General features: G+C 39.2%; 3 protein-coding genes across 3 annotated transcripts; all 3 read right to left on the bottom strand.

The window, feature by feature from the left end:
- Positions 1-23,667: 23,667 nt before the first annotated feature.
- LOC139324508 (vomeronasal type-2 receptor 26-like) lies at positions 23,668-30,285 on the bottom strand. The gene is made up of 5 exons (XM_070954219.1): positions 29,800-30,285; positions 28,482-28,708; positions 27,984-28,077; positions 27,093-27,219; positions 23,668-24,560 (listed from the first exon to the last, which is right to left on the bottom strand). The coding sequence occupies exons 1-5, from the start codon at positions 30,283-30,285 to the stop codon at positions 23,668-23,670; spliced, it is 1,827 nt and encodes a 608-aa protein (XP_070810320.1).
- A 9,853-nt stretch (positions 30,286-40,138) lies between these two features.
- LOC139324507 (vomeronasal type-2 receptor 26-like) lies at positions 40,139-50,804 on the bottom strand. Its single transcript, XM_070954218.1, has 6 exons — positions 50,755-50,804; positions 48,040-48,331; positions 45,967-46,827; positions 44,386-44,613; positions 42,780-42,906; positions 40,139-41,040 (listed from the first exon to the last, which is right to left on the bottom strand). The coding sequence occupies exons 1-6, from the start codon at positions 50,802-50,804 to the stop codon at positions 40,139-40,141; spliced, it is 2,460 nt and encodes an 819-aa protein (XP_070810319.1).
- Positions 50,805-56,828: 6,024 nt separating this feature from the next.
- On the bottom strand, positions 56,829-71,535 carry LOC139324506 (vomeronasal type-2 receptor 26-like). Its single transcript, XM_070954217.1, has 5 exons — positions 71,248-71,535; positions 68,638-69,498; positions 67,369-67,596; positions 65,732-65,858; positions 56,829-57,724 (listed from the first exon to the last, which is right to left on the bottom strand). Exons 1-5 carry the CDS (start codon positions 71,533-71,535, stop codon positions 56,829-56,831), a joined length of 2,400 nt encoding a protein of 799 aa, XP_070810318.1.
- Positions 71,536-72,089: the final 554 nt, after the last annotated feature.

Below are 72,089 nucleotides of genomic sequence, written 5' to 3'. Positions count from 1 at the left end.
GGAAATCTATAAGCCTTTCCCATCTACCAGTTGCAATTGGTGCCATTACATCTACAATTTTCCATCTGATTTTAGCATTGGAAAGCTGGTTCCATTTTATGTGACACCACACCCAGAGTTGAATTGGTGCTTGGTATAAAGTAATATTAAATAAATACAAAATAAATATTGAAATAGAATCAAGTCCATGATTTCCATATTAAGAATAAACTCTTGAATGTTGAGAAATCCTTCCTGCCTTCCCTCCCTCAGTCCCTTCCTCCTTCCTTCCTTCCTTCCTTCCTTCCTTCCTTCCTTCCTTCCTTCCTCCCTCCCTCCCTCCCTCCCTCCCTCCCTTCCCACAAAATCTGTCCATGAAAGCCATCATTGAGTAAAAAAAAATCAATCTAATTTAAAAATTCTTAACTAAATGTTTTGAGCCATGTATTGTAAATATTTCTAAGTCATTCTGCTTGGGGACAGATCTCTCTGAATTAATAAATGAGATTATACTAATTTCCTTCAGACATTTATAAAGCACATATCCTTGAAATGTAAATATTTGTGTTTTGTTTAAGAAATGTACCATATTCCTAGAATGCCTGTAGAAAGTTATCACTAGTTATTTGAGGAGAGTAAAGAAACACTGAAATAATATTTAAAATAATAATAATAAAAAATCTTTGCAAACATTTTGATTTCTGCTTCCTTTATGCTTTGGAAGACAAAATCTGCCTTAGAGAGTAAGATATATATATCTTATATGGCCCACTATGGCCATGTAAACAACTTGATCTACATAGGAAAAAACCCTGACTAAAAAAAGTATTATACATTTGAACCTATGAATTAAAAGAATAAATATTTGACCTTTACAGGGAGGAGTCATAAAATATGGGTGTGGCTGGCCGATGAAGTCCAAAAAGACAGAAATAGTGCTATCCCAGTCTCCCATAAGTCTCAGAACAAACAACACAATATATCTGACAAAGCCTGAAAGTGGTGACTTGAGATATCACCCCACTATGGCCATGTAAACAACTTGATCTACATAGGAAAAAACCCTGTCTAAAAAAAGTATTATACATTTGAACCTATGAATTAAAAGAATAAATATTTGACCTTTACAGGGAGGAGTCATAAAATATGGGTGTGGCTGGCCGATGAAGTCCAAAAAGACAGAAATAGTGCTATCCCAGTCTCCCATAAGTCTCAGAACAAACAACACAATATGTCTGACAAAGCCTGAAAGTGGTGATTTGAGATATCACCCCACTATGGCCATGTAAACAACTAGTCTGATTCACCTGTCATGTTCTGAAGAAGATACCTGATGCTTTACTTTGTTGCAGTAACTCAGACCTTCTATTTTGTATCCTGTACTTACCATAAAGACAATTAATGAAAATTCAAAGATGAAATTTTTAGGTTCCATGTCTTGAACAATAATTTATACCTAAAATAGACATAATAAATAAAGGTGCAATGACTAGTGGTTAAAGATGCTGAGCTTGTCAGCTGAAGAGCTGACAGTCCAAGTTTGAGACCCAAGCTCCATGCAATGAGGTGAGGTCCCATTCCTTGCCCCAGCTCCTGCCCAACTAGCAGTTCAAAAGCCTGTACATGCAAATAGATTTATTTATTTATTTATTTATTTATTTATTTATTTATTTATTTATTTTTCAATTTATATACCGCCCTTCTCCCTGAGGACTCAGGGCAGTGCACAGCCAGAATTAAAAACATGAAATACAAATATTAAAAACAATTAAAATATATATAAATTTGGCCCAAAAATTTAAAAAACCACAAACCAATTAAACATTTAAAAAATTTAAAAAATTTCTTCCCTAGCTAGCCCGGCTTGCTGGAAAAAGTGGGTTTTAAGGGCACGGCGGAAGGCACTGAGATTAATAGGTTCTACTTCTATAGGAAGGTAACAGCATTTTGTGTACCTTTGGCATGTAACCATGATGGCCACATGGCCACAGAAATTCTCTTCAGACAATGCTGGTTTCTTTAGCTAAGAAACATAGATGAGCACTGCGCCCTAGATTCAGACATGACTGCCAGGGAAAGCTTTACCTTTAGAAGAATTTGCTTTATTAGCACTTCTGTCTACACCAGAATATTTAATACCTAATTACAAGAGTGATGCCCAGAGTAATGTAGTTACTGTTATTTAGGATCCTACTGCTGCTGTTTTTACGGCAAGCATGCTTTGCATCTATGAGACTTAGAGGAGTCATTCATCAATGCTCTAGGGACTATATAACATTTTGCAGACAGAGGCTATTATTGTAAAGGGAAGTAACTTCATTTGAATTATAATACCGCTTAGAATTGTTTCAGATTTATTGTGGATACCATTATATAAAGAATAGGTAAATACTCAGGGGTGGGCTGCTGGGGCTTCTCAGGGGTTCAGGAGAACCTATAGCTAAGATTCTGTGCAGTTTGGAGAATCCCCAAATCCCACTCCTGGCTGGCCCCACCAATCCCACCACACCCTTCCCAGGAGTCCCCACGCAGCCTGTTTTGGATGCAGGTAAGTGCAGGGCGTGCACAAAGGCTCGGGGAGGGTGAAAAATGGAACTTTGGGAAGGCCAGAAATGGGCCTGTTTCTGGCCTCCAGAGGACCTCTGGAACCTGGGAGGCCATTTTCACCCTCCCAGAGGTTCAAGGTAAGCACCCAGAGGTCTGGAAGGGCAAAAATGACCTCTCCACCATAATGCAGGAGGCTGACTAGGCCATGCCTACCATAGCCATGCCCACCCAACAACCGGGCAGAGAACCCCTTGCTAAAATTTTTGAAGTCCATTCCTGTAAATACTGTATATGTACCAAATCACAATCTGATTCCTCAGTGCCATATCTATATCTATATCATCTATATCTATATCATCTATCTCTATCTCTATCTCTATCATCTATCTCTATCTCTATCATCTATATCTCTCTATCATCTCTATCTATCTATCTATCTATCTATCTATCTATCTATCTATCTAACAATATTTTTTTATTTATTCCCTCTGTTTCCTTATAAAGATAAAGGTAAAGGTCCCCCTCGCACATATTTGCTAGTTGTTCCTAACTCTAGGGGGTGGTGCTCATCTCAGTTTCAAAGCCAAAGAGCAAGCACTTTCTGAAAACATCTCCATGGTCCTTATACACTCCACCAAATTCCTTTGTTTCAGTAATCAATGAGAAATTCCAAAGATTTTTCCTTCATCAGATATAGACCAGCGGTGTAAAAGGATTCTTAATCTTCCATATTTCCAGTAACTGTGGGTTGGTGTGATTTAGGGTTGCCAGGTCTGCTTCCCAAAAATAGCGGACAAGCGAGGGGTGCGGGGGTGGGGGTTAAGTAGTAAAAAAATTAAAATAAATTTACAATTAAATTATATATTTTCTTACAAACATTTTAACACGTATTAAAATAATCACTTCAAAACTTTATTTAAAATTCAAAACATCAAATATATTATAATAATATGTAAAATATTAAATTACATTTTACTTTGCTGTCGTGTGTATTTTTTATTTGACTGCGCAGCTTTGATCAATTCTTTGTATTTAAGGAATAATTCTTTAATTTCAGTACAACGTTGAGAAATATTAAAAAATATATAAAGTTCACTTCGAACTGATGGTACAAGCAGTTGGTTACGTTTGTCAGTCCACAAATTTCCCATGACGCTGAAAATTCGTTCAACGTTTGCATTTGATACCGGAATTGATGCACAATACTGGAACAGTTTCAGTAAACTTGGAGCTGGCTCTTTCTTGAAAAAGTACGTCCACTTATCAAGGGATGAATCGCCCTGCAGATGAACATAAACTTCTTCTAAGGCAGAAATTTCATCGAAGAGAGTGTTGGGGGGAAGTTCTTCTCGCCATGGTGATAATAACCAGATGTTCGTAATTTCTTCTAAAGTTGGAGGATTATTGCAATCAATTAGATTGAAACAACTTAGTGTCTCATATACTGAATTGGTGAAATTACACCACTTTTCTAGGTATGCAATGGCTCTTTGATACACGTTGATGGCTTCCTTCTTGAACTTTTGCACGGCATTCTCAGGCAAATGTTTTTTACGTAAGGCAAATAAAACTTTCATTCCAAAAAACTGCTCATCGTATTTTTTTTGCAAAGAGTCACACAGCTTACACATGATAATGTGAAGATCACATGCAAGAATTTTTTTGCTTTCCAGCTTCAGTAGGGTGTCTTGCATTATTGACATGAAGAAGTGCGTGAAATATAAATACAATTCTGAAATTGTTGGTTCATCGTCCTTTGCAAGTTCATTTTCCTGATCCGAAATAAGGTTCCAGATAACCTTATGGCACTCATCAGATCCAAGAGAAATAAAATACAATTTTAGAGGTATCCAGTTTAAAAGAAGTCTTTCGACCACTTTAAGCAAACTTAACCAATGTGTTGGAACATGGCGCAAAACTTTATGGAATTCTGACTCGCAAAACTCAAAAAATAATTTCAACTCTTCTTGTTTCTTCACAGAATTTGAAAATTCGGCAAAAACCTTCAGCACTACATTTTCGATATCAAAAGATAACTGCTTTAATGCATTTTTTGCGCTGTTGTGTAAAATGTGATTATTGCAATGAGCAGCTACAATATTGTCATTTTCCAGCAATAATTTTGGTAAACAGATTTGTTCACTCCATAATTGACCGATGCATTATCTTCTGAGTAAAGCTTTTGAATAAAAAAAAAATGTCCACTATTTTGTGAAAAAAAATAGTGAACATAATGTGAAAAAAGTGGACTGTCTGCTCAGATAGTGGACACCTGGCAACCCTAGTGTGATTTCTGTTCTTGATTATTGTAGAGGGAAGGGGAGGGGAGGGAAGGGACCTCCATTGCTAATATTTTACAATTTCTGAAGAAACTTCCCTACCTGTTTCTCACTCATGAAAAAATATATATGATGCAATCCTAATTCAGAAATCTAAAAATAATTCTTTAAGCACGTAAAAGCTCAAAGATGTGTTGTGTCTTTCAGGAATTGGAAATTGTTTGATGATGTTAGAGAAGCATTGACCAAAATTAAACTCCAGAATGTTAATGATGCACAGGGGAGAGATGAGCTTACATGGCATTTCTTAACATTCAAGAGTTTGCCCTTTTCATGGAAATCACAGACTTGATTCTATTTTGAGATTTGTTTATTTTTTATTTATTTAACATAACTTTATATCAACCATCTATACAACTCTGGGTGAGGCATACCATAAAACATTAAAAATGGAGCCAGTTCTCCAATCTTAAAATCAGATGGAAAGTTGCAGATGTTGCAATTGTAACTGGTACAGATGGGAAAGGCTTATAGATATTCAGTTGGGGCCTTAATGATTTCACTTGGCTAAATTAAAAGAAGCAATATAATTCTACATTTTTCAGATTTTTCTTTGTCTTAGTTGTTGCTTGTTATTCAGTTCAGGCCTCAATATGATGATAAAGCATTTAGGGAAAAAGATGCATACCAGGAGCCCCCCACTGGATGTTATAATGGAGAAGATCTCCACAGCCACCATATGTTTTCCCCCTGTGGTCAGATAACTAGGAACAAAGGAGAGCCAGACACTGCAGAAAATTAACATGCTGAAGGTGATAAATTTGGCTTCGTTAAAAGAGTCTGGTAGTTTCCTGGCAAAGAAAGCTACAGTAAAGCTGACAAGGGCTAAGAGGAACATGAAGCCCAAGACACAGTAGAACAGGACAAAGGAGTTTTCATTACATTCCAGAACAATTTCTTCTGCCATTAAGTGCATGTTGAAATCAGGGAATGGGGGAGAAGTCAACAGCCAAACAGTACAAAGAACTACTTGAATGAAAGAGCAGAAAAGTACAATGGAAATGGCCAACCTTTTCCCCACCCATTTCCTCATGGTAGACTTTGGCTGGGTGGCCATGAAAGCTAAAATCACGATGGTGGTTTTTGCTAACACGCATGATACAGCTGCAGTAAATATTATACCAAAAGTACTTTGTCGTAGGACACATATCACTTTATGTGGTTTGCCAATAAACAGTAAAGCACAAAGGAATGAAAGCAGAAGGGACATGAGAAGGATGTAGGTGAGATTTCGGTTGTTGGCCTTGACAATGGGAGTGTCCTGGTATTTAATGAAGATACCCAGAACCAACAATACAATAAAAGAAGACGTAAGAGAACAAATGGCTAAGGAGGTCCCCAGTGATTCTTCATATGTTAGGAACGTTACAATTTTTGGAAGACATGAATTCTGATCCTTGTTTGGATACTGATCTTCTGGACATGAAAAACAGTCATCCATATCTAGGGGAAAAAACCACTCTGGTTAGAAAGATGGTTGCACTGAAATTAAACATATGACACTGTTATCAACATTTGAAAAAAGAAAAGTAGAAAATATTTTTCAAGATATATTTGGTCACCGATGGACCCCATTTATTAACTGCATAAATAAAGTCTTTCATTTCAGTTATCTTGTAAATACAACAGGGAAAGGGGAGTGAGAAAGGAAAGACTATCTATGACACTCAGTGAAAATTTGGTATGCTTCCTCCTCAGAAAAATTATCCTGGATCGCTGAGAAGTCTTGTTTTCTCTTTCTCTCTGTGTGTGCATTTTTTTTTTTATTATTATTTTTTAATTTGATTTATATGCCGCCCTTCTCCGGAGACTCAGGGCGGCTTACAATGCGTTAAGCAATAGCCTTCATTCTTTTGTATATTTTATACAAAGTCAGCTTATTGCCCCCACAAACTGGGTCCTCATTTCACCTACCTTAGAAAGGATGGAAGGCTGAGTCAACCTTGAGCCTTGGAGAGATTCGAACCAGCAGAAATTGCAGGCAGCTGTGTTAATAACAGGGTGCACTAAACCCCTGTACTATCAAGGCTCTTTTTTTGCCATTTCTTTGTTTACATATAGCAGCGATATATGTATATATTGTGTTAAATTTATATTTACTGACAAAGAAATAAATGGAGACAAGTATAGATCTATTTCAAGCTATTTATAGCTAGCCATACCCTTCTGGGATTCGAATCTGGGCTTGCTTGCATATTAGGCAGATATATTGACCTCTAAGCCACAGGTTCTCCTCACTCTGTCAGCTTGTATCAGGGAAGATTAAATGGGTTTTCTATCGAAGCAACCTGGTCTACCCAAATATGGTAAGGAGCATACTGCTTCCTTTTCACCTTTCAGCCCCAATCCAGGAGCCCTCAGGCAGTCGCTTTCACAACAAACTATTTTGTATTAAATTTATATTTACTGACAAAGAATCCCAGAATGGTATGGCTAGATGATGAGAGCTAAATAGCTTGAAATAGATCTATACTAGACTCCATTTATTTCCCGTTGTGAACCGGTGGTAAAGGTAAGTAGAACCCAACCTTGCTTCCCCTGGAGTGGGATGGAAATGGAGATTTTGGTGGCGCAGCAGACTAAAGCACTGTTAAGTAACACCAGCTGCCTGCAATTACTGCAAGTTCAAATCTCACCAGGCTCAAGGTTGACTCAGCCTTCCATCCTTTCGAAGTAGGTAAAATGAGGACCCGGTTTATGGGGGCAATAAGCTGACTTTGTATAAAAAAGAACACCACTTTTTTTTGGGGGGGCGAAAGCCCTACTAAGCAGGTATATACAAAAGTATGAAGGCTATTGCTTAACACATTTTAAGCCGCCCTGAGTCTCCGGAAAACGGTGGCATATAAATCGAACCAATAAATAAATAAATAAATAAATAAATAAATAAATAAATAAATAAATAAATAAATAAATAAATAAATAAATAAATAAATAAATAAATTTTGTAGTATCCTTCCCCTGCCATGCCCACCAAGCCATGCCCATAAAGCCACACCATGCCCACCAAGCCACGCCCACAGAACTGGTAGTAAAAAATTTGAATTTCACCACTGTATCAACTGTAAAAAAAAAGATTTGGCTGCATGGAAATAAATATCTACAAACTTATGCATCACTCATTTATCACTACTCACCTATGAGATTGGAAATCTTCCCTTCAGGACAGTGAAGACAATCATAACAACAAAATGGCTTCCCTTCTATTTTGGTCTTAGCGTAACCCAAAGAGCAATAGTTATTACATAGAGAAAGTGGCTGGACCTGTGCATAAAGGAAATGAAAAAAATGCTTTGCTTTTTTCCCAAGACTGTATAGTAATAGTAATGGCAAGGTTCCAAATAATATGTCCCCAGAATAAAAATCCAAGGGGTCCATTTTTCATCAAAGTCCGTTTATTAGGAACATATCAAATTGGTGGGAAGCGGTGGCTCAGTGGCTAAGATGCTGAGCTTGTCGATCAGAAAGTTCAGCAGTTTAGTGGTTCAAATCCCTAGTGCCACATAAAGGAGTGAGCTCCTTTACTTACCCAGCTTCTGCCAACCCAGCAGTTCGAAAGCATGTAAAAATGCAAGTAGAAAAATAGGGACCACCTTGGTGGGAAGGTAACAGCGTTCTGTGCACCTTCAGCATTTAATCATGCCAGCCACATGACCATGGAATTGTCATCAGACAGTGCTGGCTCTTCGTCTTAGAAATGGAGATGAGCACTGCCCCCTAGAGCTGGAAATGACTAGTACGTATGTGTGAGGGGAACCTTTACCTTTACCTATCAAATTGGCAAGGTCTTGGTGTAATTCTGACTCTGGCCAGACTCCGGAATTACACCCAATAAAAGCAAAAGTTTTAAACTTCCCCCCTTAGTCACACTCTCTAATCAGCTCACTGTCCCCCAGACCGATAACTCCAAACTCCACCTTGCTCCAGCTGCAGGCACCTTCTTAGTTCCCACGGGAAGTAATGCCATCTAGCCATAACATTCCCCCTTATCACTATAACCCCCCTTCCTACTGCTAGAATGTGGTGAGCCTGAAGCACTATTAAATTCCTTTGCAGAAAACCTAAAGAAAGCTAAGAAAAAATAGACAAAAGCTACAATAAAATATGGCTACACATATGTCAGCTTCAGGGTCGACAAAACAACACAATGTATCAGGTTCGGTGGGAAGAGGCAAGGCAATGGAAATACTATGGGATGTTGAGAGCTACCACTCAGATTGTATTTTAAATGAAGCTAAGATAAAAAATCTCTTTAAGGCAAACTCATCTTCTGCTGACACAAGAATAGTTGTGGATTTTTTATTTATTTTTTACTTTCAACACCCTTGGGATTTTTATTTTTATTTTTTTATTATTATTTTTTTTTGTATTGTGGGAACTAATAAACCCAACCATTTGACTTAGCTTGCTTCCCTATGAATCAAGGTCTGTTAGATTGCTAGTAGGTGCTGTGATTTAAGGCAATATATGATTGAATTGGACCATAAGGAAGGCTGAGCGCCAAAGAATTGAGGTCTTTGAACTATGGTGCTGGAGAAGATTCCTGAGAGTCTCTTGGACTGCATGGTGATCAAACCAGTCAGTCCTAAAGGAAATCAGCCCTGACTCCTCTTTAGAAGGCCAGATCCTGAAGATGAAACTCAATCCTTTGCCACTTAATGAGACTCATTAAGTGGCCAAAGGACTCCAGGACTCACTGGAGAAAAGCCTAATGCTGGGAACGATTGAGGGCAAAAGAAGAAGGAGACAACAGAGAATGAGATGACTGGATGGAGTCACTGAAGCAGTAGGTGTGAGCTTAAATGGAGGATGGTAGAAGACAGGAAGGCCTGGAGGAACATTGTCCATGGTGTTGCAATGGGTTGGACACGACTTCACAACTAACAACAACAACAACATTAACTGTATTGTGTCCTCTTAAGAACAATCTGTTCCCAACTTCTGGTGGTGACGTCAGCGTGTTAGGGATAAAAGTAACGGTTCTCCACTTCCAAAGTCCCTAATATCCTAGCTTCAGGTGCCAATTTAGGTGCTATCGACCCTGCAGAGGTTGATAGAAGAAAGGGAAACTTCTGAGGACCTCGGGGAGGACAGCAATCCACCCAAGGTTCAGGAAGATCCCCTTAACACGGACTGAGGAAGAACCAGCCACCCTGGCTGGCCAGAAATGGTGACAGCTGTTTAGAGGGAAGCGAAGATCGAAAAAGAAAGCATCGGTGGAAACAGAAAGTGATGATTAAGGATTGAAAAGGTACATTTACATCTTCTAATTGTTGAAAGAAAGTGGGTGGAAGGAACCCCCGAGTAAGAGATAAGAGAGAGAAGCGGTGACTGATAAACGGAGTGGAGGGAGGAATCCATATTGAAAGTGACAACGCGTAACCTGGTAGTCAGTGAAATCTGAAGAAATCCAGAGGGAAATTGGTCGATTGAACATGTGGGCGATATTTAGAACTTTATAACAAGAATCTGTGAGAGTGAAAGTTTTAAAAAGTGGAAAAGACTTGATGGGAGGATTACCAGACCCCCGGATATACAAAGAAGAAAAGACGGAGAAGCCATATTGATTGACAGCAGAGAGAACACGGTGAGCTTGGGATTTACAATACTTTTACTTTTACCAACCGGATAGCTCGGACAAAGGCTTTTTTAATAAGAGTGAGACAATTGTATAATTGGATAATAAGATAACGAGATAATTGGATCAAGTTACCTAGAGAAGCAGACGTTCGACATTCACATATTCGGTGTGTATTGGATATACATAAAAGGGAAGAAAAAGTACGAACGAACGTGGAGTATACTGGATCTATAATATTGTTTTTCCTGCCGTTTACCACTTGGGAAGACTGGAACTGAGGACTATGGAATAACTGGATAATACTCAGATATATTAAGATATTGGAATCATTGACAATTGAAAGGAAGTTGGTTTGGATTATAATCGGATACTCAATATAAGGATTGTTGGGGCGCAAGACATTCAAAGAAGAAGGAGAAAGCAATGAGTGTGGGAAGAAATTTCAAAAGAAGAAAAAATCAAAGATTTGTGACTAAGACTATCTATTAATTATCAACAGTGATTAAGAAGTAATATTCATATATATATTTATGTTGCTTTGGAAATTTATTCTTATATATGATTGCACAGTATAACCTTGTATTTATTAAGTGAATTATTGTTCTGGCAACTTGTCTTTATATACTTAGAATCAGAGATTTAGATCATACCATATTCATTATAACTACAAAAAGTATATCTATATATGTATGCTAGATAAATTAGAAATCAACAGTAATTGATACTTATTGGAAGTAAGACATATATATATATATATATATATATATATATATATATATATATATATATATATATATATATATAAGTAAGACATATATACACACACACACACACACACACACACACATACATATATGTAGGCCTTTGGTTATTTGGGTCTTCTCCCATGTAAAATTGGAAATGTCTTGGCGATGTTTCAACGAAGTCTCATTCGTCATCTTCAGGCTGGTGTTCTCGGCTTCGTGCTTCCAGGAGCAATGTGAGATTGCAGCTGTCTCTTCCTGTTAACTGCTAGTGGGGGTGTGAGCTGATTGGGTGGGGACTTGGCTGTGTTCTGATTGGGTGGAGGTGTGTTCTGATTGGTTAGGGGCTTGGCTGTGCTCTGATTGGATGGGGGGTTGGTTGTGTTTTGATTGGCTGGGGGTGTGTCCTGTTTGGGTGGGGGCTTGGTTGTGCTCAGCTTAGTCTGAGTTGCAGGGGGATTTGAGCTGGTGAGCTGCATTGTTGTTGTTTGGCTTCGTGTTTGTGGCCGTGCGAGCTCTTCGTGGTGGGTGTCAGTCTGCTTCATGTATGGATTGGAGGGGTTTAAAGTGGCTAATGATGCAGCTGTGGTCTGGCTTCTGGTCCTTGGTCATGGCTCATTATCAGTGTGGGTTTGAGTCTGCTTTCTGCGTGGATGTGTGGTGGTGACATCCTGTGTGGCTCTCATGAGTGTGGGTCTGGTGTCATTCGTCATGTTAGGGACTCATTTGTCAATAAGGGCAGGTTTATGTGGGAGAAGACCCTAATAACCAAAGACCTACATACAAACACCTGCGAAAACCTGTATTTGCTCTGGAAACTTATTTTTATATATGATCACATAGCATATTTTTATTTATATTAAGTGTATATTAAGTATATTAAGTGAATTATTAATTTGCTAGCCAGTCCTTATTTATTTAGAGTCAAAGACTTAGTTTATAATATATTAACTATATTTATATAAATTATACCCCCTTACCTTCTTAGACAAATTAGAAACCAATAGCAATTGATTTTTATTTAATAGTATAAGAGTTATAGTAAGTATTTAAATATTTAATATTAAGGATAATTAATTGATGGATTGTTAGAACACTATACTTTTCCCTCAACCCCTCCCCCTTAGTTTCCCTCATTGTTGTCTCACAAACCCTGAGGAATATTGAAAGACCATAGAAAAGTGAAAAATAAATCTGGGTCCAACTCCAAGAACCAGATTTATAAACATTGACTAGTATATGGAATTCTGGGAAATAATAAAAAAAAGAAATAATAATGGCAACTACAAGTACAACAACAACAACTAAAGCAAGTAAGAAAACACCATCGAGCCAAATGATACTCATGGCCTCGCCAGCTCAACAAAACATAATTGAAACTACAGAAAGGGAAAAGACGAGCCCCGCCCTTAACTACAGAACATCCATTCTGCATTAGCAACGATCCAGGAAGGTATGAACAGAATGCAGGAAACGATGGCACACAACCATGAAGAAACAAGAAAAAAATCACAAAGAATTGAGGTTGGACGTAAGTGAAATAAAAGATGATTTCAAAAAAATGGATGAGAAGATAGAACAAATTCAACAAAATATAGTGGAAAATGAGCAGAGGATCCATAAGGTGGAAGAAAAAATAGAACATATGACCAACAGAATGGAAAGGATGGAACAGGACCAAGGGGCATTTAATAAGGAAACTTAGGACGCATTAACCTACCTCGAAATGGAGAAGGCTTCTTTCTATCTATGATTCCAAAATATAGAAGAACAAAAGGATGAAGACCTAATTGAAACAATGATTGAGATATTGGCAAAGGCAACCCAGATGGACAAGGAAGAATTGCGAAACAGAATTGATGAAATATATAAGGTGTACATGAACTACGCAAGAAGGAATAAATTACCCAAATAAATTCATATAAGATTTACGAAGAAATCTGTCAAGGAAGAGATTTACAGAAAAATGAGAGAAGAGACAACCATGTATAAGGGAAGAGAAATTTTAACTCTCAAACAAATACCCAGAAGAACTAGAGACCAAAGAAGAAACTATAATTTTCTAACTACCCAGCTAAATAAATTCAAAATAAAATTTTGCTGGCTATTACTGGAAGGCCTACTTATCTCCTGGGACGAAAGAAAGTATAGAATTGGCTCACTACAAAAGTAACAACTATTAGAGAGGATAATTACATTAAATTGATGAAACAAATTAAAAAAGACTTGGAAATATGGAATAAGGTACAACTGTCATTCCTAGGTAAAATAGCGTCAGTAAAAATGAACATACTACCAACACTCCTCTACCTCTTTCAAGTGATACCAATTGGCCCAGGAAAAGATTTCTTCAAGGATCTCAATAAAACAATAATGAAATACATTTGGCAAGGAAATAAGGCCAGAATTAAAATAAAATGTTTACAGGATACTAAGGAGAAAGGAGGCCTTGGTTTACCGGACTGGGAGCTATACTACAAGGCAGCATCGCTAAATTGGATTAGAGAATGGATAGACTTATCAAACAGGAGAATGTTATATCTAGAGGGATTCGATTTGAGTCGAGGTTGGCATGCCTTTCTGTGGGAAGGCACAGACAAGCAACATGGGTATTTCCAGAGACACTTGATCAGAGGCTCACTATACAAAACGTGGCAAGGCATCAGAAAGCAACATTATAGTAAAATCCCGCGATGGCTGTCACCCATGGAAGCACTAATTTATCCAAATACCATAGAAATAGGAAAGATGAGGAAATATCAAGAATTACTGAGCAGTGAAGGGAACTTATATACGAGACAAGAATTGGAAAGCCGGGGTATAGTTATCGATTGGTGGCCATACCGCCAAATAGTGTCAAAATTCTCAGCAGACTGGATAAAATATGGATTTCAAACCCAACCAAATGATCTGAATAAAATACTAAAAGGCACAGATGAGAAAATGATAACTAAATTTATGGATATTTAATAAAGTACAAATTAAAGGAGGGAACGGTAAAAGAAAATATGATAAGCTGGGCAAGAAATATAGGTCACAACATAGAATTGGATAGATGGGACAAGTTATGGACAGAAAATCATAAGATGACAATGTTGATCCCATACAAAGAAAATTTATACAAGATATTCTACAGATGGCACCTCCCACCGGCACGCTTGGCTAAAATGCTTCCAAATATATCACTAATGTGTTGGAAATGCAAGTCACAAAAGGGGTCATATTATCATCTCTGGTGGTCTTGTAGAAAGGCGCAACACTACTGGCAAGAAATTAAGAGAATAATTGAAGAAATAACCAAGCAAAAGGTCGAAATGAAACCAGAATTTTTTCTATTTGGAATGACCACACCACAATATACTAAAAAGATAAAATACCTTACTATTCACATTCTGACAGCAGCACGTATAGTGTACGCTCAAAATTGGAAATCTGAACTATTACCAACAGAAGGAAAAATAATTGCAAAAATAACTGAATGTGCAGAAATGGATAGGCTCACTAAAGAGCTCCAAGAGAAGGAGGACACTGATTACTACATAGTTTGGAAAAGATGGTACTCATGGCTAGAGGGAAAGATAGGACCAGGAAAATAAGATGCAAGCAGAACCTAAAACAAGAAGCACAGAAATAGGCACATGAGAAAAACTGTAGGAAGGTATACATAAATGGTTAATATGAGTTGTAGAAAGCTACAGTTGGATATGCATAAATGTGTCAAAGTGCAAACAAGCAAATATGCAAATTGTTAAATAAAGAATTAATAGGTGAAGTAGAAATTAACCACCGATGTGATAGCTTCTTACGAGTTAGGAGTTTTTTTTTTTGTTTTTTTTTTGTATTGTATTAATGTATATGTGTTTACATTTATTTGTGTTTTATGTTTGTCTGTGTTAAAAAATTATTTTTTTTTTAAAAAAAAGAACAATCTGTTCCCAGCAAAATATGTTGCAAAACAAGATATACAGTAAAATTTTCTTGAGAAAAACAAATGAGACTCGGAACAAGAACTTCTTGTCAGATATAAAGAAAAATCTGATTGAGGTTTTGAAAATTTAGAAGGCAATAAAAATAACCTTTCCAGAGAACAGGAAGGTCTGGAGGAACATTGTCCATGGGGTTGTGATGAGTCAGACATGACTTCACAACTAACAACAACAACATGATTATATTAATGGAGCGGATTGTATTCTACAAAGGTCATCATGGAATAGGGAAGTAGATTGAAAGAGAGGTATTTGTTCTGATATGTAGATTCTTATTGGTTACATTGAATTGATTCCCTTTTCCAATACTATATAACTGTATAAAAGCTTTATTCAAATGGTTATGTTATTATATCACTGCTGAACTTTTTTTATGACTTGGAAGCAATATTGCTAAACATCCTTCCCTATAATATTAATCAGTACAATATATCCCTAGCACATCTCTTAGTTCCAGCATCAGGAGACAAATATTCCACATCTCATATCTATTCAGTCTAGAAGGTAATGTTATCCTGGATTATCTAAACATGAATTTCACCCCAACCTGGTTAAACCTGATTGGCCAAATGATGGCTTCCTTGTGGATCATTAACATGTCCTCTTGGGAAGTCATAGATCCTATTCTACCAACTTCGACTTTTAAAAAGGATTTATTTCGGAATGTGACCCAGTTGATGACATCAAATCCAGCATCTAGTTCTCCATTTTGATTGAAAGATAGTGTTTCTCCTGCAGTATTATTGAATGAGATGCTTCTTACAATTTCATTGAGCTAGAAAACAAAAACATAAAGTAAGAAGAAACAGAAGAAACAAACAATTCATCAAGGTCTATAAAATAATGAAAGTCTAATTTCATTTCAGAAATATCAGAAATAAATGTTTTTGTATGTAGCTGATATCTTTTTTTTGTAATATCTTTTTTATTTATATATAAATATTTTAAAGTATTTTGAAAACAGTGTATTGTCCAGGTATTTCATTTTAGCAAAAAAAACCCCAACAAATATAGTAAAAGTAATAATAATAATAATAATATATGTAGTAATTATAACAATAATTATAGTTGCATTAACTTATTTGTGCTTCTATTAATTTTACTGGCAAGAAAATGAAATCTTTTTTAATTGGAGAGGAAATACACTATGACCAAAGCAAAATGAAATTGAACTACAGGTAAATATGTAATTTGTCTGCTATGATGAAATAGAGATAAAGCTATAAAGCTTGATACTTGACACCTCTCAGTGTCCTTGAGATATTACCTTCCATGGGTGAAGTTTGAGAAATTCAAAAAGTTTTAGTTTTCCTATTCTTGCTCTGTATTTGAAGGTGGTCGACTGAACAGTGTGTATTGCCTGTGCCAAAATATAGACTGCATTGTAGACACTATAGCTGTGGCCAGTCATGTCCATTTCAAAAATTGATGCTGGGAGGGTCTCTAGCGTCTCCTCCCCAGTGCAGATTGGTTGACTTTCCATCATGGAATTGTGTTTCTCCTCCACTATGGAGTCTGGGAATACACATCCAAATGCCTCCTTCCAGAAAACCCCAATAAAGCTATCTTCTTGATTGAAGTTTGGCTTTCTCATCTGAAGAAATTCCCGAAACCCTAGGACCTCTCTTGAATGAACTGCAAAGGATAGAGCACCATGGAGAAAATCTAGGTCTTCCCATCTCTGAAAGGGAAGAGACGTGAAATCCATTTCGGCTGTCATAATCCAGATTTTACTCTTCCCTTGTAAGGGTACCTCTTCATATTTTGACATAGCAGGAATCATTCTCAAAATTATCATTATATCAATTTCACCTTGAATCAACACTGAATTGACAGTGCTGTTCATCACAATACTGTACATTATCATCCCTTCTTTCACCATAGTGTGAATGTCAGTAGAATAAGAAATTAAGGGAAATCTTTCAATGAAGTCAAAGCAGATTCCACTCTTGGCAAACATGGGGACCACATTTTGTACAAACTTCTCCCCGTTGTCATTATTCATACACAAGACCCCAATCCATGTCCACATAAAATGCTTCAGTAACTGAAGAATCCCCTTATACTGAAAATCCATATTTGGAAACATTTGGTGATAGAAACCATCCTGTTTGTGCTTATTTGTTGCTGGAGTAGAGCCATACATCAACTATAGAAAATACGGAAGAGTTTAAAAAGGAGACAATAAAATTTGATATTTTTTTTTAAAAAAGTGTGTCAATATTCTTTTTCTAATTATAGTGCACAACACAAAAGTTTAGTTCCATTTCATAATAACAGTTTTAGATTTGGCAGTTGAGTTCCTTGAATACTTTCAAGCATAAACTTTTAAGATCAATTGTGCACACAAATCAATCTTTGCTAGTCTTAAATTTGCTTACATTTCTTTGTCTCTTCCTATACTTTATAAATCTGGACATATGGTTCAGTCTGTTGTGTGAACTCAGGGATAAATTCAGTTATTAAGTATGCCCTGTAAATGTATCCAGTAACATTTGGTGAATGTTCTAGGTTTTGCTAATATCATGAGGTTCTCCAATATTATTACACATGCAACTGAAAAAGGAGCAGCCGTTAACAATGTATATTTCATAGATGTGAAAGAAAAATATGTCTCTTGATTTTAGTTATGGTTTACTTTCTTCCAGGGACCAAGTCTTATTTAAAAGGAATGTTATATTTAACCAGATTGTATATGTACTCCATATACATGGTTACCTGAGGAAACTTGTAGATGTGCAGAATCATGGCCACATGAAGACATACTTCAGTGTCAGGTCCTCCAATTATTGCTACTGGATATTTATGGATGTCACAGTTGTAATTAGGGATTAATCTGCCTTTAGACGAAAGGAGTTCCATTGATGCATGATACATCCATTTTGAAATAAAATAGTTTTGGAAGCCGAGTGTAACATTGGGTAAAATCTGGGGATTAGTATTGATCTCCTTGGCAGCAAATATTAAAGCAAGGATGTGTTGGTAAATCTGAGTTATGACTCTGAAGAGAGAGTTACATGCACTGCTATAATATATTTAACTCTGAATATGTTGTCTATTTTGCCTATCCTTTCAGTGATAATACTGTATGAGGTGTTGGTATATGTGTATGAAACAAAAGGTTTGATTCATACTACTACTATTAACTATTAAAATAATCAAAGCACTTTTTTAAAAAAAAATGATAATCATCAGATTAACCAGGTTGCTCCTGCCTGGTATTCCAATATTTTTTCCTAGGAGTGTATTAAGTAGCATGCCAGTGATGCTTGCTCAGGATGTCTATAGTGATCACCAATTACTGGGCCATTTTTTAAATGGCTGTTGCTAGTGAAATCAACATGGACTTCTTTGCCATTCAGCTTTTCTTCAATTCCATCTTTTGTCTGGAAAGATCTACATGGCATGAATAGAACACTTCTCCATGTTTGATTAGTTTAGGATGTTCATCAAATATGGTTGACGGATTAAGAGAAGACCCTACTGCCCCCCCTACCCTATTCCCTCTCTTCCCCCTATCTTTGTAAATGTAATTTATTACTGCTGTTAGGAATATTTATTATTCAAGGTCTTATTGGAATTTAATGTTTGTAAGCCACCCAGAGTCACCTTGAAAAGAGATGAGTGGCAAACAAATCTAAGATAGATAGAGAGGGAGACACAGAGAGAGACAGAGAGAGAGATAGAGAGACAGAGACAGAGAGACACAGAGAGATTATTAAGGAAGAAAATTTTGCTCGTAGCTCCCTTCATACAGCTTTCATATTATGACAGACAAAGTACTCTTTGGATAAATTTGTCTATACAAAAATATAATTAAATTGAGTATATGGTATAATATATCCAGAGACTAGACCCTGTCTAAATCTAACATTTATGACATTTAGGTAATGGAAAAAGGGCATTCTAACCATTACCTCAACAAAAATAAATATCTGTTTTCTAACATTCTTTGTTTGGCGATACCAGATCTATCAAACAGATGAAGGCTATAATTATATAGAAATATAAATGCCATAAAATCATTACGTATATGTTTATCCAAAGCCAGTGAATACAGTACATGCATATATTACATAATCAGCAATTATTTTATACTCTACATAAAATAAAATTTCATACTGTACATAAAGTACTCAGCCTTATATCAAGGCCAAATGGCACTCTTTATGCTAGATATCTACATAGATGTGAGCATGATGCATATGTGATACAATTGAAGCAATGCTCTTAACTCTTATTCACAATAGCATCTGCTTTACATGCATGCATCTTGCCATCACTGAACACTTACAAAATATCTTCAAAGAGGTCACTAGAAGGAGGTTTCTTGAAGTCCATCATCATGTAAAACAGGTGGATCTGAGAAATGATGCCAGCAATGTTGATGTTCCCTGCCTGGTATTGCTTGTGAAGAATAGGCAGAGGATCAGCAGTGCTGCATTTACTGTGAGAAATGTTACATATCACTTGTGGCCAAAGTATTGCCAGGAATGTGGCAGACACACCACATAAAATGAAATAATTCATTCGGGATTCACACCCAACTTTTGTGTATGTGTGTGTGTTACTAGATTTCCAATTTAAGAACCCCAAAAAATCTACTTGGTCTGCATGAGTGTGTGCATGTGTATATGAAGAGGATGGGAAATTTAGATTTTAAGGCAAAAATCATTGGCTAAATTTAATTGCAGATAGGAATGGAGCATGGTGTATTAACAGTTTTTGATCCACTGTAGGTATCTCCATGTCTCATGACAATCAAAATTAATACTAGTCATTAGATTTGAGGTAATCACTAACTTAGAATCCCAGGCCTTGGAAACCCTGAACAAGAATGAGCATTTTGTTTGTCATCTTTCAGGGGGGGGAAATGTCTCTGGCTACCACTAAGCAATAAAGAAATTTGCAATGGATGATAGCAAGTCTCAAAAGAAAAAACCAAAAACAAAAACAAGGATGAAAAAAAAAAAAAAGAAGACAATGCAGACATGAAAGAAGGGAGAATCTTTGTTAAGCCAACAGTAAATAAATGCTTTCAATCACTTAATCAATTATTTGGTCCTGGCAAACTGGTCTATTTGTGCATTCCCCATAATGTTACAAACTGATATTACAAGATGTGTTTTCTGTAGTTTCATGTAATGATTCTGCAAAGTTCATACTATGATCAAACCCAAAGCTCAAAAACACATATTTCAGAAGTCCCTTCCTCAATAAAAGCTCTCAGCTGTTTTGCTCATTCCTGGGAGAAACTAGGGGTGGAATCCAGCAGGTTCTGACAGGTTCTGGAGAACCAGTAGCGGAAATTGTGAGCAGTTTGGAGAACCAGTAGCGGAAATTTTAAGTAGTTCGGACAACCGGCAAATACCACCTCTGGCTAGCCCCAGAGTGGGATGGGAATGGAGATTTTGCAATATCCTTTCCCCATGAGTGGGGAGGGAATGGGGATTTTGCAGTATCCTTCCCCTGGAGTGGGGTGGGAATGGAGATGTTGCAGTATCATTCCCCTGCCACATCCACCAAGCCACACCACACCCACCAAGCCATGCCCACAGAACCAGTAGTAAAAAATTTGGATTTCACCACTGGGACAAACCTTTTTGAGTTCTCTTAAGCTAGACTATTCACTATTGCTATCCCCCTCCCAATTTTTCCAGAACTGAAGCCCATCTAATGTGATTTTCCAGCAACAGCCACTCAGTAAACTATCTGCATAATCTATATATATAAAAAATGGATTTGTTTGTGTGTGTATGTTCCAGCATAACTCTGGAACACCTCAAGCAATTTCAACCAAACTTGGTACACAGATGACTTATTGTCTGGAAAGAAATACTGTGGGGGGTAAGACACCTCTAACACCCCTCGGCATGTGTGTTCTGTTAAGATACAGCCTGTTGTGCCTTAAAATGACTTCTAATGGACTGCCTTAAAATGGCTTCTACTGTACAGCACAGTGGAGTTGTCATTGTAATGGCTTCACAGTACTCCACAAGGGGGCTCCCTCTGGTAAGGGGGAAAATCCAACATTTGAAATCACATTTGGTCCGAACATTTTCAATAAGGCTTTGATTATTCTTGGGGACAAATGTATGGCCATGATCAATAAAACATTACTGCAAATTGGCCTGCCTGCATCACTATGAGACTGACATGACGTACTTCATGCAGATTACATGCAAGAAAAGAACTACAACGTCAAACAGTTTAATGCATATATCGTGGACAAGAAGCCACTTCTAAATCAAGATCAGAAAAAAGTATACCAAATGATTATGAATCAGCTAGCAAAGCAACAAGATGGTATCATTCACTTGTCTGGGGGCACAGGGCAGAGGTGAAATCCAGCAGGTTCTAACGGGTTCTGGAAAACTGATAGTGGAAATTTTGAGTAGTTCAGAGAACCAGCAAATGCCACTTCTAGTTGGCCCCAGAGTGGGGTGGGAATGGAGGTTTTGCAATATCCTTGCCCCACTAAGCCACACCCACCAAGCCACAGCACACCCACCAAGCCACACCTGGTAGTAAAACAATTTGAATTTCACCACTGGCACAAGGACAACATTTTTAACTAATTTAATTCTCGCAGAAATCAGGGCTCAGGGTGAAGTTGCTCTTCCTGTCTAATACAGGATTGGGATAAATAAATACCCAGGCAATGCTGGGTTATCAGCTAGTATATTGATATAAATGATATAGTGTTGTAGAAAGTTAGCACCCATCCCTCCTAGAAGAATGAAATATTTTGAGAAATATTTAAAAAGGCAGAATATTATATTTCTCTAAAGAAGAAACATGTTTCTAAAAACAGAAACTCAGAGTCTCAGCTCCCTGGCCCCAAGCAGATACTAAACTGGCCTCAGAATGCAGATTTGAAATGCAGATTTGGTAATCCATTACTCCCTGCAGCAGATAGGAATAAAGATAGGATTAGCCCACAGCCCACAGCCACAATAGGAAATGCCCAACAAGCCCCTTCATTCCATCAGCACACGTCAACCAAACTTGACTCAGACAAACATGTTCCCATATAGCCCCATGGGAGTCTGTCAACAGCCAATAGAATGCTTGTTCTTGCACAGGAACAGGAAGCTCAAGGGCAAGGCCCAAGAGAAGGCATAAAAGTCACTCTCAATTCCATGTGGTCCAGTGGTGGGTTGCCCCCGGTTCGCACCGGTTCCATAGAACCGGTAGTAAAACTGGTGGGAGGCTCTGCCCACTGACCCTGATGTCATGAAAATGCTTCTGCACATGCGCAGAAGGTTCTGTGCTTGCGCAGAAGAGCGTGCGTGAGCAAAGCTAGGGCGCACGTAGCCCCATTGCAAACTGGTAGAAAAGGTAAATAGAACCCACCCCTGATGTGGACAGCTACCCAGAATCACATGTGCTTGGTGGTTCTGCTTCATCAATAAATGGATCATCTTTCCAATCAGCCTCCAGCCTCCATTTTGTCTCCGGTGTCTTTTTCCCAGCTTGGAACGGAACCAGATGGAGATTTCTTCCCACAGTATTAGGCTTCTAGGTGAAACGCTAACTAGCAAAGAAAGATGAGGATATGTAACATGGTTATTTTGGAGTCCATCAAAAAAGGGGAGGCTTAGTGATATTTTATTTGATTATTATTTATGTATTTATTACATTTATTATGGCTTCTCAACTCCAGCAGTATACCCCTGTGAACTGTACAGAAGTCAGTACAAATACAAAACAAAACTTTGCTTACAACTAAAAGAAAGTGAATCAATTAAACGATTTCCCTCCAACTGTTAAGATTACATCTTAAGAACCATGCCCAGAGTGGGGTGGGAATGGAGATTTTGCAATATCCTTCCCCTGAAGTGGGGTGGGAATGGAGATTTTGCAGTATCCTTCCCTTGCCATGCCCACCAAGCCACGCCCACCAAGCTACACCATATCCACCAAGCCACGCCCACAGAACCAGTAGTAAACAAATTTGGATTTCACCACTGGTATTTACCTTTACTATACTCCCATAATCTACCAGATGATATAGGTAAACTATTTTTATTCTGCTAATCTGTTAAATAAATGCAAATAAATAAAATGACACAAGGACAATTATAATAATAAAGTTATAAAAATAAAAGATTTATTGTTGATCTGACATACAGGAACATCTTGCATCATGTGCCATCAAAATGGCTAATCAATTGATGGTTAATTTCTTAATGCTTATTTATTTATTAACTTCCATACTGACTTAATGATCCTACCCAACTTGGTATACCATCGTTTTTTATATATATATAAATGGATCCCTACAATAATATATTTATAATAAAAAAAATAAAATTCTATAATAGAAGAATATTATCCTCATCCACACAATGCAAAATTTATACAGACATGAAAGGTAACTCTCTTGATACATGGCTGTACTTCTTGTGCTACGGCACCCAGAATGGTGCTTTTCTTGAGGATCAAACAGGATAGTAAATCTTTGGGTTTAGACATTGATTAAAATTATTTTAATGGTATTTACTCCTTAGGTGCTTTCGGCTGTTCAACTCAGGTTTTAGTACAATAATATAAATTTTGGGGAGAAAGATGCAGAACAATAAGCCAGCACTGGAAGTCAAGATGGAAAAGATCTCCACAGCTACCATGTATTTGCCCTTTGTGCTTAAATAAGGTGGAACAAAGGACACCCAGACACTGCAGAAGACCAACATGCTGAAGGTGATAAACTTGGCTTCATTGAAACTGTCAGGCAAATTCCTGGCCAGGAAGGCCACCGTGAAACTGATGGTAGCCAGAAAGCCCAAGACAACGTAAAACATGGTGATAGAGCCTTCATTGCATTCCAGGATAATTTCTTCCATCATGGAATGCATGTCAACATCAGGAAAGGGGGGAGCAGTTACTAACCACACACTGAAAATCAAGGCTTGAATGAAGCAACAGGAAAGAACAATGGAACTGGCCAGGTATTTCCCAGACAATTTTCTCTTCCCAGCTCCTGGTGTGGTGGCCATGAAGGCAAGAATCACAATGATGGTCTTGGCCAAAACTGAAGAAACGGCTATTGAGAAGTTTATGCCAAAAGTTGTTTGTCGAAGGAGACACATAAACTCGGTGGGTTGTCCAATGAAAAGCAATGTGCAAAGGAAAGAAAGTAAGAGGGAAATTAGGAGAATGTAGCTGAGGTTCCGGTTGTTGGCTTTGACAATGGGAGTCTCCCGGTACTTAATAAAGATGTAAAACACAAAAACTGTGAGGAAAGAAAACAAAAGGCCAGAAAGAGTGAGCGTGATTCCCAAAGGTTCTTTGAATGACAGGAAGCTGATACCTTTTGGAAGGCACAGATTCCGATCCACATTAGGATACTGATTTTCTGGACATTGGAAACAGTCATCTGAGTCTGTTTAAAAAAAAGAAAGAAAGATGTAGTTATTTAATAGACTAAAACTGTATGTAAAATAAGAATATAAGGAAAAGAGACAATAAAGTGCAATAACACAGGTAATCACATTTAGAGGATGTCTAAATTGAAACTTCAACCTGCTGCTCCCCCAAAGCCGATTGGCGTGCAGGTTGAGACTCATTATGTGGTGAAGAAGATTTTAGACTCTAGATTGCAGAGGGGAAGTTTCCAATATTTGGTTCATTGGAAGGAGTACCCCTTGTCTGAAGACACCCTTGTGGGTGAAGAGTTGGGATGTTCAGGCAGACACCTTAGTTAGGCAATTTCATGATAACTTCCCTGATAAGCCTAAGGATCCTCCTGCGGGGGGGGAACAGGGGGTTAATGTGCTAATTGTATTAACCCCTGACTTCAGTCTTTTCCCAGGATGCTTTCCTTTCCTGAGAGGGGGAAGTCTGTCAGTTTTGAAAGACAATTTTCTTTTTTGCTTCTAAACTGCCACATATTTTAGCTGGGAAAGTTGGGAGGGGCTTGTTGTTGGAGTGGTAGAAAGATAGTCATAATAACATTCCGTATTCAAGGACTTTTGCCTGCGTCTAATGCAGACTGTCAGAAGATTGTATCCAGCTGAGTGTGAAGAGTTGATTGGACAATGTGATGAACTTGTGGGTGTGGGGCAGGGCTGCGAACTCTTAGCTGGGTAGGGGAAACCTGGAAGCTTTCAGATTTGGGTTTATTTCCAAAGAAATAAGATCACCAACCTAATCCAAAAAAAAAAAAAAACCCCACTAAAATCCAAGACAGAGAACAAGAAAACGGCAAAGCCCTCCTCCCATACATAAAAGGCACCACAGACAGAATCAGCAAGATCCTCCATAAACACAACATCAAGACAGCATTCTGCACAAACCGAAAAATATCCACCATCCTAAGAAACCCCAAAGACAAAATTGAGTTAGAAAATCAAGGAGTATATGAAATCCCATGCACCACCTGCCCCACCACATACATTGGACAAACCAACAGACGAATAAGTGCACGCATAGAAGAACACAAGAACTCAGTCAGAAAAGAGGAACCAACTTCTTCCCTGGTCCAACACCTTAAAGCCACAGGACACGATATTGACTTTAAAAAGACCAGAACTATCGCCAAAACTGAACACTTTAACAACAGAATAATCAGAGAAGCCATCGAGATAGAAAAACGCCCACACAGCATGAAAAAACAAGACGATACCTCCCGCCTACCAGCCATTTGGAAACCCGCCCTTATTGACAAACGAGTCCCTAACACGACAAATGACACCAGACCCACACTCACGAGAGCCACACAGGATGTCACCACCACACATCCACGCAGAAAGCAGACTCAAACCCACACTGATAATGAGCCACGACCAAGGACCAGAAGCCAGACCGCAGCTGCATCATTAGCCACTTTAAACCCCTCCAATCCATACATGAAGCAGACTGACACCCACCGTGAAGAGCTCGCACGGCCACAAACACGAAGCCAAACAACAACAACGCAGCTCACCAGCTCAAATCCCCCTGCAACTCAGACTAAGCTGAGCACAACCAAGCCCCCACCCAAACAGAACACACCCCCAGCCAATCAGAGCACAACCAACCCCCCATCCAATCAGAGCATAGCCAAGCCCCTAACCAATCAGAACACACCTCCACCCAATCAGAACACAGCCAAGTCCCCACCCAATCAGCTCACACCCCCACTAGCAGTTAAAAGGAAGAGACAGCTGCAATCTCACATTGCTCCTGGAAGCATGAAGCCGAGAACACCAGCCTGAAGATGACGAATGAGACTTCGTCGAAACGTCGCCAAGACACTTCCAATTTTACGTGGGAGAAGACCCGAATAACCAAAGACCTACACACACACACACACACACACACACACACACACACACACACACACATATATAATTTATTTATTTTATTAGATTTTTATACCACCCTTCTCCCACTGGACTCAGGGCGGTGAACAGCCAAGAATAAAAACATCACATATAAAATTTTAAATTTTAAAAAGAATTAAACAAATTTTGGCCCAATAAGTTTAAAACACCCCAGTGAAGTTATGACTTCATTTGTCATAACCAGGAACTCAGCAACGGCTCGATTATAGGTTCAATTTTGGCCCTCTATCACTATATGTTAAATAGTTAGTTTTTTTAGCCTCATGGACACAATTCGGTCATGTGGAATAGGTGGAGTATGTGGAATATGGAATATGTAGAAGCAACATTGGATAAGTGTGCCCCCTCCCAATGTGGAAGTTTGCCTTGCATCTTGGAAAAACTACCTGGATTTGACTAGCCCCATGTAATATGGACTACACTGAACCAAATTTGCACTGGACAATGGTAGATATGCAAATGCTGTCTATAAGTGGGGCCAAATACTATCACAAATTGTGACTGCCAGGCTGAAAAACAAACTGTTCAGAATAATATGAAGAATGCAGACTGTACATAAATGCATTTTTTTTAAAAAAATCCAGCCTTACTCTTTAGGTTAGAAATCTTCCCCTCAGGGCATCGAGTGCAATTGTAGCAGCAAAAGGGTTTCCCTTCAATCTTTGTCTTACTGTATCCAGAATTGCAATGGATATTACACAGAGAAAGTGGGTGCACCTGTCCAGAAACATGAGAGGAGAATATTTTATCATTCCTAAAAGGATATTGAAAGTAACTACCTCCAAATTATGTCCAGAGTTCAACAAAAACATTAATTGATAGTGATCAAAAATAGAGCTTAGTGTTGAAAGAATTCAAAGGGGTGATGAGGTGATGAGCACAAGTGAGTGCAACAGATCACATTTGACAATACCTTCTTAAAGACACTGGATATTCTCAGGATGAGATCCATTTGATTTATCAAGTTACTCAAAATCATAATATTTTTTTTACAGTAAATTCAAATCAGTATCTCAGCAGAATGCTAAGCTGAAACTCAAAATGAAGTATCTTATTGCTTAAATTTTGGTTATTTTTGTAATATATATATTTTATATATTACATAATATAAAATAAAAAACCCAATCAGAACACAGCCAAGCTCCCACACAATCAGTTCACACCCCCACTGGCAGTTAAAAGGAAGAAACAGCTGCGATCACACTTTGCTCCTAGAAGCACAAAGCCGAAAACACCAGCCTGAAGATGACGAATGAGACTTCGTTGAAACGTCGCCAAGACACTTCCAATTTTATGTGGGAGAAAACCTGAATAACCAAAGACCTACATACAAACACCTGCGAAAACCTCAGAAAATATATATATGTGTGTGTGTGTGTGTGTGTGTGTGTGTGTGTGTGTGTGTGTGTGTGTATTTGTTCCAGCATAACTCTGGAACGGCTTGAGCAATTTCAACCAAACTTGGGGCACAGATGACTTACCCTCTGGAAACATGTTTGAGATGTCAGTTCTTTCACAACTTCCTCTGGAAAGCCAGCAGTGACATTCACCTCCAATGGACCAATGGGGAAGGGCCTGATGGATTTGGGGCAAAGTGGCAGGATCATAGACAGGGCGAGAAAGAGGAGTGCATGGGAGGGGGAAGGGAGAAGGCATGGATGATGGGCATGGGAATAGGGGAGTAGGGGGAAGAACGGCCCCTCCCAATGGCTCCCTGTCAGGCAAACACTTTGATGTCTATAAATACCCAGGGAACTTTGACAGGCTTGAAGTGTTCTTATATCTTGTCATTAATTATGCTCTTTCAATACAAAAATATCCCAGATTGTGTAATGCAGAATTGAAATTAAGAACATGAAACATAATTAAGAACATGAAACATAATGAAACATAACATCCCATGGAATGGGATGAAATGAGATGTGCCACATCTATCAATATATGGTGGGGAAATGATTGACATCTAGTATGAGTTCTACCTGGTTGAAAGCCTTGGGCCATTGGATCGCATCTTCAGAAATGGTGAATATTTTGTCAAAGGCATTCTGTGGTGCCACTTTCCAACTTTGACTCTAATGAAGGACTGGTTTGGAAATGTGACCCAATTGATAATATCAAATCCTGCTATTAGTTCCCCTTTGGAATTAAAGGAAAGCATTTCACCAACACTGTTGTTAAATGAAACACTTCTCAAGTAGTGATGAAGCTGGAGAAAAATTAGACAACAAATTATCATCCTCAACATCAGCACCATATTAATTGAATATAGTAACAACCAAATTGCATAGTAGAAACATTCTGTGTGTAAAAGAAGTAGTCTAGTGTACAGATTTATCCCAGATATTTCAGATGGCTGATTTTAATTCATTTTTCCCAGTTTTCTTTTGGAAATTTTATTAATATTGATGTAGGTATTCTTAATTTATTTTGCAGTGATTATTGTACTGGAATATATGACTGGGTTGCATTTAGTGAATGAATTTCCCAATTTGTCTACAAAGATTCCTATAAAATCTCTAGAACTTCATTGCTGTCTAGGAGAATCCATGTTTCCTCACTGGTAGGAACAATTAAAGATTAATTAATATTAACATAGAAAAGCAACTTCATTCATTTCAAGTTGATCATAAAGATCGCCATCCACTTAGATAGCAATAGATATCTCACAACTAAAGTAAAAGGCAATAAAATCTAATTCTCATTCCTCAAGCTAAAAGTCAGGGAAAAATTAACTCAATATTTTTGGAAAAGGAAACATATCAATAGTCAGTACTTTGCTAACAGATGCAAAGTTTCTATATTCTTCTATATTTTTAGACCATGAATAGAAGTAAAAAGAAAAAATCTTAAAAAGAAAAATATAAATAAATGAAGCTGATGATCATTATCTTAGAGTCCCATTTATCAGGAACATCCAATCAGCTTAATCTCTATGGAGATTCTCAGTTATCCAGGTCATGGTTGTCCCAAAGGTGCTTTTTCAAGAGGCAACTGGACTTTCTGATTTTTCTTTGAAGACGTTTTGCTTCTCATCCAAGAAGCTTCTTCAGCAGAAAGTCCAGTTGCCTCTTGAAAAAGCACCTTTGGGACATCCAATCAGCTACAACACACTTTGAAGGCAATCCTTTGAGACTGGATGTGAAAGGGAAGCCATGTCACAACTATTGCCTGAAGGTCTAAAATGATAGGCAATGATGTCAAAATTTGAACCACCAAGTACCATTGCCTGGAACAACCAAAAATGTCTGTACATGCATTCTCTAGTATTTCCATGTATTATTGAGCTCGGGAAACTACCTGCCAAGGTTGTTGTTTGAGAAGCTGCTTCCTCTGCTCATTTTGTCTTGCTACTTTTTTCACTGCAGTTGAGTTTCTATTATGTAAAGCTTCTGCCACTACATGGACAGCATTATAGATGCTGTAGGTATGGCTGGTCATGCTCATTTCAAAAATTGACCCAGGAAGTTGACTCAGGTCCTCTTCTCCAGTGCAGATGTCTTCATCCATTGTTTCTCCAGGAACAGTGGGGAAAGAACACTGAAATGCCTCTTTCCAGAAATCCCTAGAAAAACTATCTTCCTGCTTAGATGTCAGCTTCCTGTGCTGAAGGAACCCATGGAATCCCAACACTTCCTCACTGTGGGCTGCAAAAGAGAGTGCATCATGGATGAAGTCAATGGGCCAGTTTCGTTGAAAAGACATTGATGTGAAATTCATCTGAGCTACAAAAATCCATAATTTGGTTTTCATTGGGACATCCTCAAATTCAGACATATGAAGCATTGCCCGTAAAACACCATTGACTGAATTTCTCCATGTACAACTACTACATTAGCAGTGGATTCCATAATGATCCTAGTCGTTTTCTCTCCTTTGCAATCATTTCAGTGATTTCAGTTGAAAAATTTACTTGTGGAAATGTTTCTATAAAATCAAAGCAGATACCTCTGTGGACAAACATGGGGATCTGATTTTCTACAAATCTCTCCCCACTGTCATCATTACTGAAAATCACTCCAATCCACAACCACTGAAAATAGAGCAGTAGCTGAAGAATCCCCTTATATTGTTGGTTGATGTCTGGAAATATCTGATGAAGGAAAACTCTTTGGTTTAAGTCAACTGGTGAGGATCCAAATGCCATCTAAGAATGCAGCAAAGAGTAAAGAGATATATGTGTCTGAGTTATTTTCTGAATAAAATTAATTGGAGTGCTTTTACCATTTCTAAATTGCTAAATTACGTCTCCCAAAAATTGTTTTTCAGTTCAGATTTCTATCAAATTAAGTGATAATTTGAGATTTTTGAGTATAATGGACTTGTATTTACTTACTGAGAAATAAAAGAAACTTTCCTTAATAGACAATCCTTAAAATAAACCCTCATGTAATCTCATATTCATCCACAAGGAATGGAAAGTCTCAAATTATCTACAAATTTGCATACCCCTATGCATGGGGTATGTAGTACTGTTATGCTATTTTAAAACTTTGAATGATCTCTATGTTAATGCTCCCATACATTCTGAATCTCATACTATCCAGTTTAGGCTCTTTGTAATGTAACTCATCACTAAAGTTACCATTGTTTTTTTTTTTTAAAGCACCACTACAATCTTGATTCACTAGAACACTAGAAGACTCCAGTTCTTGGACAGAGTCTGCATCACCTCTGACAGCTACAAGATACTGGAAGCATGGTCAAAATGTTCTACTCTATACTCACTCAGAAATGTGTAGATTTCTTTAACTTTTATACATACAGAATATATACATCTTTGAATCTGCAAAGTCTTTGAAATGCATACATGATTTGCTTTTCAATTTAAGCTACGTGAGTAGGACAATGGAAGCTCCAAGGCATAGGAAATATAGTTTACCCAACTCTGTCTCATACTTCTAAGTCTAAGGAGATACATGAATGATGTGTTCATTATTTTGGCTCACAAACCAGTATCATCGGTAAAGAGTAATAGCCATCCCTTTAACAAAGTTTGCTGTTCAAAGAAAGCCTGTCCTGAATAGAATAGAATAGAATAGAATAGAATAGAATAGAATAGAATAGAATAGAATAGAATAGAATAGAATAGAATAGAATAGAATAGAATAGAATAGAATAGAATAGAATTTTTTATTGGCCAAGTGTGATTGGACACCCAAGGAATTTTCTTTGGTGCATATGCTCTCAGTGTACATAAAGAAAAAATAAAATATATTCATCAAGAATCATAAAATACAACACTTAGTGATAGTCATAGGCTACTAATAAGCAATCAAATCATACTAGGAAACAATAAAAACAATATAAAGTTGTTTTTAAGTTGTAAAGATACAAGCAACATGGATATAGCCATAAGTGGGAAGAGATAGGTACTAGTAAGGATGAGAAGAAGAATAGCAATACAGTCTTAGTTAATTTGACAGTGTTGTGGGAATTAGTTGTTTAGCAGAGTGATGGCATTCAGGAAAAAAAACTGTCCTTGTATCTAGTTGTTCTGGTGTGCAGAGCCTGATAGCGTCATTTTGAGGGTAGAAGTTGAAACAATTTATGTCCAGGATGTGAGGGGTCTGTAGATATTTTCACAGCCCTCTTTATATATTTATATATTCCTCATGGGATCAAAGCCATATTGCAAAATTGTTCCTTGCTTAACTGTATTGTATGAGGACAACTCACCTGTGAAATCTTGTAGATGTTCAAAATGCTTCCCATGAAGAGACACACATCAGCATTAGGTCCCCCAATAGCCACTACTATATTAGCCTGCACATCACACTTGTAGTTAGGGATAAACTTTCCCTGTGTGGAGAGAAGTTCCAGTGAGGCACAGTAGGTCCACTTGGCTCAGAAATTGCTGTTCAATACATGGAAACCCAGTGTGGCATTTGGTAAAATCCTTAAATTTTCATTAATTGTCTTAATAGCAAATTGCAAGGCTAACATCTGCTGGTAGTTCTGAGTTATTACACTGCAAGGAGAAGATTATCTTATTAATAATTAGATTTTGCAATCTAAACAAATGTCTGCCTCTTCATTCAACAAATTCATTATCTGTTCCTAAAAAATAAACATTTAATAATAATAAAAAAGGGTAAAAATAATTATTTTTCTTCATTCATTCCAGATATTTAGTACCTTACTTAACTTTTATTACATGATCCCCTATAGATTACTGGTAGTCACACTCTTCTGAGCCGGTAGGGAAGCCGGCTGCATTTTATCTCTGCTTTGAGTGTATTATTATTATTATTTTTTTTGAAAAGTACATACAGTTCTATTTGTATTTCAGTGATTAGATTCATAAATATTTACCTCTGGAAATTTTTTTAAAAATTCAAAGCTCTATATCAGTGAATCAGTATTCTGTTAGGATTAACAAGCATCTCAAAAGGAACTGAATGAATCTTTTTAGTGCAATCCCTTTTGAACTCAAGAGGAAGTTTCAAGAAGAAGTTTCAGGACAATTTAGTTAGACTTGTTATCAACTTTATAATAATTCAAACAATGATGCAACTGTGGCCCCCAGTTCAGAGAAACTAACATCATTTGATCATTAGAAAAGAGCTTGCAGGAAATGTAACATGGAGACAAATCAAGGGAAAACATGAAAGCCTTACACAATATTATCAGACACATCAAAAGAAGGATTTATTTCAAAGATTGTGGAAATGGAAAACACATAGATCTGAGAGAGAATGGCTCCAATGATAAAGTCACCAGGATGGTAATACTTGTGAAGAATAGAAAGAGGGAGGCTTATAGGGCATTTCACAGATGGACTGCTAGAGGCTTCTTCATATACCAGTATCACCAGCATTGATGCCAGAAACATCTCCATCTTGAATAAAGACCTTTCTTCAAGATTTCCTGTTCACACATTCCTTCTTGTTGAATAAAATATATTGGCTTGAAATAACACTTATTGTATGTCTGGTCTTAATAATGAATATAATCAAACAGATAAAATATTGTCTGCCTCTGTCTTAGGTCAGAATGAATATTGATAGCAGGGATTAGTCTTGGTTCAGTGTGCTGCTACCAATTAATTGTATTCTTTAGGGAGTTGTACAAATAATTGTGCTTGAGCTGAAAATTGTACATACAATAATCTCTGGTGTAATATCATTGATCTATAAAACTTTTTTAAAAAATCAGATCTATAGATATGACTCTTATAATTTTCTATCACTAGTTTATTAGTATGTTTATCAAGTGAAAAACTCAAATTGTAATATTTGAAAATGAATGCTAATTTCAAGGAAGGAAGATTGGAAGAACTAGAGTGATTGGGCCCATAGAATCACCAAGAGTCGGGCTCATCATCATCATCTTCTTCTTCAAAGAGGGTGGAAAAGTTTGTGACGTCTGGTCAGGTGAGTGGAGCCTCTTGCTGTTTTTACTACTAGTTCACAAGAACCGGACAGAACCGGGAGCAACCCACCACTGAGCGGTATAGCATCTGAGCCGAAGCATTTTTCATGATTTTATTTTTTCATCATCTCCTTATCTAGAATACTACAAATTATTTATTTTATTTTATTTTATTTTTATTTTATTAGATTTATATACCTCCCTACTCCTGAAGGACTCAGGGCAGTGAACAGCCAAAAAGATAATACACACAGATTATAAAATTTAAAACAATATAAAAATGTATTAAACAATTTGGCCCAAGACGAATTAAAACATCCCCATATTTAAAAACAGATTTAAAATTACTCATATACCATTTAAAAGGGAAAGTTAGGCCAGGCCAGCCTGTTGGAATAAAAAGGTCTTGAGGGCGCATCGGAAGGTGCGTAAATCCGGGATCCTCTGTATCTCTGGGGGGAGCTCATTCCAGATATCAGGTGCCCCCACAGAGAAGGCTCTCCCCTGGGGGCCACCGGCTGACACTGTTTGGCCGACAGCACCCTGAGGAGCCCCTCTCTGTGAGAGCGTACTGGCCGGTGAGAGGCTATTGGTGGCAGCACACGGTCCTGTAAGTATCCAGATCCTAAGCCATGGAGTGCTGTAAAGGTGGTAACCAGAACCTTGAAGCGCACCCGGACGACCATTGGGAGCCAGTGCAGCACGTGCAGGAGAGGTGATACATGGGAACGCCACGTCACTCCCATAACCACCCGCGCGGCTGCACTCTGCACCTGTTGGAGCCTCTGGGTGCTCCTCAAGGGGAGCCCCATGTAGAGAGCAATGCAGTAGTCCAGGCGGGAAGTTATGGCCAAAGACAAAGAAAGATATCTAATATCTATATTGCATGGAATGTAACCTCTCCTTATAATATGGAATGTAATATCTAGATAATCCTCATTACTCTGTCATTAGTCTACCCAGAATCCTGTCCACGTCTTCAGGAGTCACAAAGTCAAACTCTTCCCAGATAACATTCTCAAGACCTGCCTCCACCATCCCCCCTGAATCTACCCAGTCAGAGTCCAGGTTTTTCAGAATCTGAGTGATTTTGTCATACATATATTGTACAAAGTCCTCGGCTCTACCCTCCAAGGGGTTCTCCCGCACTCCCTGATGGAGTAAGGAGCAGGTCACCCTAAACAGGGCGGCCAGGCGATTATCTGATGATGCAATAAGAGCGGCAAAATAGTTACATTTTGCCACTTTTATCGCCATTAGGTAAGTCTTAATATGAGATCTTACCAGTGTTCGGTCGGAATCAGAGAGACTGGCCCTCCAACTGCTCTCCAGGTGTCTTTTCTGGCGCTTCATCTCCCTCAGCTCCTCAGAAAACCAAGGAGCCAGGTGAGACCGGCACCGGGTCAGAGGCCACAAAGGCATGACCCAATCCAAAGCACCAGTGACCCTATCCCAGGCGGCCACTAGGTCTCCAGTCGAGGCATGAGCCAGAGCCTCAGGGAATGACCCAAGCTCCGTATGGAACCTATCAGGTTCCATCAGGCACCTGGGGCGGAACCATCTCATCTGTTCCGCCTCCCTGCGGTGGGGTGTGGCAGTTCGAAGGTCAAGGCAAAGGAGGGAGTGATCTGACCATGACAAGGGCTCGATCACTATATCGCCTATCTCAAGATCACTCAACCACTGTCCAGGGACAAAAACTAGATCCAGTGTGTTTCCTCCCGTGTGAGTAGGCCCATGAATTACCTGGGTCAGGTCCATAGCCATCATGGAAATCATGAACTCCCGAGCCATCTCAGACATCACATCTACGGATGGCAAGTTAAAATCCCCCGTGACCATAAGCCTGGGGGTGTCAACTGCCACCGTGGCTATCACATTGAGTAGCTCAGGCAGGGCTGCCGCCATGTGGCAGGGAGCCAGGTATGTGATCAGCAAGCCCATCTGTACCCCATGACCCCACTTCACAAGGAGGGACTCACAACCGGCGGTCTGAGGAACAGTGGCCTCCCTCAGCCCAAGACCTTCTTTAATAACAACCGCCACCCCCTCCCCTCCCCTGTGACCTCGGCTGATGAAATGCGCGGAAACCAGGTGGACACATTTCAATGTGGGGGACCCCCCTCCTAGCCCAACCAGGTCTCCGTAATACCCGCCAGGTCCGCTCCCCCCTCCTGAACAAGATCACAAATGAGGGGCGCCTTATTTACCACAGACCTGGTGTTGCACAACATCAGCCGAAGGCCCGGGCCCTGAGGATCTGTGCAACCTGGGGAACAAGCAGAACATTGGGGGCCGGAGCGCGCCACCACTTGAAAACAGCGAGCACGTGCTCCCACAACACAATATGGCCCCCTGCTCCTGCCATATCTGCCCCTCCCACCCACAGTACTGATGACAAGTCCATCATTGGAACAAGCTCTAACCCCCTCCTTGACCCCGGGTCCTACATCCCCCATGCAGTGCCCCTCCGCTGGGCCTGGCCCTCTCCTCAGTGGGTTATCCCCCACACCCACAACCCTTGTTCTAATCTGACCCTCACCCCCGGGACCCCTTAAAACTTTGCTAAAAATTATCTCTTTATCTTTAATTATCTCTTTAAAACACCTCCTGAAATTGTAAATGTTATCATTTATCCACTTTGACTTTGATAAATTAAATTAAACTGTTTCATTAATGACTATTTGACAGCTCTTAAAGTAAAATTTTGAATGCCTGTTCTCAGGTATTAGTATAGTTTTCAATATATACCCATTACACATTCATTAAATTATATTCAGGGGGGCAGAGGTCGACCCCGAGACACCTTTTTTTGTGGGGTGCCGCAAGGGTCGGTCCTCTCGCCCCTTCTATTCAACATTTATGTAAAGCCGTTGGGTGAGATCATCCGTGGTTTCGGGGTGGAGTTCCATCAGTATGCTGATGGCACTCAGCTGTACATCTCCACCCCAGGCCACCCCAATGATGCCCTTGAAGTGATGTCCCAGTGCCTGGAGGCTGTGTGGACCTGGATGGGTAGAAACAGGCTCCGACTCAACCCTTCCAAGAGTGAGTGGCTGTGGCTTCCGGCGCCCCGATATAGCCAGATGGCACCATCGCTGGTTATTGGGGGCAAATCACTGGCCCCCACAGAGAGGGCTCGCAACTTGGGTGTCCTCTTGGATGCACGGCTGTCTTTAGAAGAGCATATGATGGCCGTGGCCAGGGGGGCTTTTCATCAGGTTCGCCTGATACGCCAGTTGCGTCCCTTTCTAGATCGGGACTCCCTATGCATGGTCACTCAGGCACTCTTCACCTCCCGCCTGGACTACTGCAATGCTCTCTACATGGGGCTCCCCCTGGGGTGCACCCGGAGGCTCCAGCTGGTCCAGAATGCAGCCGCGCGGGGGATTATGGGAGCGACGGGGCACTCCCATGTGACACATCTCCTGCGCGAGCTGCACTGGCTCCCGGTGGTCTTCCGGGTGCGCTTCAAGGTGTTGGTGACCACCTTTAAAGCGCTCCATGGCTTAGGGCCGGGGTATTTACGAGACTGCCTTCTGCCACCAATAGCCTCCCACCAGCCAGTACGCTCACACAGAGAGGGCCTCCTCAGGGTGCCGTCCTCCAGACAGTGTCGGCTGGTGACCCCCAGGGGAAGAGCCTTCTCTGTGGTGGCGCCCGCCCTCTGGAACAACCTCCCCCCAGAGATACGTACAATACCGGACCTCCGGACTTTTCGTCGGGCCCTGAAAATTTATTTCACCTAGCGGGGCTGGCTTGATCCCACAGTTTTTGGTTAAATTTAATTGATTTTAATTGGGTTGTTTTAAATTGTGGCCAAAAATATTTAATTCTTTTTAAACTGTTTTTAAATTTTGTATGTTCTGTTTTATTCTGGCTGTTCACCGCCCTGAGTCCTGCTGGAGAAGGGCGGTATACAAATTAAAACAAACAAACAAACAAACAAACAAACAAATAAATAAATATTCAGTCTAAATCTAATGAAAAATATTAATTCTAAAACATTTATACTTAACACATATTCAGTATATACTGAGGAATAAGCCCATGAGATTTCAATAGGGCGTTCTTAAGGTCTTTTTTAAAATCACATTTATATGGGCAGCCATATAATGTGGCTCTGAACAACATGCAAAAATCTAGAAAAACAATTTAAAAATACAATATTTCAAATGAGATTAGATTATGAGCAGTGGAGGCAGTTCATGAGATGAAATTTATCTTGTTATCCCCTGGTCTGTTGATATAAGAGGATTTAAGGAATTCTAGAAGATTGGCAAAGTTTGAGCCTATCTCACCTGGTGATGTGCCATAGGGCAGGTACCACAGTGGAAACTATTTGTCTCCTGTATAAGGATGTCATTTCTTAGCAGATGGGACAGCAACATACCTCTGATGGTATGAAGGGTTGGGCATGTAATCCAGAGGAGGTACTCCATCTAATAACATGGCCCAATGCCATGAAGTTTATAGTGACAGGATCCTAAATTAATGAATAAATATCAAAGCATCATGGAATTCTATATATTGTTATTACTTTTTCTTTGTTAGCTGCTCTCTTTTATTCAGATTAGGTCTCAACAAAATTATATAGCATTTGAGGAAAACTATGCAGATCAGTAACCATCATTGGAGACTGTAATGGAGAAGATCTCCACAACAATCATATATTTTTCTTTTGTGCTAGGATATGTTGAAACAAAGAAAACAGACACCCACTGAAAAAGATAATATGCTTGGTTTCATTAAAAGTACTAGGCATGGAACAACCTAACCGGTTACATATACAATTTGTATTGTTACATCATAATGTAGTACATAAAGATGGAATTCCTCATCTTCACATATTCTTGGTTGACTCAGCCTTCCATCCTTCCAAAGTTGGTAAAATGAAGACCTAGATTGTTGTAAACTGCTTAGAGAGTGATGTAAAGTACTGTGAAGTGGTACATAAATCTAAGTGCTATTGCTATTGCTCTTCTTATACTGGGATAAGAGGACCTTTAGTATGCCCTATTTCAGAAAACAGACAAGCTGTTCCCAAAGAATGAGGCAATGCAAAAATATCTATGACAGAAAGGCCAGAAGTCAGTGAAAATGTAACTTTGATTGCAAGGGAACACTCAGATTGCAAAAAATATAAGCCAGGACTTTATGGGTTAATATTATTTTGTATTGTACTTGGGAACTACTGTGGGAGAATGCAGTACTTTCAATAAGGATGCGATACTGATTGAAGCAGAGAGTTCAGAGTTTAGTCCAGAGTTTAGTAGAACTTTCATCAGGTGCATGGGTATAAGATTTTAGCAATAGCACTTAGACTTATATACTGCTTTCCCAGGGGTGAAATGCTCCCGGTTCGGACTGGATTGCCCAATCTGGTAGTGATGGCGGTGGGTTCGGAGAACCAGCAGCAAAAATCCCCTCCCCATGCCCAGCTGAGCCGTGTGATCATCAGAGGCTCTTTTTTTATTTTTACTTTTAAAGGCATTTTATCTACAATTTCTTCTGCCGAAAAAGTGCTTTTAAAAGTAAAAAAAAAAAAAAAAGAAAGCCTCTGATGATCACACGGCTCAGCTGGGATCGTCAGAGCCTTTTCAAATAATTTTTTAACCATCTCTTCCTTGGAAGAGGTTGCAGAAAAAAATGCTTTAAAAGTCTCTCTGATGATCCCAGCTGAGTTGCCTGATCATCAGAGAGACTTTTCAAAGCATTTTTTAAAATGATCAGGCAACTCAGCTGGGATCATCAGAGAGACTTTTAAAGCATTTTTTTCTGCAACCTCTTCAGCGGAAGAGGTGGTTAAAAAAATGCTTTGAAAAGGCTCTGACGATCCCAGCTGTGTTCCTGATTGGCAGAGGCTTTTCAAAGCATTTTTTTGCATTTGCAGAAAAAATGCTTTGAAAAGTTAAAATAAAAAAAAAGTTGGCCACGCCCACCCAGTCACATTACCCTCCCACCAAGCCACGCCCACAGAACCGATAGTAACAAATTTTACATTTCACCCTGCGCTTTACAGTGCTTTACAGCCTAAGTGGTTTACAGAGTCAGCATATTACCCCAACAATTTGGGTCCTCATTTTACCTACCTGGGAAGGATGGAAGGCTAAGTCAACCTTGAGCCTGGTGAGATATGAACTCCAAATTGCAGGTAGCCAGCAGTCAGCAGAAATAGTGCAGAAGAGGTAGCCTGCACTCTAACCACTTCAGCACCATGCATCTTATGAATGAATAAAAGGATTAAAGGTCCATGTGTACTCTTTTATTGTTTTTTCCTTGTTAGCTGTTTTTTATTGTTCAAGTCAGGTCTAAAAATAATGATGAAGCATTTAGGGGAAAAGATGCAAATCAGCAATGCAGCACTGGAAGCTATAATGGAGAAGATCTCCACAGCAACCATGTATTTCCCTTTTGTGCTCAGATAGGTTGGAACAAAAGACAACCACACACTACAAAAGATCAACATGCTGAATGTAATATGCTTGGCTTCGTTGAAAGTGTTGGGCAATTTTCTTGCGAGGAAAGCCACCATGAAACTAACAATGGCAAGGAAACCCATAAAGCCCAAAACACAATAAAACATGAGTACTGATCCTTCATTGCATTTCAAAATGATTTCATTTGTTGTTGAATTCATGTCAGTATCTGGAAATGGGGGAGAGATTGCCAGCCAAGTTATACAAATCATAACCTGAATAAAAGAGCAGCAAGATACTATGGACCCACCTAGTCTTTTCCCCACCCATCTGGTCATCTTGGAACCTGGCTTGGTGGCCATGAAAGCTACAACCACAATGATGGTTTTGGCTAAAACACAAGAGATGGCCACCGAAAAGATGATGCCAAAGGCAGTTTGACGAAGGGCACATGCCACCTTGGAGGGTTTGCCAATGAATAACAAAGCACAAAGGAAACATAATAGGAGAGCAATGAGGAGAACATAAGTAAGACCTTGGTTGTTGGCTTTAACTAGAGGAGTGTTCTTATTCATGATAAAGATCCAAAGAATTACTACTGTGATGAAAGAACAGAATAGAGTGGAAGCAGCTAAAATAGTTCCCAGTTTTTCTTCATACATGAGAAAAGTAATAACTTTGTGGATACAGGAATCCTGATTCTTGTTTGGGTACTTATCTTGTGGACATTCAATACAAGTATCCATGTCTAGAAAAGAAAATACAAAGTCAGGATATTGTACCATTGAATTTGCATTAATATCAGTAAAAAAGTGTTTGTCTTTTATATTTTGTCTGAAGTTCTCTCTGCAATATTCCATTTTTAAAATAAAATTTATCAAAAAACATATTAAACAGTTAAAACTAATAGAATCAGTAATTCAAAAATACATTAAAAAAGAAAAGATATTGTATATATTAGTATATTGTATACAACCCTTCCCCAAAAAGAAAATAAGAAATAAGAAAAACAATTTTTCTTCCCTTCCTCAACAAGTGTATTCAACATTAACAATTTATTAACCAAATACAACCAAATGTATCTTTATACCATACTTTACCCCATTTTCTATAAGCTCATCTGTAAATGTTCAGCCGTCCTTATTAATCAGCAAATTAATAATATACTGCATTCTTGGGGCATCAAAATAATTGTTAAAATTTTTATTTAAAATTGTTAAAAATTATTAGTTAGAAGGTAGTATTCTGGGTTAACTCTGCCCACTGCCAGGAGTTCGATCCTGAACAATTCGAAGTTGACTCAGCCTTCCATCCTTCTGAGGTCAGTAAAATGAAGACCCAGATTGTTGGGGGCAATAGGCTGACTCTCTAAACTGCTTAGAGAGGGTTATATAGCACTATGAAGCAGTATATGTCTAAATGCTATTGCTATTCCCTTCCATTTAATCTAAATTCACCTCATCCCTCTTTTTAAAAATCAAAATCTATTCCTAATTAACATTTAAATATTACAAAAAATAAAAACTATTAAAGATGTTCAGAAATAGGAATCCCTGATTTAAAAATAAAAATAATAATGTGGCAATTGCAAACTAACTCATTAGATTCAGTTGAACATTTGTCTCCAACACTCCATGAACAAAAAGGATTAATTGTCTAAGAAGATTCAAGTATGTACCATATTTGTTGGAGTATAAAACATACTTTTCCCCCCCAAATAAGAGGGTGAAAATCTGAGTGCGTCTTATAGTCTGAATGTAGCCCCGCCCAGCTTCTCAAATGGAGGTTTCAGAGGCTGAAAAAAGCATCAGAAACGAAGCTTCAGAAAAGAAGCCCCCAAACAGAGCTTCAGAAAAAATGCCCCCAAACAGAGCTTCAGAAAAGAAGCCCCCAAACAGAGTTTCAGAGGCTTTTTTTCTGAAGCTGTTTCGGAGGCTTTCAGAGGCAAAAAAAAAAAAAAAAGCAAAAAAAAAAGCAAGGCACAGAGCTCACAACCAAGGAACCTGTTGCTAAAATTCACCTTTTGGAACAGGAGATTTGGGGTATTCTGGGAGGCCGATCCACCTGCCAATCAGCTTTTTTCTTATTTTCCTCCCCAAAAATTAAGGTGCATCTTATACTCCGATGCGTCTTATACTCCAAAAAATACAGTATGTCCTCCATAAATAAGGTACTTGGTGTTTTCATTTACATAAAATAAAGCTACATATAAAAGATTTCCCTGGCCTAAAGATCATTGAAATTTAAATATAGTCAATAAAAGAAGAACAGGAGTAAAAGACTTGGGAAATTATCCATGAAAAAAAAAACCCTGAAGATGAATATATATATACTGTATATCTTCATTATTATGAATGACATGGGTTTTAGGATCTTAGACAAGAAATGTCTTTATTTACATCCACAGAAGATTAAAGCATGATAGCAGGAATGTCAATGTATTTTATTTTTACTATGCCTAAAAGCTATACAAATGAGGTCTCTTACCCTCCTGGATAGCCATTTTTCCTTCTGGACATCGGAGACAATCATAGCAGCAAAATGGTTTCCCTTCTATCTTGCTCTTACTATAGCCAGGAGAGCACTTGTTATTACACTGAGAAAGTGGCTGGGCCTGTATGTAATGAAAAGAGAGACTGTATTTCTCTAAACAATTAGAAATAAATATCAAGCATGCTGTATCTTCCAATATGCATGTTTAACCAGTGGTGGAATTCAAATTTTTTTACTACCGGTTCTGTGGGTGTGGCTTGGTGGGTGTGGTGTGGCTTGGTGGGCATGGCAGGGAAAGGATACCGCAAAATCTCCATTCCTACCCCACTCCAGGGAAGGATATTGCAAAATCGCCATTCCCACTCCACTCCAGGGGCAGGATACCACAAAATCTCCATTCCCACCCCACTCTGGGGCCAGCCAGAGGCAGTATTTGCCGGTTCTCCAAACTACTCAAAATGTCTACTACTGGTTCTCCAGAACCTGTCAGGACCTGCTGAATACCACCTCTGTGTTTAACTATATATCATTTAAGATTATGATTTCTTTATTGATTGATGAATTCATGGGATAATAATGTTGCATCTATTATGATAGTGTATATACTTGGGGCATCAAAATATAATTGTTAACCAAAACATGTTGCAAAATCTTTGAATATTGGGAAAATCTGACACTTGTACCTCTTATAGAAACTTATACTACTTTTCCTTCAAAGTATTTCTAGAAAAACCCCAGACCATCTGTTGCTCTTCTCACATATTCTTATCCCTGAATTTATAGAAAAATACACTAAAATAATCCCAGCAAATAAGCAAGAGGAAATATATCCTAATGAGAGCCACAGTTATTGGACAATATTTGAAAGACAGTGGGAGACACATACACATATCTAGAAAGCAGGGGTGGGATTGAAAAATTTCAACAACCAGTTCACTGCTGGTGAATGGGGGTGTGGCCTACTTGGCCTCCTGCACCATGGCGGGGGGGGTTGATTTTGTCCTCCCCAGGCTCTGAAGGCTTTCCTTGGGCCTCCAGGAAGGCGAAAACAGTGTTCCCTGGGCATAGGAGGCCCTCCAGAGGCTGAAATGGGCCTGTTTTCAGATTGCCAGTACTGCCGGTAGGCCTGTTTTTCACCCTCCCCAGGCTCCAGAGGCTTCTATTGAGCCTCCGGGAGGGTGAAAATGGCCTCCCCCAGGCTCCAGAGGCCCTCCGGAGGCCAGAAACTGACCCATTTCTGGACTTCTGGCATTTCCAGTGGGCCCATTTTTCACACTCCCAGAGCCTCCGCACATGCCCTGCACCGGCCTGGTCTGGCATCCAAAATGGGCCATGTGGAAACTCCTGGTAGGGGTGTGGTGGGCGGGGTCAGCCAGTCCTTGGAACAACTGGTCCGGCAAACCAAATTAAAATTAAAATCTGGTTCACCCGAACTAGTCCAAACTGGCTGAATCCCACCCCTGCTAGAAAGAGAAGAGTGATAGATATTGCACCAGGATTTCTCTTTCCAAATGTTCTTATTGAATGAAACATTTGGTTTTTGAATTCTTTTAGTAATTGACTCCTAATAGGATATAATTAGAAGATAGTTAGATCATACCTGGTTAAACCTCCGTGGCCATACAATTTCATCCTTAACCATGGTAAGCATCTCTTCTTGGGACTCTACCAGGTCTATCCTTCCAACTCTGACTCTCAAGAAAGACTGGTTTGGAAAAGTGATCCAATTAATAATATCAAATCCAACTTCTAACTCTCCATACTGGTTGAAGGAAATTTTTTCTCCAACACTATTGTTGAATGAGACTCTTCTCATAACGTAGTTGAGCTTAATTGCAAAACAAAGAAAAGGAGTACAGAATTCATTCATTCATATATCAATGAATCAAAAGCTTTTTTACTGTTCTGATGGATATAGTTTATTTGTTTAAATTATTTATAGAGCTACCCATCTCAAAGTAGTGATTCTGAATGGCATACAAGGATCAAAACCAATATATATATATATATATATATATATATATATATATATATATATATATATATAATCCATGAACTTTTAAGAAGGCCAGTAAGCACACTAATTCTAGTCAATAATGCTGACTGCAAATTCATAGATTTTAAAATTGCAATTTATAGAATTATATATCCTACCTCTATGATTTTTATAAAGAACTCAAGGCAGCAAATATATTTAATACAAGTAGTCCTCAACTTGCAACCACAATTGAGTCCAAAATCTATGTGAGAAAATTGTTAAGTGAGTTTTGCCCCATTTTATGACTTTTCTTGTCACATTTCCTAAGTGAATCATTGCAGCTGTTAAATTAGTAATATGTTTGTCAAGTGAATTTAGTTTCCTCATAGACTTTGCTTGTCAGAAGATTGCAAAAGATGATCATATGAGTCAGGGACACTAAAAATCATCATAAATATTAGTCAGTTGTCAAGATCCAAATGTAGATCATGTGACTATGGGGATGCTGGAATGTTCATAAGGGTGAAAATGGTCATTAGCAGAGGTGGGTTTCAGCAGGTTCTGACCAGTTCTGGAGAACTGGTAGTGGAAACTTTGAGTAGTTCAGAGAACCGGTAAATACTACTTCCAACTGGCCCCACCCCCATCTATTCTCTGCCTCCCGAGTCCCAGCTGATCGGGATGAAATGGAGATTTTGCAGTATCCTTCCCCTGTCATGCCATGCTGAAGAAGCCACGCCCACAGAACTGGCAGTAAAATTTTTTGAATCCCACCACTGGTCATAAGTCATGTTTTTCAGTGCCATTGTAATTTCAAATGGTCACTAAACAAACTCTTGTAAATCAAAGACTACCTATAATTCTGTTTTCCTTACAAAACAACTGTTTGAGAAGAGTTGGGTTGAGACGGAACCAAATTCACCCAACTGGATTTCATGCCTAAAATGGATCTAAAATTCACAGTCTCCCAGTTTCTCGACTGGTGCCTTAACCTCCTGACAAAACTGGTTGTTATATCTTCAATGGAGGAAATCTGTGTCCTCATTTCTTTGAAAGAGAAGTGAGGTGCTTGCAGACAATTGAACAAATTGAGATTCAGCTTCTAAAAGGTATTATTGGAGAAATGTATTTCACGATCTAGATTCTGTTATAATGCATGCAGGTATGAGGAGCCCTCTGCTCTTTGTTTGATCAAGACATTACCTTCCAGAGTGGTTGTTTTAGAAGTTTCTCTTTGGCTTCCTGCTCTCCTCTTTTGCATTTGGGAAGAGATGACTGGAAGTTATGTAATGTATGTGCCACTACATAGACTGCATTGTAGACACTGTAGCTGTGGCCGGTCATGTCCATTTCAAGCACAGATGTAGGAAGATTGTCAAGCTTTTCTTTTCCAGTGCAGATGGCCTTATCTTCTTCATCCATTAAGGATTTGGAGAATGAACATTCAAATGCATTTTCCCAAAAAAGTCTCATAAAGCTATCTTCTTCTTCCAAGGTAGGGTTTCTCGTCTGAAGAAACCTCCGGAATCCCACTACTTCCTTTGAGTGAATTGAAAAGGACAGAGCACCATGGAGGAAATCTGTGTCCTCATTTCTTTGGAAGGGAAGTGAGGTGAAATCCATCTGAGTTGTCATAATCCACACTTTGACTCTTTTCCATAGTGGTTTTCCTTCTTGTTTGGACAGGGTGGGAAATAATCTCAGTAGAATCATTTCTTCAATTTCACAAAAAACCATCACTATGTTAACAGTGCTTCCCATAATGACATCAAACATTTCAAATCCAGCTTCCACAGAAGACAAAATGTCATCTGAGTAAGAGATTGCTGGCAATTCTTTACTGAAAGCAAGGCAGATGCCATTCTGAGAGAACATGGGAACCATGTCGTGTATAAACTTTTCACCATAGTCATTATTTGTATATATCATTCCAATCCAAGTCCATCTGAAGTGTAGCAATAAGTGCAAAATGCCCTTGTACTGATGGTCCATGTGTGGAAACATCAACTGATATGCAGCATCCTGTGTTTTTGCATCCATTTGTGGAGTTGAGCCATAAATGAGCTGAAGAAAACACATGGAAATATGGAGTAGATGGGAAAAAAAAGAGTGCATGTAGTGATATTTATTTAAAGCTGAAGAGTCTAAAACTAGAATTTCAGCATTAAAGGCTGTTAGAAATTTAAATCCACACTTCATTAAAGAATTTGGGAAACCCTAATAGTAATCTCAGCATGGCTCCCAGATTTATGAATCACTTGTAATCTGTAGAAATAAGAGGGGTAGTAATTCACTTACTGTATATTTTGTGTAAAACTATCTGGGGAAAGAGATTGATTGAACTTTGAAAATGTGCTAACTTCTGGGACAACAGATTATACTGTATTTGTTTATTTCTATAACATAAATCTTCTTCCCAGCATTTTCCCCAAAAGTGCAGGGTCTGCTTTTTTTTCTCTTCAGATCAATGGGTATTGATCCTTTCATTGTGACAGGAATTGATTGACCAGCTTGTGTTCTGAGACTGATGTCATGGGCTGAGTGAGAGCAACTGATTCAAAGTAACCAAGGCAACTTTCACGTTTAAAGTACGACTAGAATTTACAGTCTCCTGATTTCTAGCCTAGTGCCTTAACCCAGTGGTGAAATCTGAACCGGTTTACTACCAGTTTGTAGGCTGCGCATGCACGCTGCATGCCAAACGTGTGCTGTGGTACGCATGCACAGTATGCACCACGCACTAAATGCAAGGTGTGGGCAGATGCATACGGGCAGTACACATCAAAAGGAGGCATGGGGTAAGTAGATCAGTGCGCAGGGGTGTGTGATCAGCTGTGGTGCATGATCTTCGGAGCCTTTTTTTAACTTTTAAAACCATTTTTATTACAACCTACAGTATTCGCTGAATAGGCTGTAAAAAAATGCTTTAAGAAAAGAGAAAAAAGGCTCTACGATCATGCGGCACAGCTGTGATCGTCGGAGCCTTTTTAAAAACTTTTTAAAAGCATTTTTTACTACTGGTACCAGAGAATCACACGTTGCTCAGCTGATCATCGAAACTTTTTTTTTTACTATTGGTTCAGTGAACCAGTAGCCTTTTTTACTACCAGTTCGGGCGAACTGGACCAAACCGGTAGCATTTCACCCCTGCCTTAACCACTAGATCAAATTACCTCTGCTCTGTACCATATTAGTCTGTACCATAAGAAAATGCTTGGAGAAAAAAATCCCACGCATTCCCCCCCCACCTCCCAAGATTCCAAGCAAGAATTTTACCTGGGGTATTTTGTAGAGAGACAAAATGGTGTTCATATGCGCCTGAACTGAAGAGGTTGGTCCTCCAATAACAGCTATTGGTCTATTCTGCTGGTCACAGCTGTAGTTAGGAATGAATTTGTCTTTAGAAGAAAATACCTCCAGCGAGGCACGATAGGTCCAAGTTGTAGTAAAATAGCTATTATAGATATGGAAGCCCAAGGTGTGATTCTGTAAAATATGCAAATCTTCATTGATCTCCTTGATTGCAAATTGCAAAGCCAGAAACTGCTGGTATAGAGGTGTCATGATCCTAAAAGTAAATGTAATTTTTCACAGCACTTGTCTCATAATTCCATACTTAGAATATTTCAGTTTAGCAAAATGCAAAGTATTTTTATTGATATGCATGATCATCAACAATTATATTCAAATTCAATCAACTTTTCTTACCAGATTTTTTTTTTTTTTTTTACAATTTAGAATATTGTATTTCTCTTTTTATCTCAAGTTTCCTCAGGAAAATCAGTTGTTAAGGATGAATGTGAAAAGAGACTGCTAAAAATCAAAAAATGGGAGAGCAAAAGGGATGTCTGAACAAACAGTAGAAATGGCTAAGAAGGGAAAAGAAGCCAAAACCAAGAAAGTTAAGGATCTCTGGAAGGAATTGTACAAAAGCTTTCAGTGAGCTGTTAGAAAAGACGAGAAGCAATCTCAAAATGCAAAAGGAGGTCCTAACTTTGAACTGCTCCACTAAATGATACAAATTCACAGATAGTAAATGGAATCAAGGGAATTTATTTTTAAAAAATAGATACATTGAAATTATGTGTTGTAGACATGTCAGCCTCCAATATCCCTTAGAAGAAATTCTCACTTACCAACTCTTTAATAATCGAAGAAGACGTTAGATCACTACTCTGGGTTATTACTAATTTAGGGAAGAACTCATAGAACATCTAGTGACATAGGGCAAGCTTGGTATAGCAAGCTTTGGCACATACATTTAATCAATTAATTAAACAAACAAATAGCAGGAGAAGAATTCATAAAGGTTATAACTATTTTGCCAGGAAATCTGAAAAATGACAAATGGGAAACCGATTGGAAGAAGTCAGGCTACATATCAATACTAAAAAAAAAAGGGAGTGTAATGGAGTATATAAACAATATACTTAATTTCACTTGCTAGGAAAATAATGAATAGTATTATTCAATGCTGATTAACATCCAACATATAAAGGGAGAAGTCAGATATTTAAGATGGTACTAGAAGAGCCTAGGAAAGAATAATTGCTGATGGATCCTAGGTAATTGAGAAACCAAATGCATATTCCTCCCACAAAAAATAAATTGATTGTTTTTTATTGATTAAATAAAGATCTTTAATTGTGTTGATTGTATGGAATATGTTCAGGCCAATGAGAATGCCAGAAGAGTTCATCCTCATGACAAAGCTATACACAAGTTAGGATGCCATAGACTGAATTGGATATACTGAAAGAAGAGGTGAGCAAGGAAATCATGTCAAGCATTATGTTGTCCCATTATTTTTCAAACTCTATGCAGATTATAATTTGGAGAAGATGAATTGGAAGAAAATAACTGAGGTTTAAAATTAGTTGTACTACTAACTAGAGCATACAAAACATTTGCTAGACCAATTCTTGAATATAGCTCATCTGTCTGGAACTTGCACTGCATATCGGACATAAATACAATCGAGAGAGTCCAGAGTTATTTTACAAGAAGTCATCCATTCCTCTAACCACAATAACATACCTTATGCCACCAGACTCCAAATTTTGGACTTAGACAACTTAGAACTACACCGACTTCAGTCTGACCCAAGCATAGTACATAAAATTATCTGCCATAATGTCCTTCCTGTCAACGACTACTTCAGCTTCAACCACAACAATACACGAGCAAATAATAGATACAAACTCAAGGTAAACCGCTCCAAACTCGATTGCAGAAAATATGACTTCAGTAACAGAGTGGTCAATGCCTGGAATGCCTCCAAAACTTTAACCTTAAACTGTCTACTGTTGGCCTCACCCCATTTCTAAGAGGTCTGTAAGGGGCGTGCATAAGTGCACCAGCGTGCCTACCGTCCCTTTTTACTTATTCTTTTCATGTATTCAAATTATGTTTATACTTTTACCTGTTATGTTATATATCCTTGACAAATAAACTTATGATTATGATTAGACAGAAACATGTCAGCAACAGTACTGCTGACATCAGTATTCTAAGAGTTTAAAAGAGAAATGGTCTGTAATGAAAGTCAAAGAGCAGAGTAAAAATGGGATTAAAATTTAATATAAAATAGAGAGCACAATAGAGACAAACATTTCCAACAACCAATCTTCAAATTGACAGTGGAGATGCTAAAGTGGTAGATAGTTTCTGTCTAAAAGAACTATGGATCAAGGAATGTGTGTCAGAAAAGAAACTTGGTGAAATAACAAGAAGAGCAATGGGTAAGATATCCAGATGTAGTTATGTATCTATACCTACAAAGAATGGTTTTCCTTCTAAGAAAATACCCCAGTTAAAGTTGGAATTTGAAGAATCAAGAGGGAAAGAGAATTAATGTGTTTGAAATTTGGTGTTTTAGAAGACTCCTGAGAATCTCAGCTGAGAAAAGAAACAAAAGGGTAATAAAATAGTGTATACTAATGAACAATCAACTGCATTTATCTTATATCATGAATGGTAGAATAAACTTACGCAATGTCATCAAAAACATTATTAGAGGGTGGTTCCCTGAAGTCTATCATGTTGTAAAATATATAGATCTTAGACAGAATGCCTACAATGTTGAGGTCTCCTGGTCTGTATTCCTTGTGAAGAAAAGGTAGAGGATCACTGACACTGCATTTAGAAATGGGACTCTTACATACCACCTGGGCCAAAATCATTGAAAATATGATTTCCAGTACCATCATCCTGAATGAATCAGTTCCTCTTTGAAGTTCAGTCTCCCAGCCTTGGCCAATGGGTTACTAGTTGTCAGTGACAATTATTCAAGTTCAGTTACCTAATTACTGTATAAGCATGGCCAAGTTGAAATAGGCAAGGGGATGTTGCTATGCACATCTCAGATTCTTTGATTTGTTGCATTGCAGTTCCAAAACAGTGATTCTTGCATAGATATTTGATAATTCCAGAGAAGACAAACTCAAAAGTACAGAAGAAATGAATTATAAATGAGAAAATGCCATGGTTATATTTCAGTACAAATATTGTTTATGCTCTTCTGGTGAAATAACAAGAAATGGCAGGTACCATAGTCAGTAGAAGAACTCATTTGGGATTAGAACATGCAATTGAAAAATATCTCCGTAATTACAAATGAGAAATGTCCAATTTAGAATTCAATAATACATAGGAGGCAACGTATTAGTCACATCTCTCCTGACCTGATATTCTCCACTGTTATAATAATAATATAAGAAAGGTCTTATTAAGAGCAATATCATAGTTGTCACTCCAGTAAGAATGTTAGAAAAAAATGACAATGTTTGAAATGTATTTCAAACAAAGCAAGTGAAAGGCGAGGGGAGGGAAGGGAAATGAAGTGGAGGGTAGGGTTAGGGCAGTGGTGAAATTCATTTTTTTTTTACTACCAGTTTTATAGGCATGGCTTTGAGGGCATGGTGTGGCTTGGTGGGCGTGGCAAGGGAAGGATATTGCAAAATCTTCATTCCCACCCTACCCCACTAACCTGCTTTCCGGCTCCATTCTACTGTGCAGGGCAACAAAAGAAGACCCAGCTGGGACTCAGGAGGCAGCGAGTAGATTATGGGAAAAGACAAGGAGGAGAAAATAGAAGAAGTGATAGATGTAATGGCACAAAGACATAACATCAGGAAGAAGGAAGATGAGAAGCTGGAGAAGTATCAGAGCCTGAAGGAGGAATGAGAGAGCATGTGAAAAATAAAAGGCAAATTGGTAGTAGTGTTGGTAGGAGCACTAAGGGCTGTGACTCCTATGCTATGACACACACAAACATATCAAATACATGGCTAAAACTCTATTTACTAATGCAGAAGGATTAGGGATCATCCAGCTTTAAATTCTTATGTGTGGTTTTTTTATGCTTAGCTTTTGTTTCTTGTTTAGATTGGATCTCCAGATAATGATAAAACATTTGGGGGAAAAGATGCAAATCAATATTTCAACAGGGTTGGAATATGTAGCAGGGTTGGGTTCCACTTATCTTTACTACTGGTTCGCAGCAGGAGCGCTCGCGCATGCCCAGATCATCAGTGATGATGTCGGGGCGGGTGGGCGGAGCCTCCTACCACCATTACTACTGGTTGACAAGACCGAGAAAGAAACCAAGAGGAACCCACCACTGCTTTGTAGCTTGAAGTCTCACTGTTACTCTTGAAAATCACACATAAAAAAATTACTAATTGACAGTTGGGGATCATGGGGACAGAGTCTAAAATTATTACTCCTGCAGTTAAATATGCACTATTTTACAGCACTGTTTGTTTTAATTTTCAAAGGCAGATTAAAAATTGTTATGACACCTTGAGACCATTTGCATACAAACCCTTTCTGATGATGCTACCTGATGCAGGTAAGTTTGACAGTAAATGAACTCCAAATGTTATCTCAATTAATTGGTCTTAACTCATAAAGTAATAATCACAACATTAAGAATGATTTTACCATTTAGGAGTTTGGAAAGAGATCAAGAAATCCAATGTGATCTCTGCTTTTAATTTAATTTGCATAACCAATTTTATATGTCTATTTCTAAAGCAGTTGAGAAGACAAACTTGTTATATCCAGTTATACCACAAATAAAATAACCACAAATAATGTCATTAATAACAATCAAATAGCCACATATATTGATTGGCGTTGGGATTCTTGCCCCTCTATTGGCATATCCTATGGACTTCGGTAGGCAGATGTTGATGTTTGATGGTGTTAGAGGTATTGTCACAGGAATATAAGCTGTTCTGAGTAAACTTGCCTTTTGCAATTGACCAACGGTGATTTTGTCAATGGTGTTTAAGTGGTGAACCCAAGGCACCTATTATTATTGGTACATACATAGATTACATAGTCACCTATTTTCCTGGTAAGTAGAGTCGGTTAATATCACCTCATGGGTGAAGGGCAAGATTCATTGTAACCTATGACTATCCTTAAGTGTTGTACCTCATGATTCTTGATGAATGTATTCCTTTTGTGTCCAATCACACTTGGCCAATAAAGAATTCTATCTGCTGTGACTGTATGTTCTTAGTAAGAAAATGAGCAGTTCTTTGTGGATAATTCTTCTGATCATGATCATTCTTGATTGTTCCAGTGTTCCTGCCTTCTTAGTTACCACTTCAGAGAAACTGACATATCTTACAATGAACTGAATATTTAAATATAAAAGGTACTAATTTTATTTCCTCAATGCAGGTAAAGTGAAGACTATCAAATGATTAAATTTTGCCCATCTTTAAAGTCTTTTAAACAAGGTCTCAAATATGAATCCCTTTGTAAAAACAAAAAACAAAAAAACTCCGAACCCAAAAGAGACAAGCAATTTGATAATTTGAAAAAAAAATAGCAGGCTGGTTCAAATAGGGATAATTGGTTGCAAAAATCCAACAGTTTGTCAGCATTAGATAAATTCTCACTAAATCCTAAATCCTGCTAAATACTCTTTTTAAGTTATTAATATCTTAAAAGTCAGTATCAATTTTCCCATAACATGGCAGTGTAGTGAATTTGAATAAAGATTAAAAATAGCTTTAAGTGTATTATTTTAAAAAAATACATATAGTCTATTTGTATTTCAGTTATTAGATTCATAAATATTTACCTCTGGAAACTAAAAAAAAAAAAATCAAAGCTCTATTTCAGTGAATCAGTTTTCTGTTAGGATTAACAAGCATCTCAAAAGGAATTGAATGAATCTTTTTAGTGTGATCCCTTTTGAACTCAAGAGGAAGTTTCAAGAGGAAGTTTCAGGACAATTTAGTTAGATTTGTTATCATCTTTATAATAATTCAAACAATGATGCAAGTGTGACCCCCAGTTCAGAGAAACTAACATCACTTGATCATTAGAAAAGAGCTTGCAGGAAATGTAACATGGAGACAAATCAGGGGAAAACATAAAGGCCTTACACAATATTATCAGACACATCAAAAGAAGGATTTATTTCAAAGATTGTGGAAATGGAAAACACATAGATTTGAGAGAATGGCTCCAATGATAAAGTCACCAGGATGGTAATACTTGTAAAGAATAGAAAGAGGGAGGCTTATAGGGCATTTTACAGGTGGACTGCTAGAGGCTTCTTCATATACCAGTATCACCAGCATTGATGCCAGAAACATCTCCATCTTGAATAAAGAACTTTCTTCAAGATTTCCTTTTCAAACATTCCTTCTTGTTGAATAAAATATATTGGCTTGAAATAACACTTATTGTATTAATAATACATTAATTACATCTGGTTTTAATAATAAATATAATCAAACACATAAAATATTGTCTGCCTCTGTCTTAGGTCAGAATGAATATTGATAGCAGATATTAGTCTTGGTTCAGTGTGCTGTCATCAATTAATTGTATTCTTTAGGGAGTTGTACAAATAATTGTGCTTGAGCTGAAAATTGTACAGACAATAATCTCTGGTGTAATGTCATTGATCTATGAAACTTTTTTTAAAAAAATCAGATCTATAGATATGGCTCTAATAAACTTATTAATAAACTTCTATCACTAGTTTATTAGTATGTTTATCAAGTGAAAAACTCAAATTGTAATATTTGAAAATGAATGTTAATTTCAAGGAAGGAAGATTGGAAGAACTAGAGTGACTCGGCCCATGGAAACACCAAGAGTCAGACTCAACTGAATGGCCCATAGAATCACCAAGAGTCAGGCTCATCATTAACATCATCTTCTTCAAAGAGGGTGGAAAAGTTTGTGAGAGGTGAAGTTTTCATAATGTTCAAAATGAGCCAAGGTATGGCCAAAGACAAAGACAGATATCTAATATCTACATTGCATGGAATGCAACCTCTCCTTATAATATACCACAGGGGAAACTATTTGTCCCCTGTATAAGGATGTAATTTCTCAGCAGATGGGACAGCAACATACCTCTGATGATATGAAGGGATGGGCATGTAATCCAGGAGAGGTACTCCATCTAATAAAATGGCCCAATGCCATGAAGTTCATAGTGACAGGATCCTAAACTAATGAAAAATATCAAAACATCATGCAATTCTATACATTGTTATTGCTTTTTCCTTTTTTTTTTAAATTTGATTTATATGCCACCCTTCTCCGGAGACTCAGGGTGGCTTACAATGCGTTAAGCAATAGCCTTCATACTTTTGTATATTTATACAAAGTCAGCTTATTGCCCCCACAAACTGGGTCCTCATTTAACCTACCTTAGAAAGGATGGAAGGCTGAGTCAACCTTGAGCCTGGTAAGATTTGAACCTGCAGAAATTGCAGGCAGCTGTGTTAATAACAGGGTGCATTAAGCCACTGTACTACCAAGCCTCCTTGTTAGCTGCTCTCTTTTATTCAGATTAGGTCTCAACAAAATTATATAGCATTTGTGAAAAACTATGCAGATCAGTAACCCATCATTGGAGGCTATAATAGAGAAGATCTCCACAACAATCATATATTTTTCTTTTGTGCTAGGATATGTTGAAACAAAGAAAACAGACACCCACTGAAAAAGACAAATACGCTTACGGTAATATGGATGGTTTCATTAAAAGTGCTAGGCATGGAACAACCTAACAGGTTACATATACAATTTGCATTGTTACATCATAATGAAGTACATAAACATGGAATGCCTCTCGTGCACCTCATCATCTTCACATATTCTTGGATGGATGCAAGCCCCACTGTTTGGCTCTTAATCTCATTATATGGAAAGGTAAATTGTGTAAAGTGATTTAATGAGAGGTTTCCGTTTGTGGAACACTGGCTCCACTTCTTGCCTCTTCTGAGCATGGTGGCACAGTGGTTAGAATGCATTATTGCTATCCTTTGCCAGGAGTTCGATCCTGACTGGCTCAAGGTTGACTCATCCTTCCATCCTTCCAAAGTTGGTAAAATGAAGACCTAGATTGTTGTAAACTGCTTAGAGAGTGATGTAAAGCACTGTGAAGTGGTATATAAATCTAAGTGCTATTGCTATTGCTCTTCTTATACTGGGATAAGAGGACCTTTAGTATGCCCTATTTCAGAAAACAGACAAGCTGTTCCCAAAGAATGAGGCAATGCAAAAATATCTATGACAGAAAGGCCAGAAGTCAGTGAAAATGTAACTTTGATTGCAAGGGAACACTCAGATTACAAAAAATAAAAGCCAGAACTTTATGGATTAATATTATTTTGGATTGTACTTGGGAACTACTGTGGGATAATCCAGTACTTTCAATAGGGATGTGATACTGATTGAAGCAGAGAGTCCAGAGTTTAGTCCAGAGTTTAGTAGAACTTTCGTCAGGTGCATGGGTATAAGATTATAGCAATAACACTTAGATTTATATACCGCTTTACAGTGCTTTACAGCCCTCTCTAAGTGGTTTACAGAGTCAGCATCTTGTCCCCAACAATCTGGCTCCTCATTTTACCCACCTCGGAAGGATGGAAGTCTGAGTCAACCTTGAGCCTGGTGAGATATGAACTACCAAATTGTAGCCAGTAGTCAGCAGAAGTAGACTTCAGTACTGCACTAACCACTGTGCCACCGTGGATCTTATGAATGAATAAAAGGATTAAAGGGCCATGCATACTCTTTTATTGCTTTTTCCTTGTTAGCTGTTTTTTATTGTTCAAGTCAGGTCTAAAAATAATGATAAAGCATTTAGGGGAAAAGATGCAAATCAGCAATGCAGCACTGGAGGCTATAATGGAGAAGATCTCCACAGCCACCATGTATTTCCCTTTTGTACTCAGATAGGTTGGAACAAAAGACAACCACACACTACAAAAGATCAACATACTGAATGTAATATGCTTGGCTTCATTGAAAGTGTTGGGCAATTTTCTTGCGAGGAAAGCCACCATGAAACTAACAATGGCAAGGAAACCCATAAAGCCCAAAACACAGTAGAACATGAAGACTGATCCTTCATTGCATTTCAAAATGATTTCATCTGTTGTTGAATTCATGTCAGCATCTGGAAATGGGGGAGAGATTGCGAGCCAAGTTATACAAATCATAACCTGAATAAAAGAGCAGCAAGATACTATGGACCCACCTAGTCTTTTCCCCACCCATCTGGTCATCTTGGAACCTGGCTTGGTGGCCATGAAAGCTACAACCACAATGATGGTTTTGGCTAAAACACAAGAGATGGCCACCGAAAAGATGATGCCAAAGGCAGTTTGACGAAGGGCACATGTCACCTTGGAGGGTTTGTCAATGAATAACAAAGCACAAAGGAAACATAATAGGAGAGCAATGAGGAGAACATAAGTAAGACCTTGGTTGTTGGCTTTAACTAGAGGAGTATTCATGATAAAGATCCAAAGAATTACTACTGTGATGAAAGAACAGAATAGAATGGAAGCAGCCAAAATAGTTCCCAGTTTTTCTTCATACATGAGAAAAGTAATAACTTTGTGGATACAGGAATCCTGATTCTTGTTTGGGTACTTATCTTGTGGACATTCAATACAAGTATCCATGTCTAGAAAAGAAAATACAAAGTCAGGATATTGTACCATTGAATTTGCATTAATATCAGTAAAAAAGTATTTGTCTTTTATATTTTGTCCAAAGTTCTCTCTGCAATATTCCATTTTTAAAATAAAATTTATCAAACTATATATGAAACAGTTAAAATTAATAGAATCACTAATTCAAAAATACATTAAAAAAGATATTGAATAGTATATTGTATAGAACCCCTCCCCCAAAAGAAGAAAAAAGAAATAATAAGCGAAACAAACTTTATCTCTTTCCTCCCCAAGTGTATTCAACATTAACAACTTATCAACCAAATACAACCAACTGTATCTTTACCCCATTTTCTCTCAACTCATCTGTAAATCTTATTAATCAGCAAATGTACAATAAAAAATATTGCTTAGAATGTAGTATTGTAATAAGCCATGGCGGCACAGTGGTTAGAGTGCAGTACTGCAGGCTACTTCTGCTGATCGCTGGTGGGTAAAATGAGGACCCAGATTGTTGGGGCAATATGCTGACTCTGTAAACTGCTTAGAGAGGGCTTTAAAGCACTATGAAGCGGTATATAAATCTAAGTGCTATTGCTATTGCTATTGTAGGTTAACTCTCCCCACTGCCAGGAGTTCGATCCTGAACAGCTCAAAATTGACTAAGTCCTCCATCCTTCTGAGGTCAGTAAAATGAAGACCCAGATTGTTGGGGGCAATATGCTGACTCTCTAAACTGCTTAGAGAGGGTTATATAGACTATGAAGCAGTATATAAATCTAAGTGCTATTGCTATTGGTTTTCCCTTCCATTTAATCTAAATTCACCTCATCCCTCTTTTTAAAAATCAAAATCTATTCCTAATTAACATTTAAACATTACAAAAAATAAAAACTATTAAAGATGTTCAGAAATAGAAATCCTTGATTTTAAAATAAAAATAATAATGTGGCAATTGCAAACTAACTCATTAGATTCAGTTGAACATTTCTCTCCAACACTGCATGAACAAAAATGATTGACTTCCGGTTTGGCATCACGGCAATGCAGTTGGGGACCCCCGGCAAAACCCTGACTGGCTAACCGCCGCTGACAGGTCTGCGGACCTACCCTGTCCTGAAGGGATAGGGGAAAAAAGAGGGACCCCTTGGGCAACCGAGAGGAATGAGCAAATTCCTCGGAGGCCGGAGGCAATCCTCTAAGTCAGCGGCGGGGGACAGCAGCCATGGCGGCTGCCTCAAGACTGCAACAAATCGGGACAAGGTTCAGGAGGAAGGAAGAAAGGACAATGTGCTTCGGAGCCAGGTGAGTGACACCAGGAAGCAACATGTTAATGAGGATATTTACAAATAAGATCCCCAGCCTTACCTAGCGGCTGAAAATCTGAGAGCCTTGAAGATTTTGTAAAATAAGGAAAGAAGTTTAAAACCCTTTAAGAACTTTATTTCACCACTGATTGATTGGAGTGAACTGCTTATTAACTAAATAGAGTTGGATATTTGAACTTTCTTGCTAAAACCGAAATGTTGAGAAGAGAAAAGTGATTAAGGATTTGCCACCTCTAAAAGCCAGACAAAGAGATCAAACAGATTGCTACATAAATGTTTCAAAATGGTGATTGAAGCTGTGACTAAGTGAAAGTGTTGATTGCGGAAACTTGTTTTTTTCCTGAAAAGAACCTATTTGTTTTGTTACATATTGTGGATTACTTTGAAAAAAAACTATGGTTTTTTGAACTTTGGACATTCCTATTCTGTCGTTTAATGGCTTTACAAAGAAAGAAGAAATATAATGACTAATAAACTTTTAACTAACTGGCTCAGCAACAAAAGGCTTGGTGCAGGAACAGAAGTGGAGAAGCTGATGTTTTACTGGAAACAGATTTTATAATAGAATTAAAAAGGATATGCAGAGTTTTAAGCGTGGAAGTATTGACTTTGAATTGAAATGCATATGGACAGATAAGGAAACGAAGAAGCAAAATAGATAAATTAGATAATAATAATAATAATAATTTTATTTCTATACCGCCCTTCTCCCGAAGGACTCAGGGCGGTGTACAGCCAGTTTAAAACACAAGACACAACAACACACAACAATTAAAAATTAAAATAATTAAATAGATTTGGCTGCTTTAAAAACTCTAAAATTTAAAATACCCCAATTTAAAATTATTATATTGACAGCCCTGCCTGGCGGAACAACAAGGTCTTCAAAGCGCAGCGGAACACCCGGAGGTCAGAGATCTTGCGTATTTCTGGGGGCAGTTCATTCCACAGGGCTGGGGCTCCCACAGAGAAGGCCCTCCCCCTGGGTGTCGCCAGCCGACATAACTTGGCTGATGGCACCCTGAGGAGACCCTCTCTGTGGGAACGGACTGGTCGGTGGGAGGCTATTGGTGGCAGAAGACGGTCTTGAAGGTACCCGGGTCCTGTGCCATGGAGTGCTTTAAAGGTGGTAACCAACACCTTGAATCGCACCCGGAAGACCACCGGAAGCCAGTGCAGCTCGCGCAGGAGGGGTGTCACGCGGGCACAGCGGGTTGCGCCCATAACCACCCGCGTGGCCGCATTCTGGACCAGTTGGAGCCTCCGAGTGCTCTTCAAGGGGAGCCCCATGTAGAGAGCATTACAATAGTCCAGCCGGGAGGTGACAAGGGCATGAGTGACCGTGCGCAAGGCATCCCGGTCCAGAAAGGGCTGCAACTGGCGGATCAGGCGAACCTGATAAAAGGCCCCCCTGGCCACGGCCGTCATATGCTCTTCTAAAGACAGCCGTGCATCCAGGAGGACACCCAGATTGCGAGCCCTCTCTGTGGGGGGCAGGGATTCACCCCCAATAGTCAGCGATGGCACCTGCTGACTATATCGGGACGCCGGCAACCACAGCCACTCGGTCTTGGATGGGTTGAGTCTGAGCCTGTTCCTCCCCATCCAGGCCCGTACGGCCTCCAGGCAGCGAGACATCACATCAAGGGCATCGTTGGGGTGGTCTGGGGTGGAGATGTACAGCTGAGTATCATCAGCGTACAGGTGACACTTCACCCCAAAACCACGGATGATCTCACCCAGCGGCTTCACATAAATGTTGAACAGAAGAGGCGAGAGGACCGACCCTTGTGGCACTCCCCATGCGAGATGCCTCGAGGTCGACCTCTGCCCCCCTGCCAACACAAACTGCGAGCGGCCGGAGAGGAAGGAAGAGAACCACCGCAAAACGGTGCCCCCTACTCCTAACCCTCTCAACCGCTGCAGCATGATACCATGGTCGATGGTATCAAAAGCCGCTGAGAGATCTAATAGGACTAGGACAGAGGAGCAACCCCTGTCCCGAGCCCTCCAGAGATCATCCACCAACGCGACCAATGCCGTTTCTGTGCTGTGCCCCTGCCTGAAGCCCGACTGGTACGGGTCTAGATAGATAGCTTCATCCAGGTGCCTGGGCAGCTGTCGTGCCACCACACTCTCAACAACCTTCGCCACAAAACGAAGGTTGGAGACCGGACGGTAGTTGGCTAATTCAGCCGGGTCCAGGGAAGGCTTCTTGAGGAGGGGCCTCACCACCGCCTCTTTCAAGGCGGCGGGAAAGGCACCCTCACTCAGAGAAGCAGTTATAATCCCCTGGAGCCAGCCTCGTGTAACCTCCCGGGAGGCCAGTACCAACCAGGAGGGACACGGGTCCAATAAACATGTGGCGGCACTAATCCTACCCAGAACCCTGTCCACATCCTCGGGAGCCACAGGATCAAACTCCTCCCAGATAATATTCTCAAGACCTACCCTCGTCTCCTCCCCCGGACTTGCCCAGTCGGAGTCCAAGCCTTCCCGAATCCGAGCGACTTTATCGTGCAGGAATTGCACAAAATCCTCAGCTCGACCCTGCAAGGGATCCTCCCGCACTCCCCCCCGAAGAAGGGAGTGGGTCACCCTAAACAGGGCGGCTGGGCAGTTCTCTGCAGATGCGATAAGAGTGGAAAAATGGTTAGATTTCGCCGCTTTTATCGCCACTAGGTAGGTCTTGATATAAGACCTCACCTGTGTCCGGTCGGAATCGGATTGACTAGTCCTCCAAATGCTCTCTAGGCGTCTTTTCCGACGCTTCATCTCTCTCAGCTCCTCAGAGAACCAAGGAGCCAATTGAGATCGGCATCGGGTCAGAGGCCGCAAAGGCACGACACGATCCAAAGCTCCGGCGGCTGCACTCTCCCAGGCGGCCACCAGCTCTTCAGTCGAGTCGTGTGTCAGGGTCTCAGGGAATGGCCCAAGCTCCGTCAGGAACCTTTCTGGATCCATCAGGTGCCTGGGACGGAACCATTTAGTCGGTTCCGTCTCCCCGCGGCGGGGGCAAGCGGTAGGAAAGTCCAAGTGAAGGAGCGAATGATCTGTCCATGACAAGGGTTTAATGTCTAAGTCCCCTCTACCAAGATCATTCAGCCACTGACCAGAGATAAAAATCAAGTCCAGAGTGTGTCCTCCTATGTGAGTGGGGCCTTGAACTAACTGGGTCAGGTCCATGACCATCATGGAAGCCATGAACTCCCGAGCCACCTCTGACGTCTCACCCGCGGATGGAAGGTTGAAATCCCCCATGACAATAAGTCTGGGGGTATCCACCGCCACCCCGGCGATGACGTCGAGTAGCTCGGGTAGGGTCGCTGCCACGTGGCAGGGAGCCAGGTACGCAGTCAGCAAACCCATCTGCACCCCACGGCCCCACTTCACAAAGAGGGACTCACATCCGGCTATCTGAGGAACAGTGGTCTCCCTCGGACAAAGACTCTCCCTAATAATCACCGCCACTCCCCCACCCCTCCCCTGGGCCCTTGGCTGATGAAATGCACGAAAACCTGGTGGGCACATTTCAACGAGGGGGACCCCCCCCTCTTGGCCCAACCAGGTCTCCGTAATACCTGCCAGGTCCGCACCCCCCTCCAATATAAGATCACAGATGAGGGGGGCTTTATTAACAACCGACCTGGCATTACATAACATCAGCCGCGGACCCTGGGCCTGAGACTCTGCACAACCCAGGCCACGAGGCGCGCAGTGGGGACCGGAGTGCGCAATTGCTCGTAAACAGCGTATGCGCACCCCCGGCACATGATATGGTCCCCTGCGCCCGTCATACCTGCCCCTCCCACTCATTATTTCAATTGCATTGCCCTTCTTGTTATCCCCCTGCTCCCCGGATAAATTTTCTTTCCTGACCCCTCTGATGTTTGATGTTTGAATGTTTAATTGTTTAAATGTTTCAAAATTTAAACGAGCTTTAAATAAAAACAAGAAGTGTTTATGGTAAATAAAGATAGAAATATAATAAAAATAGAAGTGGGAAGTTAAGGTGACTAAAAGTGATATGTTCATAAAAGAATAACTTGTTGCAACATGTTTTAGTTTTAATTTGATAACAAAGTGGTGGATGATAAGTATGATCAATTGTTAATGATTTTAGATGATACACTAAGGTACACAGATGGAAGTTATAACTGTGATTGCATTTAACACATGTTGGAAATGATTAATATTAAGAAATAAATGGGGACACACCCTGGAAGAGTATAGTTGGAAACAGTGAATTAATAGACAACATATGGAAAAAGGAATTTTTAATAAGTTAGCAGGGTAGAAGTTGGAGTTAATGGAGGAGGATATGTTGAGAAATCAGCCAAAACAAAGCATGCTGCAAATCAGCCAAAACAATTGAAAATGCTGGTAATCAGCCAAATAACAGGGGGAGTTATGGAGGAGAATGAGGAGAATATACTGAAGAATAATTATTAATAAGGGGTGAAAAAGAAAACATTGGGTGATAATTAAAATGAAATGGTAAATTATGAGATGTCTGTGTAAAAGTTTAAGGACATGATAGGATGAATTGGGTTTAGAAAACAAGAAAAACAGAAAGAAATTTTGATTAATAAATTGAAATAAAAATTGAGTTGTATACATTTGGAAATTAAGATTTGTGGTGATAAAATTGTAAGGTAAATATATAGGTTAATAGAATAGATTGTTTTTGTGTTTAATGTTGATGTTAAAAGGAGCAAGGGAAAAAATTTAGATAGAGCGGTATTGAATTTTGATTTATAATTGAATTTATAATTGAATATAAAAATGAGCTCTGCTTTAGTAGGAGATTAAGATGTATGAAGAGATAATAGAAAGATTTATTAAGATGTTGGAATTTATGTTAAAATTGTTTGTTCTCATTTGTTAAATTAGTATACCCATTTGTGACTGGACCAAGACTTCGTTCTTGAAAAATTTTTCTTTTTTTATGTTTATGTTGGAAAAAATAAACATAAAAATGATCAATTGTCTAAGAAGATTCAAGTATGTACGATATTTTTGGGACTATAAGACATACCTTTTTCCCCAAAAAAAGAGGGTGAAAATCTGGGTGCATCTTATAGTCCGAATGTAGCCCCGCCCAGCTTCTCAAACAGAGGTTTCAGATTTATTTATTTATTTATTTATTTTATTTAATTTCTATACCGCCCTTCTCCAGCAGGACTCAGGGTGGTGAACAGCCGAGATAAAACATAGCATATAAAATTTAAAAGCAGTTTAAAATATATTAAATAATTTCAGCCCACAATTAAAAACAATCCAGTTAAAACCAATTTCAAATTAAAACCAAAAGGATGGGATCAAGCCAGCCCAGCTAGATGAAATAAATGAGTTTTCAGGGCCTGACAAAAAGTCCGGAGGTCTGGTATCGTGCGTATCTCTGGGGGTAGGTCGTTCCAGAGGGCAGGTGCCACCACAGAGAAGGCTCTCCCCCTGGGGGTCGCCAGCCGACATTGTCTGGCCGACAGCACCCTGAGGAGGCCCTCTTTGTGTGAGCGCACTGGACATGGGAGGCTATTGGTGGCAGAAGGTGGTCTCGTAGATACCCTGACCCTAAGCCATGGAGTGCTTTAAAGGGTTTGAAGTGCACCCGGAAGACCATTGGGAGCCAGTGCAGCTCACACAGGAGAGGTGTCACATGGGAGCACCCCTTCACTCCCATAATCCCCTGCGTGGCTGCATTCTGGACCAGCTGGAGCCTCCGGGTGCACCCCAAGGGGAGCCCCATGTAGAGAGCATTGCAGTAGTCCAAGCGGGAAGTGAGAGTGCCTGAGTGACTGTGCGTAGGGAGTCCCGATCCAGAAAGGGATGCAACTAGCGTATCAGGCGAACCTGATAAAAAGCCCCCCTGGCCACAGTCGTCATATGCTTTTCTAAGGACAGCCGTGCATCCAGGAGGACGCCCAAGTTGCGAGCCCTCTCCGTGGGGGCCAATGATTCACCCCCGATAACCAGCGATGGCACCAGCTGGCTATATCGGGAGGCTGAAAAAAGCATCAGAAAAGAAGCTTCAGAAAAGAAGCCCCCAAACAGAGCTTGAGAAAAGATGCCCCCAAACAGAGGTTCAGAAAAAAAAGCCTCCAAACAGAGCTTCAGAGGCTTTTTTTCTGTTTCAGAGGCTTTCAGAGGCAGAAAAAAAAGCAAAAAAAAAAAAAAAAAGCAAGGCACAGAGCTCACAACCAAGGAAACTGTTGCTAAAATTCACCTCTGGAAACAGCTGATTGGGGGTATTCCGGGAGGTTGATCCACCTGCCAATCAGCTTTTTTCTTATTTTCCTTCCCAAAAACTAAGACGCGTCTTATACTCTGGTGCGTCTTATACTCCAAAAAATACAGTATCTCCTCCATAAATAAGGTATTTGGTGTTTTTATTTACATAAAATAAAGCTACATATAAAAGATTTCCCTGGGCAAAAGATCATTTAAATTTAAATATAGTCAATAAAAGAAGAACAGGAGTAAAAGACATGGGAAATTATCCATAAAAAAAAAAAAACACCAAATCCTGAAGATCAAAATGTTCTTCATTATTATGGATGATATGGGTTTTAGGAGCTTAGACAAGAAATGTCTTTATTTACATCCACAGAAGATTAAGGCATGATAGCAGGAATGTCAATGTATTTTATTTTTACTATGCCTAAAAGCTATACAAATGAAGTCTCCTACCCTCCTGGATAGCCATTTTTCCATCTGGACATCGGAGACAATCATAGCAGCAAAATGGCTTCCCTTCTATCTTGCTCTTACTATAGCCAGGAGAGCACTTGTTATTACACTGAGAAAGTGGCTGGGTCTGTATGTAATGAAAAAAGAGACTGTATTTCTCTAAACAATTAGAAATAAATATCAAGCATGCTGTACCTTCCAATATGCATGTTTAACCAGTGGTGGAATTCATTTTTTTTTACTACCGGTTCTGTGGGCATGGCTTAGTGCGTGTGGTGTGGCTTGGTGGGCATGGCAGGGAAAGGATACTGCAAAAATCTCCATTCCCACCCCACTCCAGAGGAAGGACACTGCAAAATCTCCATTCCCATCCCACTCCAGGGGAAGGATATCCCAAAATCTCCATTCCCACCCCACTTCTGGGGGAAGGATATTGCAAAATCTCCATTCCCACCCTACTCTGGGGCTAGCCAGAGGTGGCATTTGCCGGTTCTCCAAACTACTCAAAATTTCCACTACTTGTTCTCCAGAACCTGTCAGAACCTGCAGAATAGCACCCCTGTGTTTAACTATATATCATATAAGGTTATGTTTCCTTTATTGATTGATGAATTCATGGGATAATAATGTTGCATCTATTATGATAGTGTATATACTACATTCTTGGGGCATCAAAATATAATTGTTAACCAAAACATGTTGCAAAATCTTTGGATATTGGGAAAATCTGGCACTGGTACCACTTGTAGAAACTCATACTCCTTTTCCTTCAAAGTATTTCTAAAAAACCCACAAACCATCCGTTGCTCTTCTCACATATTCTTATCCCTGAATTCATAGAAAAATACAGTAAGATAATCCCAGCAAATAAGCAAGAGGAAATATATCCTAATGCTAGCCACAGTTATTGGACAATATTTGAGAGACAGTGGGAGACAGATACACTTACCTAGAAAGCAGGGGTGGGATTAAAAATTTCAACACCCGGTTCACTGCCCAGTGAACATGGCCATGTGGTGTGGCCTACTCGGCCTCCTGTACCATGGCAGGGGGGGTGATTTTGCCTTCCGCAGGCTCTGAAGGCTTTCCTTGAGCCTCCAGGAGGGCAATAATGGTGTCCCCCGGGCACTGGAGACTCTCTGGAGGCCGGAAATGGGCCTGTTTTAAGAGTGACAGTACTGCCGGTAGGCCTGATTTTCACCCTCCCCAGGTGCTGGAGGCTTTTCTCAAGGGTGAAAACAGCCTCACCCAGGCTCCGGGGGGCCTCCGGAAGCTGGCAACAGGCCCATTTCCAGACTTCTGTTTCTTCCAGTAGGCCCATTTTTTGCCCTCCCAGAGCCTCCACCCATGCCCTGCATTTACCTGAAATCCAAAATCGGCTGCGTGGAGACTCCTGGGATCAGGAGTCAGCCAGTCCTTGGAACAACTGGTCCGCAAACCAGATTAAAATTAATATCCAGTTCGCCTGAACTGGTCCAAACTGGCTGAATCCCACCCCTGCTAGAAAGAGAAGAGTGATAGATATTGCACCAGGATTTCTCTTTCCAAATGTTCTTATTGAATGAAACATTTGCTTTTTGAATTCTTTTAGTAATTGACTTCTAATAGGGTATAGTTAGAAGATAGTTAGATCACACCTGGTTAAACCTCCGTGGCCATACAATTTCATCCTTAACCATGGTAAGCATCTCTTCTTGGGACTCTACCAGGTCTATCCTTCCAACTCTGACTCTCAAGAAAGACTGGTTTGGAAAAGTGATCCAATTAATAATATCAAATCCAACTTCTAACTCTCCATACTGGTTGAAGGAAATTTTTTCTCCAACACTATTGTTGAATGAGATTCTCCTCATAACGTAGTTGAGCTTAATTGCAAAACAAAGAAAAGGAGTATAGAATTCATTCATTCATATACAAAAACATAATGCTTTTTTACTGTTCTGAAGGATATAGTTTATTTGCTTAAATTATTTATAGAGCTACCCATCTGAATGGCGTACAAAGATTAAAACCATCATAAATATACATAACCAATGAACTTTTAAGAAGGCCAGTAAGCACACTAATTCTAGTCAATAATACTGACTGTAAATTCATAGATTTTAAAATTGTAATTTATAGAATTATATATCCTACCTGTATTATTTTTATAAAGAACTCAAGGCAGCAAATATATCTAATACAAGTAGTCCTCAACTTGCAACCACAATTGAGCCCAATTGGGTGGGTTTCAGCAGGTTCTGACCAGTTCTGGAGAACCAGTAGTGGAAATGTTGAGTAGTTCGGAGAACTGGTAAATACCACTTCTGACTGGCCCTGCCCCCATCTATTCTCTGCCTCCCAAGTCCCAGCTGATTGGGATGAAATGGGGATTTTGCAGTAACCTTCCCGTGGAGTGGGGAGTTAATGGAGATTTTACAGTATCCTTCCTCTGCCATGCCATGCTGAAGAAGCCACACCCACAGAACTGGTAGTAAAAAAAATTGAATCCCATCACTTGGATTCATAAGTCACTTTTTTCAGTGCTGTTGTAATTTCAAATGGTCATTAAATGAACTCTTGTAAGTCAAAGACTACAAAAACAACTGTTTGAGAAAAGTTGGGTTGAGATGGAACCAAATTCACCCAACTGGATTTCATGCCTAAAATGGGTCTAAAATTCACAGTCTCCCAGTTTCTCGACTGGTGCCTTAACCTCCTGACAAAACTGGTTGTTATATCTTCAATGGAGGAAATCTGTGTCCTCATTTCTTTGAAAGGGAAGTGAGGTGCTTGCAGACAATTGAACAAATTGAGATTCAGCTTCTAAAAGGTATTGTTGGAGAAATGTATTTCATGATCTAGATTCTGTTATAATGCATGCAGGTACGAGGAGCCCTCTGCTCTTTGTTTGATCAAGACATTACCTTCCAGAGTGGTTGTTTTAGAAGTTTCTCTTTGGCTTCCTGCTCTCCTCTTTTGCATTTGGGAAGAGATGACTGGAAGTTATGTAATGTATGTGCCACTACATAGACTGCATTGTAGACACTGTAGCTGTGGCCGGTCATGTCCATTTCAAGCACAGATGTAGGAAGACTGTCAAGCGTTTCTTTTCCAGTGCAGATGGCCTTATCTTCTTCATCCATTAAGGATTTGGAGAATGAACATTCAAATGCATTTTCCCAAAAAAGTCTCATAAAGCTATCTTCTTCTTCCAAGGTAGGGTTTCTCATCTGAAGAAACCTCCGGAATCTCACTACTTCCTTTGAGTGAATTGAAAAGGACAGAGCACCATGGAGGAAATCTGTATCCTCATTTCTTTGGAAGGGAAGTGAGGTGAAATCCATCTGAGTCGTCATAACCCACACTTTGATTCTTTTCCATAATGGTTTTCCTTCAGATTTGGACACGCCAGGAAATAATCTCAGTAGAATCATGTCTTCAATTTGACCAAAAACCATCACTATGTTAACAGTGCTTCCCATAATGACATTGTACATTTCAAGTCCAGCTTCCACAGAAGAGAAAATGTCATTTGAATAAGAGATTGCTGGCAATTCTTTACTGAAAGCGAGGCAGATGCCATTCTGAGAGAACATGGGAACCATGTCGTGTATAAACTTTTCACCATAGTCATTATTTGTATATATCATTCCAATCCAAGTCCATCTGAAGTGTAGCAATAAGTGCAAAATGCCCTTGTACTGATGGTCCATGTGTGGAAACATCAGCTGATGGGCAGCATTCTGTGCTTTTGCATCCATTTGTGGAGTTGAGCCATAAATGAGCTGAAGAAATCACATGGAAATGTGGAGCAGATGAAAAAAAATAAGAGTGCATGTAGTGATATTTATTTCAAGCTGAAGAGTCTAAAACTAGAATTTCAGCATCAAAGGCTGTTAGAAATTTAAATCCACACTTCATTAAAGAATTTGGGAAACCCTAATAGTAATCTCAGCATGGCTCCCAGATTTATGAATCACTTGTAATCCACAGAAAGAAGAGGGATAGGAATTCAGGGGTGAAATTCTGCTGTTTCGAACCAGTTCGGGTGAACCCCTACCTCCAACAATCAGGTGGGCCTTCCTGCTCACCCCTGCACTATACTGACCTATATTTCCTCTGTTTGAAGGCCAGCTGATAGGCATGGCAGAGTGGATTGGGGCTGCAATACAATGGAATTTTTAGAGCTGTTTTCAAAAGAACCGTGCATGCGCGGAGTGTGCGTTTGGCGCACATGTGAGCAAAGCGAGCATGCATGGACGAAGTGCTGTCTCAGTGAACCGATTGTTACACCGGTTGAATCCCACCACTATAGGAATCAATTATTAGTGCCTTCCACCGTGCCCTTAAAACCTTCTTTTTCCAGCAAGCCGGGCTGGCCTAATTTTTTAAAGTGTTTTTAATTGTTTTATCGTTTTTAATTAATGGGCAAAATTTATATATATTTTTAACTGTATTTTAATATTTGTATTTGATGTTTTTATTTGGCTGTTCACCGCCCTGAGTCCTCAGGGAGAGGGGCGGTATACAAATTCAAAATAAAATAAAATAAAATAAAATAAAATAAAATAAAATAAAATAAATATTTTGGGTAAAACTATCTGGGGAAATAGATTGACTGAACTATCCTTTGAAAATGTGCTAACTTCTGGGACAACAGATTATACTGTATTTGTTTTGAAGCTGTGAACCCTCATCTTTCAAATCTGGTATTCTCTTCCTATCTACTGATTAATTCATTCATTATTCCATGGCCTGGTTTTCTACCTGAGATTACAATTCAGATGCTCCTGAAGAGAGGGTTACTAAGTAGATGTTTTTCAACTTCACACTTTAAAAGTGACAGAGGAGGATGCCCCAAACTCATCTACCTGGGAGGAACAGTCATTTCAGTTTCTCCACTCGTACTACATTTTAACCACTCTCAATGTCTCTGATTACAAAACATTCATATGTTTTTTTTCTGGTCACAGAATTTGTTTATTTTTGTAACATAAATCTTCTTCCCAGTATTTTCCCCAAAAGTGGAGGGTCTGCTTTTTTTTCTCTTCAGATCAATGGTATTGATCCTTTTGTTGTGAGAGGAATTGTTTGACCAGCTTGTGTTCTGAGACTGATGTCATGGGCTGAGTAAGAGTAACTGATCCAGCAGTTCGAAAGCACATAAAAAAAATGCAAGTAGAAAAATAGGAACCACCTTTGGTGGGAAGGTAACAGCATTCTGTGCGCCTTTGGCATTTAGTCATGCTGGCCACATGACCACAGAGATGTCTTCAGACAGCACTGCCTCTTCATCTTTGAAACAGAGATGAGCACCGCCCCCTTGAGTTGGGAACGACTAGCACATATGTGCAAGGGGAACCTTTACCTTTATTTAGAATTTACAATCTCCTGATTTCTAGCCTAGTGCCTTAACCACTAGATCGAATTACCTCTGCTCTGTACCATATTATTCTGTACCATAAAAAAATGCTTGGGGAAAAAAAGCCCATGTATTTCCCTCCCCCCCCCAAGATTCCAAGCAAGAATTGTACCTGGGGTATTTTGTAGAGAGACAAGATGGTGGTCATATCGGCCTGAATTGCAGAGGTTGGGCCTCCAATAACAGCTATTGGTCTGTTTTGCTGGTCACAGCTGTAGTTAGGAATGAATTTGTCTTTAGAAGAAAATACCTCCAGTGAGGCACGATAGGTCCAAGTTGTAGTAAAATAGCTATTATAGACATGGAAGCCCAAGGTGTGATTCTGTAAAATATGCAAATCTTCGTTGATCTCCTTGATTGCAAATTGCAAAGCCAGAAACTGCTGGTATAGAGGTGTCATGATCCTAAAAGTAAATATTTTAGCACTCAACAATTATATTCAAATTCAATAAACTTTTCTTATCAGATTTTTTTTTTCAATTTAGAATATTGTATTTCTCTCAGTATCTCAAGTTTCTTCAGGAAAATCAGTTGTTAAGGATGAATGTGAAAAAAGACTGCTAAAGATCAAGAAACAGGAGAGCAAAAGGGATGTCGTAGAAATAGCTAAGAAGGGGAAAAAAGCCCAAACCAAGAAAATTAAGGATCTCTGGAAGGAATTGTACAAAAGCTTTCAGTAAGCTGTCAGTAAAGACAAGAAGCAATATTACAATTAAATCTGTGATGGCATTAAAAATAAAAAGAGGAATGAAAAGTGTTTGTAAAGATCTCAAAATGCAAAAGGAAGTCCTAACTTTGAACTGCTCCACTAAATGATACAAATTTACAGATAGTAAATGGAATCAAGGGGATTTTTAAAAAAGTGATGGTTAGCCTTTTCCAGACCGAGTGCCCAAAGTGCGCATGTGCATTCACAAATGTGTGTGTGTGTGCCAGAACCCCCAAAATGCAATG

Source organism: Pituophis catenifer, unplaced genomic scaffold (genome assembly GCF_029215685.1).
Source record: "Pituophis catenifer annectens isolate HBS135680 unplaced genomic scaffold, rPitCat1.0.hap2 SCAF_15, whole genome shotgun sequence".
Lineage (NCBI taxonomy): Eukaryota > Metazoa > Chordata > Lepidosauria > Squamata > Colubridae > Pituophis > Pituophis catenifer.
This window is presented reverse-complemented; position numbering and strand designations above follow the sequence as displayed.

Excerpts from the sequence above, each read along its gene's own strand:
- LOC139324508 (XM_070954219.1), bottom strand. The coding sequence starts at position 30,285 with ATGCTTCATATGTCTGAATTTGAGGATGTCCCAATGAAAACCAAATTA. Across the intron at positions 27,220-27,983 it reads CTCAAACATGTTTCCAGAGG|GTGCACCCACTTTCTCTGTG; the intron begins GTAAGTCATCTG and ends GTTTCTGGACAG. Across the intron at positions 24,561-27,092 it reads GAAGATTTCTAACCTAAAGA|ACTCAGATGACTGTTTCCAA; the intron begins GTAAGGCTGGAT and ends TTTTTTAAACAG.
- LOC139324506 (XM_070954217.1), bottom strand. The coding sequence starts at position 71,535 with ATGACACCTCTATACCAGCAGTTTCTGGCTTTGCAATTTGCAATCAAG. Across the intron at positions 67,597-68,637 it reads TAAAACAACCACTCTGGAAG|CTCAACTACGTTATGAGGAG; the intron begins GTAATGTCTTGA and ends TTTGCAATTAAG. Across the intron at positions 57,725-65,731 it reads AAAAATGGCTATCCAGGAGG|ACATGGATACTTGTATTGAA; the intron begins GTAGGAGACTTC and ends TTTCTTTTCTAG.
- LOC139324507 (XM_070954218.1), bottom strand. The coding sequence starts at position 50,804 with ATGATAGACTTCAGGGAACCACCCTCTAATAATGTTTTTGATGACATT. Across the intron at positions 42,907-44,385 it reads GGCCACGGAGGTTTAACCAG|GCCCAGCCACTTTCTCAGTG; the intron begins GTATGATCTAAC and ends CATTACATACAG. Across the intron at positions 41,041-42,779 it reads AAAAATGGCTATCCAGGAGG|ACATGGATACTTGTATTGAA; the intron begins GTAAGAGACCTC and ends TTTCTTTTCTAG.